This window comes from Haliotis cracherodii, unplaced genomic scaffold, assembly GCF_022045235.1.
Source record: "Haliotis cracherodii isolate W230 unplaced genomic scaffold, xgHalCrac1.p SCAF_6, whole genome shotgun sequence".
NCBI lineage: Eukaryota > Metazoa > Mollusca > Gastropoda > Lepetellida > Haliotidae > Haliotis > Haliotis cracherodii.
In genome coordinates, this window is record NW_027266319.1 from 7,175,036 (window position 1) to 7,247,124 (window position 72,089).

Here is a 72,089-nt window from a genome sequence, read left to right on the forward strand (position 1 = left end):
GCTAAACTTGTCTTAATTTACTGATTGTAGGACGACAGACTTTTGCACTTTCTTTGAACATTTCTCATTTTGATACTAACATCCCCTTCCACTCCCTCTGTGTGGTCTGTAGATTTAGTATTTAGTCACTTTCTGGGTTGTAAATACACTTTGTAAGTATTGTATTTTCAACTTGGGGTTTGTCGTATGCCTAGCATTATATTCAAGTATATGTACACCCTGTCGTGTGTGCATTTGTGCTGCGTTTCTTTCTTTTGAACGACATGATATAACGGGAATACTGTTTAAACTGGCCTTAAACCTGCCTTAAACCAAACTCACTCACTCTTTTTTGGGGAGTATATTCTTACACTTTGCCTTCACACGTGCTATGTTGGGAGGTATTGCCTTTCAGCTTAGTTTGTTTATTAGTTGTCTGAACTAGACATTCCACTTGTTTGTCTTTGTTTGCCCTAGTAGTTGGTACAGGTACTCTGCCATTTACTTGAACTCGCATTATCCACGCGATTGGTGTTTCACTCATTTGACTTCCTTGTACCCTTCGATATTCCCTCTTTACCTCGTTGGCACATGGTCTGCTTTTTGAGCAGTTGTGTTTGTTTTCTTTGCCTATTTCTGCTGCATTCCTTAACCATGGAGTTCAAGGATGAGGAGCTGGAAGGTATGGCCACACTTTTTAAGAAGTTGGGGATGCAACCGAAGGCTGACACGCCTGAGGATTTTAAAGCCTGGATCAAGGACATGTATTCTCGCCAAGGCCCTCTTACCAGGGAATATGAAGAGACAACTGGACATCCTACTCAACCACATACACAGGATGTTAAGCCCGTAGGTGTAGCGTACCATCAGTTTCCTAAGCTGCTATTGTTTAGTGGAGATTTCCAGGGCAAGGATGTCTCATTTGACCTTTGGACGTACGAAGTGGATTGTCTCTTGAAGTCAACGATCTACACCCCAGATGTCATGGATCAGGCCATCAGGCATTCCTTGAAGGGAGAGGCAGCTAGAGTAGCAATGAGGTTAGGATCCAAGGCTTCAATACAGGATTTACTGAAAAAACTCTACAGTATTTATGGAACTGTTCAGCGCAGAGAAGCTCTCTTGGCTCAGTTTTATAGCGCTTCCCAGGGTGAAGTTGAAGATGTTGCTACTTGGGGATGCCGTTTGGAACACTTGCTTTCCAAAGTCACGGATCACCACGCTATTCCTTTTCAAGAACAGGATGACATGCTGAGGAATATGTTGTGGAGTGGTCTTAGGCCATCATTGAAGAATGTGTACTGCCATAAGTTTGATTCTGTCTCCTCTTTTGATGGACTCAGGATATCCCTACGAGAGATCGAGTATGACATGAAGCAAGGAAGAGATCCAACACCATCACCTAGGAATAGGACTGCTACTGCCAAGATGGCCTCCGAGTCTGATACATTGACAAAGAAAGATATTGATAGTCTGACTTCTGCTATCCAACAGTTGCAAAGTGAGGTTACAGATCTGCAGATCAAGCAACAGGAGACAGCCTGTGCCTATCAGCATCAGGCTATCACCCCCAGTCAACAGAGTTTCCCTAGGGGCAGACGCCAAGGCAATCTGTCATTTACCTCTCAGGAAGTGATTGCACCACCCCAAGGAGCTACCCCATATGGACCCTTCTCTGCCCATGGCTTGGATCAAGGACAAGATGATATAGTATATGCACCGCAAGGTATTGGAGCTACAGCAAACCCTTACTACAGAGGTGCAAGAGTAAACCATAGAGGACAGGGACCTAAACTTCCTACATCTGGTGATCAGATAAGTGCACCGAGGAACCCGTATCCACCACAACCTGAGAAGTTAGGAAGTTACATGCTTCAGATGTGGTTACCCAGGACACATTGCCATTGGATGTCGAGTTCGTCTGGACCATCTTCATCGCCCTTTAAACTGGCAAGGGTCTATGGGCAGGGGTCACCACTAGACTTACTTCAGAACCCCAACAGAGTACCTGAAGGATTAGTTGGTAAAGCAAATGAAGCTAACATCATGCTTGATGGTAAGCCAGTTCGAGCTTTACTTGACACAGGAGCCACAGTGTCAACCATATCTGAGTCCTTATTATGAGGAACAGTTACAGCACATTGAACTGGAGCCACTCGGTAATATTTTGGACATTGAGTGTGCAGGTGGCAAGACTTTACCATATAAGGGGTTTATTAAAGTGGATGTATCCATCACTGGAGGAGGTGTTAATGTGGATGTTGTTCCATGTTTATTCCTTATAGTACCAAGTACCAGATACAGTTCCCGCGTACCAGTACTTTTAGGAACTAACATCTTGAACTGCTTATTGGACAATTGCTGGAACCAGCATGGAACTAGGTTTCTACAGAAGGCCCCATTGCACACCCCATGGTATTTAACCTACAGGACTATTGTACTTGGAGAGAAGGAACTGGAACGGAACAAGTGGCGACATGGACTTGTGAGAAGCGCTGAAGATAGGAATGTCATGAACCCAGCTAATGATAGAGTTGTAGTGAAGGGTCAAGTAACCAAGGGATTGAGGACATCTAGACTTTGTGCTCTTCTACAACCAACTCCGCAGAGTTATACCTCCCAGATCCTTACTCTGTGAACTTCAACCAGTGACTCTGCAGGATGCACCATGTGGTCGACCTATAGATGAGAAGACTCTATTGGAACAAGTGGAAATAGAGAAAGAGAGTTTGACTTCTCAGGAGGTAGAACAAGGCCTTGATGTTATCTTGAAGTTCAAGGACATCTTTTCCAAGAATGAAGAGGATCTTGGGCACTCATCAGCTGTCCAACACCGGATTGATTTGACAGATGACCATCCTTTTAAGCAAAGACATCGTCGAATACCACCAGCCATGTTTGATGAGGTCCGAAGTCACAACAACTTTTGTCTGCAGGAGTCATCCGAAGTTAACACAGTCCTTGGGCATCCAATGTTGTCTTAGATAGGAAGAAGAATGGAGCTTTAAGGATGTGTATAGATTTTAGACAGCTTAACAACCGCACCATCAAAGATTCTTATGCTTTACCACATATCGAGGAGCTGTTAGACTGTTTAGGAGGCATGACCTATTTCTCTGTTTTGGATATGATGAGCGGGTACCATCAGGTTGAGATAGAGGAGAGCCATAAGGAAAGAACTGCCTTTACTGTTGGACCATTGGGTTTCTTTGAATATAACAGGATGCCATTTGGTTTTTCCAATGCCCCACCGACTTACCAGCGACTAATGGCGCAGTGTCTCGAGGGACTCCATCTGAAGATCTGCCTAATCTACCTCGATGACCTCATAATCTTTTCCAAGACTTATGAGGAACATGTTCAACGTCTAGAGATGGTTTTCAGAAGACTCCAGGAATGTGGACTGAAGCTCGCATCAAAGAAGTGTAAATTCTTCAAGCGCCGGGTGAGATATGTTGGCTATATAGTTTCTGCTAATGGCATCGAGGCAGACCCAGAATAGGTTGACAAGATAAAGAACTGGCCAACACCATCAACTCCTGAGGAAGTTTCTCGGATTTGCTGCTTATTACCGGAAATTCGTGAAAGACTTTTCTAGCATTGCAAGGCCTCTGTCTGAACTGATGCCAAAGTGTGCCAAGAAATCCAGTTAACAAGCCACAAAGACTATGATATGGAAGTGGGGTCAGGACCAAGAAAGAGCCTTTGAGGAGATCAAGACATGCCTTTCATCCCCACCCGTTTTAGGGTATGCTGACTACACAAAGCCCTTCGAGCGCCATACAGATGCGGGGGATATAGATGACTTCGTTGACTATACGCTTGTTTAGTTATTGTTTCTTGTAATTTGTCATTTGTTTGCATTAAAAAACAACTCAGAAACACACGTTTTACTTTCCATTTCATATGGATGCGACCATGGTGGATCTTTTGTTGGTAAACAATGTATGCTTCTTAAAGAATATTCAACTCTTGACTCATTACATACAGAATTGCACATTTACTTGTGGTTACTTTACAGACAGCTGCCGGGAGAATATGCCATCTTTCTGATGACTCTTGTACTTACTTGGAGGTATTTAGGTTTTCAACCCTTCTGTGTGTCGAAGATGTATTGGGTGGATAAACCGCTGCCACCACGCCAATAAATCACAAACCCGACTCTCCAAACTCAAACGAGTTTATTCAGATAAGAAACAAAATACAAAACTAGGATTACAGTGTAAACGAAATGCTAATTACGCGAATTCACTAAAATCGAAATGCGATTCAAATGTGACATAGAAAGAAGAGAAAATATACATAAACAAGTGGCGCAAATCTATCTAAAAGAGTTTCGAGACAAGATTTAGGAAAATGTTTCAGGAGCTGATTTTACAAGCTTGCCCAAGGACAGTATTTTGAGAAAATACTTCATTATGATCTTCCCCATTATCAGCGTTAACTGATAATTCGGGGGACATACTAAGACGAGGACGAGGACGATTTTATAATCAAAGTTTCACCAAGTTTTGTTTTGATTATCTGATGTAACAACTGGTTACTGACGCACATCAACCAAGTCAACGACCCAGACCACCCGATCCCGTTTCTCGCCTCTTACGAGAAGCAGGGGATGTAATTATATGGCTAATCAAATAATTGTAATTGCTACGGAACAAACATGTAATTTTTTTTTTTTTTTTTTTTAACATATGCTGGAATATCAGTGGAATATCACTGCGACGTTAAACAACACAGAAAACACGACATACACTTATTTATGACTTCTGGTTTATGGCCTAGCTTTGATAAAAAACCAACAGTTTTTCGGGCGACATCACTTGATTGTCTGGTCCAGACTCAATTATTTTCAGACTGCCGTCATATAGCTGGAATATTATTGAGTGCGGCGTTAAAACAACAAACCAACCAACCACCAACACCTGGAGCAGCGCTCTAGGCGTCAAAGTAAGTTCACTTCAATTTTAGCAATGAACAACCATATAACGCCTTTTAAAATTCGACTTACCTATTTGCGATTTTACAAGACAAATATATGAATCAGGAAAATAAATTATTCGAACACTTTGTTTGAAAGAGTGAATAGAATCATATTGAACATTCTTGCAGGGTTCACAGCTCCCGTTTGATGATACTGTATTACGTGATAGTCACGTGTACGTAACTGGCTCCCATTTATGTTCAAGGATTCAAAGGTCTTTTTGACAGATGTAACGGTATGCGTTATTCTTCTTCCTGTCTTGCCACATAAATGCACTGCCAATTGTGTTTGATTGGTGGATGATGATGTAATCCTGCTCAGGATATATGTTAAGCGGGTAGCCTGGGCGCCAGGCAAAGTAGGTCATAGGTCGGCCGTCATGGTATACCCATTTCCCTTCTTCTGCCAGATCTGAACCATCAATGAAGAAGTTAATTTGTCTGTTTTCTGAAATTTTAACAAGGCACTTGAAATATCAATTTTGTCCATTGGGAAGAGAGAAGCAATTATTATTGATCAATGAATTTAAGTGTAGCTGGTAAAATCATAGATAATATGACTTGAATGGCATGTTATCAACTACAATGTTACAGTTAAGTGAGGATGGTTGGGTGCCTATGTGTTTGCTGTCTACCGAAATGCAGCATGGGTTCTCAATATAGGTTAATTGTATGAAACCCATTCTTGGTGTGCTCCCACCCAACCCCTCCCCTCTATGCTATTGTTCGAGTGTGGCCTAAAGCAACATATTTTCACAGAATCGATCGCACTCTGACTCACAGCTGAATTTCAGTTTCTAAAACAAGTGTGAGTGTACCAGAACTTTCACATTACTCGCCGCAAGAATAAAGTACAAAACGATGACTGGCACTTACTAAGACAATTACTGCCCTGAAATATAATCTGTTTTGACAGATAATCTGCTAAGACAGATTTCAGTGGACTGCAAAATAACATTGGACAAAACTCAGTGATGACACCAGGGGTTCGCGTAAAGGTTAAACATGTCCGGTTCTACAGGTATTACTCACACCATTTAAAAAAAAAAAATAGTATTTGTTTGTTGCAAAACACCGAATACTAATAATCCTGCCAAGAATTCTTTGCTTTGATATTGTACTTTTGCGGTTACAAGGAAATTATTCTTTATACGGCAAACACTGTGACGTGCTCATTCCTGATAAACCTCAAGGAGCGACATTCTATTGTTCTCCAGTCTGGTTAAAATCTCAAAAACAGAAATATTGTGATATCCCTGGGATTTTACATAATATACCAGGGGTATAATAAATTCAACTTCCGTTTACATTTGAACGCAATAAAATGAAATATTGATTAAAACGTATTCTATATATTCCCCGAGGTTCGAACATGTAACGTTCGTATCTGTAGCCCAGGTAGGTACCATTAGACAACAGGCGTGCTGATCAATCACAATGCTTTTAAAAATGTCTTTTTCAAGTACCCATACGTCAGCAACAGATATCTGACGCCCGTCTCCTAAAGTTTATTGAAAATTTGTTTTGAACATAAAAAAGTTGTCAATCTTGTTTTAGGTCCCTTTTGTTGGTTCATCAGTTAGACAAAACACTTTCCCTCGGGTCCTATGAGACTTAAAACCCTCCCTCGGTTTCATCCCTCAGCTTCGGATTTTAAATTTTGTAAAAAAAAACTCTGACGTGTTTTACCCTACACATATAAAATGCGAGGGAGAAATTAAATGTAGTATAGAACAAAAATGATGCCCATGATAATAAGGTTTTGTGATATTGCGACGTCAGTGGAGGGTAATTTAGTCACCCAGAGTACTTATGACAGCAGGAATATGATGTTGAATGTGATTGAAGGGTGGATATGAAGGCAGGAATACGAACCTGATGACAAGTTGACCTGCTTGACGACGTGGTTCTGCTTGTCCGCACTGTCAATAACAACAAAGTGTTCTCCTCTGGACGCACAGTCAGCAAGCGCCTTCTTATGGGGGGTACGGTCAGTATGAACCTGGTAGCAGAAGTTGAGGAGGCGGTTGTGGACGTAGCCAGATGGACATGCACCTGAAATAGACAAGGACAGTTATACATAGCTATGAATAGAAATGAACCATAGAACAGATATATCGACACATTGTTATCTTTCATTATGTCGTCCCAAAGTTCTTAGAAGACTTTTGGCTATAAAATCTGATTTGTTTAAGAACTAAAGAAAAACTAACGAACAACAATGAATTACGAATTTTCTGTCATAAGTGAATTAACATTGTTAATCCATTACAGTATTCAATCACGATGGACAGATGATCGATAATTACCAGTTTCCAAGGTGTTTAGTTGAATATGGCTGAGGTGTTTAGTTGGAACGTGACCGAGGTGTTTAGTTGGAACAAGACGTATATGTTTAGTTGAACATGGCCGAGGTGTTTAGTTGGAACGTGGCCAAGGTGTTTTGTTGGAACGTGGCCGAGGTGTTTAGTTGGAACATGGCCGAGGTGTTTAGTTTGAACGTGGCCGAGGTGTTTATTTGGAACATGGCTGAGGTGTTTAGTTGGAACATGGCCGAGGTGTTTAGTTGGAATGTGACCAAGGTGTTTAGTTGGAACGTGACCGGGGTGTTTAGTTGGAACATGGCCAAGGTGTTTAGTTTGAACATGGCCGAAGTGTTCAGTTGGAACATGCAGAGGTGTTTAGTTGGAACATGGCCGAGGTGTTTAGTTGGAACATGACAGAGGTGTTTAGTTGGAACGTGACAGAGGTGTTTAGTTGGAACGTGACTTTGGTGTTTACTTTGAACGTGACGTAGGTGTTTAGGTGACCGGGGTGTTTAGTTGGAACATGGCCAAGGTGTTTAGTTTGAACATGGCCGAAGTGTTCAGTTGGAACATGCAGAGGTGTTTAGTTGGAACATGGCCGAGGTGTTTAGTTGGAACATGACAGAGGTGTTTAGTTGGAACGTGACAGAGGTGTTTAGTTGGAACGTGACTTTGGTGTTTACTTTGAACGTGACGTAGGTGTTTAGGTGAAGATGGCCGAGGTGTTTAGTTGGAACGTGACCGAGGTGTTTAGTACAAACAAGCTCGAGGTGCTTTGTTGGGACTTGATGTCGGAGATGAATAGCTGCATTTGTATGCAGGAGGACATATTGTTGAAATGGAGTTAAAAGATCATCTGTTACTCTAATTAGTCTTCAGAAGAACTTACATATTCCTCCAAAAGTGGAAAAGTTTTTAAAACAAACGAACGTAGCTATAGCAACAAGCCACCCGACAAGTGCACAAATGGTGAAACAGTTGTCAAGGCTGATCGCTTCTGAGTATTCTAGAGATTGTCATGAATGTCTACACAGATGTTGAATTTTCCAAATTTCATAATTTAGGATGTTTCTAAGGGAGTTTGTTGGCAGACATACTTTGATTCTGCAGAATTCCTAAGTGTGTTTTTCATTGCTTTCATCAGAAAAAATATATATCTGGTTTGCACCTTCCCCGGTGGTCTTTGTGAATGAGTTTAAGATTTTGATGATGCTTTGAACGGTATTTTAGTTATACCAGGGAGTGTCATCTTAATGTGATCGATAACAAACTGAAATGATTTAAATCAAATATTAAAGAATATCACAAAAGTAATAAAACAAACCAATGAAAGTTTATCGTGTAAGTAAAACACGATTCTGGCTGTAAATATTACTGACGTAATTTTAAGTCCAACAACTCAACTTGGGTCATAAACAAATCAAATTCTGAGCAAAAGTCCGTAATAAAAGAGTATTGCTCGTTACATCTATCACTGCATTTCTGTCAAAATATATACAGATATCCGCCATATACATGTAGATGTAATATTGCCGACTGCGTCAACACAAAACACACAAAAACATGTCTGATGTTTTTCTTAATGATTTCTAAACGTTTTGCTCATGTAATAAATTATGCGTAATCAATGGGCAAAGCAAAGACCTTATCATACATTGCCCTGAAATTAGTGTAGTTAGTAGTGAGGTTCAACACAAACGTTTCGTCTTTTTTGATAATTTATATTTTGACACTGCTTTAGCCCATTGATCACGCAACTTTGCTTACATGCCTCCTTCAAACAGCATATATGTATATTACAGTTTTTGTTACTTTGCTTAAGTAGTCTGTCCTTTACACACACTTAGAGATTTGGTATAAATCAATACGATCAATCCAACTAAACAGTTATCTATTCAAAAGTATCAGCATTTGAAAAACCTATTAAAACGAACTTAACCATAGTATTGTTGTAAATATACAAAGACCATTTATCCTCATAAAAAAAGAAATTAGAAGTGTAGTCCAATACTACTTTTTAGTCACAAATGCATGAGAAACAAAGAGTTCGTGGTTACCACTAAGCTGTAAAATGTTTTGCTACTTTAATTTAAGTGGCCTCTTCTTTACACATGCTTAAAGTTGGTATAAATCAATCCAAACAATTCAACTGAACAGATTTATCGATATCAACATAACAGCATTTAAATACTTCTTTAAAAACGAACCCACGGATTGTTGTCAATAACATACTTTTATATGTGAGTCATGTCATCCTCATTAGGAAGCAGCCAGAAGAATATTCCAATGCGATTTTAAATGCGGATATACATGAGAAAAAGGAGCTCCTCCATTACATACCATGAAGTAGAGTGAGGTACAATACAACGTCGTAGGTTTGCAGCAAAAACAGGAATACATGGATGCCACATATTATTCACTATTGGGCTTAAAAACGTGGGAGTTCATGGTTACGAGTGAGTGAGTGAGTGAGTGAGTTCATATTTAACGTCACATCGGCAGTATTTCAGCCATATCGTGACGAGAAGTTATACATTAATGATACATATATTTAAACTAAATAAAAACCTGTCAACGATGGACAGTGAGTGAGTGAGTGAGTGAGTTAAGATTTAACGTCACATCGGCAGTATTTTAGCCACATCGTGACGAGAAGTACATTAATAATACATAAATTTATACAATATAAAAAGCTGTCAACGATGGACAGTACAATAACTAGAATATCACAGAGTCTATTTAAAACTAGTTGAGAATATATAAAAGTATCAGTGAACAACACAATATAAAAATGGGCTAGAGATCGCCAGCAACCGAAGCTAGATCACCGTGCTAGGGTCCATGGGGACTTACAGTACCTTTGCTTCCTGCATGGACCCCGGAAGGATTTATATCATCCCTTCAGTCACTGGCTACAGTGTACCAATTAAGCCAAAGATTAAAATGACGAATATTCTACGTTTAAAAACCTGGCATGCAGAAAAATACTTTGAATGATATGGGACTTATATACCCTCTTAGGGGGACAATAATTTTACGCTACTTCAACCCCCCTCGAGGGTACAGCCACTAACAATCTAAGTTATGAATTTTGCACTACCAATTTGTAAAACAATACAGTAAATACATCAAAATTTATGAACAAGGTCTATTTCCTTTCAAAAACCTAGTATTAAATGAGAATGAACTTTTCTAAAAAGGTCCTTCACTATTTTTACACTGAAATATTTATCCCGATGTCGTATTGGCCAGTAGCAAGGTCATAATATAATTCTAAAATATCTAAAATGAATGGATGATGTGAAGAGCTAGATTTGATTGCATGTAGAGAAGAAAGTGAATCTGGAAAGATTATGAACCGTTTACAACCATACTGTTTTGGGATATATTCCAAAGCAGTTAATATTGCTTTGGCTTCAGCGGTGAAAATGGAGCTATGGTCTGGTAAGCAGAATGAGATGGTTTTGGATCCAATGACAGCAGCACTGGAGACTGTGCTGCCGTCCTTGGATCCATCTGTAAAAATGGAATGGTGGGAGTCGTATTTAGCTCTAACTTGTAAATATTCTTGCTGATATACTAATTGATTTGTGTCTTGTTTTTTAAATTGTGTGAGAGTCAAGTCCACCTCCGGTCTGATAAGTTGCCAAGGAGGGGAAGACAGAAGCCTGAAAGGAGAGATATTATCTAAATCAATATGTGCAGCTGTAATATGGGGTTTAATCCGAATGCCTAGTGGTGGGACCAGCTTAGGCTTACTATGAAAAAGGTCTTCGTAAAGGGGTTGAAATATACAGTTATATGCAGGGTTTAACGGGTTAGAACGTAATTGTGCAATGTATTGAAGCGATAATTTGATATGCAGTTGCTTCAAGAATGGTTCATCAGCTTCTACATATAAGCTATCCACAGGAGACGTTCGAAATGCGCCAAGACATAGTCTTAGGCCCTGATGGTGAATGGAATCTAATTTTTGTAAATTGCTCTTACAGGCTCCACCATAAACGATGGAGCCATAATCTAATTTAGAGCGGATCAGAGACCTATACAAGTGGAGGAGGGTTGTCTGATCACCTCTCCACTTTGTATTGGCAACAACTTTCAACAAATCTAGAGCCTTCAGGCATTTAGTTTTAAGATAGTTAATATGTGGCTTAAAAGTTAAATGGTGATCGAAAATAAGACCCAGGAACTTGGCATCATCTACAACCTTGATAGGAGTGCCATGTAAAAATAGTTGTGGATCTTTGTGGTGCTTGTATTTCCTACAAAAATGAATACAAATGGTCTTAGCTTTTGAAAACCTAAAACCATTTTCAAGACACCATTTTTCGATTTTGTTGAGACATAGCTGTAACTGTCTCTCGGTGGTACGCATATATTTTCCACGACATGAAATATTAAAATCGTCCACAAAAAGTGAACCATCAATGGAATCATTTAAAACCTTTGACAGACTATCAAGTTTGATGCTAAACAGAGTTACAGACAAAATACTGCCTTGTGGGACACGCTGATCCAGATTATAATGGTCAGACAGGGTAGAACCCACACCAACCTGGAATTGTCGGTCTGTTAAAAATTGAGATATAAATTGAGACAAACGGCCTCTTAACCCCAAATTATGTAGATCTTTTAAAATACCATGCTTCCAAGTGGTATCATACGCTTTTTCTAAATAAATAAAGATTGATACTGCATGATGATTATTTACAATTGCATTTTTGACAAAGGATTCTAAACGTACCAGATGGTCAATGGTACTTCTATTCTGACGGAAACCACATTGTATGTTACTTATTAGATTATTAGTTTCCAAGTACCACACCAGTCGATTGTTTACCATTCGCTCCATGGTTTTGCACACACAGCTAGTAAGTGATATTGGTCTATAATTAGATGCATCACTATGGTCCCTACCAGGTTTAGGTATGGGGACAACTATAGCATTACGCCATGAAGGAGGAAAATTTCCTGACGTCCATAACTGATCAACTATATCAAGAAGTGTCTCTAAACATGAATTAGGTAAATGCTTCAGGAGTTGATAATGAATATTATCATCTCCCGTTGCAGTGTCGTGCGCTTGATCAAATGCAGTATTTAGCTCGAGCTCGTGGAGCGAAAATACCTCATTATAATTTTCTCCATTTTGAGAAGTAAAATCATCCCTCTTCTTTTCCTGTTGTTTCTGATATGTTTGAATCTTGGGATCATAATTTGTCGATGAAGAGTGTTTATTAGCAATGTCCACTTTATCTGTTATTAAATGGTCACCTTCCTTGAGATGGTGGACAGTCGATTTTGAGCCTTTACCTTTAATTTTTGCAATCATGTTCCACACCTTGGATATAGGCATGCGAGAATTTATTTTAGACACATAATTCCTCCAAGACTTACGCTTATTCTGTTTGAATGCACATATCCGGTGTCAATCTATTGGTACAGAGTTCCTGAAAAGAAGGCCAGTTTGCCTTGGTAAAATTCCACCTAGATGTAGGTGTAACATCAGTTGGATTATTTGCTGTTAATATTGAGGGGAAATGGTCGCTGTCACACAAGTCATCATGGCCCGACCACGTAAATTCGTTTAATAGATTTGAATCTGTTAGTGACAGATCTAAAGCGGAATAGGTTCCAGTAGCGGGATGTAAATAAGTATTTGATCCATCATTGTAAATGCATAAATTGTTATCAGAAATAAAATCCTCAAGTACTTTTCCCTTTGGATTAACGTTAACACTTTCCTATAATGGGTTATGGCCGTTTAAATCACCCACAATCATGCAAGGCTTAGGGAGTTGTTCGTATAAGGATTGAAGATCCGATCTCTAAAGCATAGAGGAAGGAGAAATATACAGAGAACACAGGGTAAATGTTACGTGCAAAGTCAGTCACACTGCAACAGCCTGAAGATTGGTATGAAGTGAAACAGGGCTGTGGATCACTCCCTGCTTCACCAAAACAGTAGATCCGCCAGTAGCTTTAGCACCTGGTGGAGAAAATGAATGATAGGAACTGTACCGACGCAAATCAAAGTTGTCAGTCTCTTTGAGATATGTCTCCTGGAGACATATTGCTGATGGCGTAAAATCTTGAATTAATAAATGTAATTCATTAAAATTGGTCCTGAGACCTCTGCAATTCCACTGAATGAGTGGATTCATGACGTTCAAGTTATAGGTGGATGAACCGGAGATCTACGTCTCCCATTTCTAGGCAACTTACTTCTGTTACGCCCATTAAGATGAGGAGGGACATCCATGTCCTCCAAGGTTTCAAAGCGATTATAAATCTGTATGGGGTCGCGTTGACCCTTTGGCACATGATCTGAATTTTTAGAGTAATCTATCTTTTGGCTGGCATTTTTGACAACAGGGGAAGATGTTGGAGTTGTTGCAGTCGCCAGTGATGGTGTTGACACAGGCGCTGATTGTGGAGCATTATTTGTCTGAGAAGAAGTACTTGACCGTAATACGGAATATTTTTCTGTTGATATCCAAGTAATATCTGTTTGACATGCAACAGACTGAACAGATTTTGTAAGAGGTCGAGAAACCACTGCAGAGAGGCATTTAGCAAAAGTTTTGCATCATGGTATGGAATATTTTTCTGAACTTTGATTTTGACTATCTCATATTCACGCTTCCAGCTTGGACATGACTTTGATGAAGATATATGGTCTCAGGAGCAGTTAATGCATTTTAGAGGTGTCATACAATCAGAACCCTCATGGGCTTCTTTACCACATCTGTAACATGTCATGCGATTCCTGCAAGACTGGGCACCATGGCCAAACTTTTAACATTTGTAACATCGAAGTGGATTTGGAATATATTGTTCCACCCCGATGTTACAGTATCCTGATATGATACATTTAGGATGTTCAGGCTGGGAAAAAGAAAGTAAGTATGTATTTGTTTGCACAGTCTCTCCATTTCTCTTAGATGTAAAACGTTTCACATTTGTCACACCTTGACCTTGCAATTCTGCTGCTATTTCTGATTCGCTCATATCTGAGAGCCAACGGTCCCGGTCTCTGATGATCCTTTTGCTACTGTTCAGAGTCTTGTACGGTGAAACTGAAACTTCAGTATTCACGAGGTGTTATGTGTTTAGAAGAGCAGCAGATTGTTTTGCCGTTTTACAATCAATCAGAAGAAAGCCAGATCGAATCTTTTAAACAGTTTGCACGTCACCAGCTAAGCCATAAATTGCTTTTGAAGTTGCAAATGGATTTATTTTGAGCGATTCCCCATCAGCAGAAGATACCACTACAAATCTGCTCCAGTTATCAGGTCTGTTTGAGGTACTCTCCTCATCAGACGACAAACATTCATCCAATTCTCGTTTGTGTTTTTTTTGTGTTAAGCCATGGTTAATAATAGAGGTTTCACCATCCTAGCTCCCCACCCACCACGGAGTATCATAAAGACAATGCTATATGCCCGTGGGTCTCCAACTGGCAGCACCAAGGATACTGAGATGGTATACTCAAGTAGATTAACTAAAAATTAATCAATCCACCAGATTGGCCCATGAGCCACCGCCTTCTGGGCATAAGACTCTAGGCAATTAAAAAAATACACGTAGTTCAATATCAAATGGTGTTTTATAAATAAATTTGGCCAAGACCTAAAGTGTAAAGACAAGTCAAAAATACAATTTGTGCAAATACAGTTAATGCACCGGGCTTGGCATGACCAGCCGATTGATAGAGCCGGGCCCATTCTACCACCCGTCTAGGCGAAGTAAGGGTCAAAGTAGTGTGTTGGGCAAAGGAACACTGTTCCTGGAACCAGTGCCCTCAACTACCAGACTCCCGTCCTCCGGCGACACAGGAGCGCAACCCACGGCAAACAGGTTGCCCAATTCGGTCGCCTCTTACGACCAGCAATGGGGTGCTGTGGAAATATTCTGCCCCGGTTCCACGCGGGGGAAGAGCTATTAGCGTTACCTAGCACTCACCACGAGGAGGTTGCTCTTCATGAGTGCCCAACGATGGACAGAACAATAACTAGAATATCACAGATTTGATTTAAAACAAGTTGAGATTATTAAAAAGCAGTAAGTATTAAAGAACAACACAATATAAAAATGGGCTAGAGATCGTCAGTCACTGAAGGGAGATCACCATACCAGGGGCTATGGGGTCTTACAGTACCTTTGCTTCCTGCATGGACCCCGGCAGGATTTATATCACCCTACAGTCACTGGCGATTTCATGGTTACGAACGATCCAACTGCCACAAGTAACATGTAATCATTACACATTGATATTCGTTGAGAAAAAAGTTGTCTAAATCAACATGAGCTAATCTGCACCTCATTCTAGGACTACATATACTGCCAAAATAGTTATTTTAGCTTCTGAAAAGATGATGTTTAAAACAAAAGAAATGTGTCTTCTATTGCAGCAAATATTTTGTCTCAATTTATTTTATTTCTTGTCCTTGTCGTGAACAAATTCGTCTCAAATTATTGCACTCCACATCTTCCTTGACCTTTCCCAGAAGAACAGTACATTCTTGGGTATTTTAAAAGGCTTGAACAAATCTGAATCTTAGTTTGTTGCTTCACATCATATCGTAGAAAGATGTGTGCACAGAATCACCAAATTGTGGAAGGGTAAGACTGACAAATTAGGAACAGTGAAACCCCGCATTATTTCAGCAGGTACTTCCAAGTATAATCCCGCACAAACAACGATCCTCAGCTTCGAGACCCACTGAACGTTATTTCCTGAGACAATTCTTTTAACGACTTCTCTCGTAATTTCGGTCTACCATGAACTCTTTCAAAACAAGTCAACCAGAAGTGCTTACTGCTGGAACACCGAGTTCCCAGAGACTCGTGTGTGATAGATGATGCCAACATTTATCAAAGAAAATATCTGCTTGTAAAATATCTTTACATGTTATACACCATTTGAAATGTCTGATCATTTGGTTTATAAATATGAAAGTTATGTTTATCACATTATTTAAATAATGCATTTACAACTTAATTAAGTTCGTTGTAAATAAACAATATAAGCTAACACGTTGATAACGTCCAGATTAAGAACCAAGGGAGCGAAACATTTACGTTTTTCGGCAAAAGAAGATTTAATCAAATCAACTTACATATTTCTATTTTATTTTCATTGTTTACGTAATTGGAAAATCATTTTAAAAAGAATTATAAATGGTATCTGTCATCACCCATTTCCCGATAACAGCGGCTCAGTAACATAAAGAAATACCCCTGTTTTCGAGGAATCGAATGAATAACACGTTCTTTGGAGACTGGCATATGACACATCGCTAAAATCTTATTCCTTCATCTACAAGCTCGTAACATGCGATTTCATTGGGTAAAAATTGGTTTCTAATGACGCTTTCATGCAGAAATCTGGTTCGTGATTGGTCAAATTTGAGCACGTGACCTAAGGCAGCCAATTAAATTACATCTATGGTCCTTCCTCGTGTATATTATAATTTTCAAAAGTTGACGAAAGATTTTCGTTAAATCCTGTTATTATGTTATTATGTGTTATTTAAGCAGGAAATCACGATATATATTAAGAATAAGTAACTTCGGGACTGTATCGTGCCAGGTTACGAGATGTGACAAAGTTTTTTAATGCATATATTTTTGCTTTTATACATCGTGTCCGAGCCGAGAATTCAATGCGACGAAAGTTGACTTTCATTACACGCGATCGCCTAAAAAGATTGAAATAATAACTTAGATGTCAGTTTGGCAACATTTCGATATATGTTTGTTGGTTGTATGTATTACTTTGTATAATATATGTAAAGATGTTGCTTGAAACGTCTTTATTTTGCTCTTTGACATGTTGTCAAAGTGTGTGTCCGAGAGTTTTATTTTCAATAACATTGCGAGAAATAGTGAATAATTTTTTAATTTTTCGAGGAAAAATGATAAATTGAAATGGAATACGTATTTCAGATGTAGTGAAATGTGATAGATTTAATAAATGAATGATATGACAGCTAGGTTAATAAAAAATATATACTATTTTGACGTCACTACGACTTGGTCGGTAAACCGGCCTACGGTGTCTGGGGACTCGATGCTTTTGGCCAGTATACCAGCCTACGGTGTTGAAAGAGTTAAAACAGTCATTGTAAACTGACTAGTGTAACACAAGTGTTTACATTGTTTATCACCCCATCCTCAAAAACATTTAAGACATGATAAACACAAATCTGTAATTTCATACTTGCGCTTCCTAAACACATAAAGATAGCTATGAAATCTTAGATTTGTATTACAAAACCGCTTGTGTGTCAATAAATGACATAAAATTGTTGATAAAAAAGATTGTTAATAATTTTCAATATTGACACATAGACATTGCTGCGCGGTATTGGCGTAACAAACGAAATACGAATGGTATGCCATATTGTAAGGTAGATCACATTGATTCAGCTTTAAGTCACTGTGATATTACTATAAGATTAAGATAATTTCCTTAACACATAACAAACATTTTGACTTATATTTATGGAATCTCACGATGGCCAATTGTTCTTGGATATTATTTTGGATTTTATTTTATGTGATTTTACACAGAAAGACCAATAAGGTTATACTTCACATAATGAACAACGTATTGAATGGCTGGAAGGTCGTTGTAGATAACGTCTCCAAAGAAATAATATTGTGTCTTGATGAACATTAAAATGTCTGTCAACTTCGTTTAGCACCATACCTGTTTGCATCATACCCAGAGTACGTAGACTTTGAATACAAGCAAGCTGTTGCAGTGTGCAAGCATTATATCAATTTTGTAAGTGTGTGATGGTACGCGGCTGAAATTAGTTTAGCCTGATGCAGTTTCGTATTTTGACTTATATATACCCTGTGTTCCCGTATTTCTTTAGATGAACAATTAACTTGCTGTAATAAGTGTTACTGGCAGATGCTACATCCGGCATCGTCACTCCTTATGGTGATTCTTAGCCACATGCTCGTGGTGTTGTCAAGGTCGAGCAGTCGACTCTGCTTTTGGCAGAGAATTGTTATGAATATGGAAAGGGCTTTGTCGCTTTAACGGTTGAACAAAAGTGTTTTTTTTCTGAGCTCTTGATGGCTAAACAATCATTGTGTGCTGTTCACATTAAACAAACATGCGTATCATACTCTAAACCAACATGAAAACATCTAAAATGTGCGCCATGCAGTAACAACCACGTGCAAATTGTGAATCATGACCTTAAAGACGAGGAGGTGTCTTCATGAATATTTTATTACGCATTATTTTATTTCAGAACTTAATATGGCATGGTATGCTGGGTAATGTAGGTGTACAGACGTGGGCGAAAATAGGAGCTTTTTTTACATCCGAAAATGTCCAAAAACACAATGCATGTAATATCGATCAGGATAAAAATACATGTTTCGACGACTCTGTGACCAGGTTTGATGTTGTTTACACTCCTGATTGGGTGTGGTGTCGTTGAACCAAGTCCCAGGCCGAAGACGAGCAGGCAATCAACACTATCACAAGAGGATACAGGTACTGTGGGTATCACAAGTACAAAATATTCAAATGACGACGTAATGCTTGCAATATTGGACTTGAAAGGGGATGTATAAACAGTGAACGATCGGGTCTCCACTTTGGATAGATAATCCGACAAAATGGCGACACAGATGAGAGAGCAGAGAGAAGAAATCACCCGATTCCGCCTGAAAATAAGAGCATGGACGAACAACTAAGCGCACTGCGGGATTGTCTTGATCATTATGAATCCCGCTCAAGACAAAACAACCTTCTATTCAATGGTATTCAGGAAGAAAGGGGATAACCACGGGATAAATTAGAACATAAACACACTTAATATTCCCGAAGAAGACATTTTGATCACCAGGGCCAGCTGACTATGCAATGGGAAACAGGACCCCACAATTCTTGTAAAGTTTGTTCTCACAAGTAACAAGAACAACATAAAGTCAGAGAATTCATCATACACTTAACATTCCTGATGAAGACGATATTTTGATCACCAGGGCCCATTGATAACGCAATGGGAAACACAACCCCCGAATTCTTGTAAGGTTTGTTCTCACAAGTGACAAGTGACAAGAACAACATTCTTTATGCATAAGGAAGTTCAAAAGCCAGGAAAGCCCACCACACAGGGTATCAGAGTACCTTACACAACGAGTGCGGGAAGTTTTTGTTCAAAATATGTCATTATTTGACTCGGTGACAATCTCATTAAAATCAGATCTTAGTTCTCACTACCGCTAAACAAAGATCTGAGGACATCCCATTACGGGTCACGTCAGACCGACCTTGCGCGAACTTTGACAGACCAATGGAATGACCAATCAGAAGGAAGTTTTCTCGTGCTTTAAGGCACTATTTTCAAATTGGCGACAAAGCTTCGAAACCTTTTTGACAAATTCTCGATTAAAAACTTAAAACCTGAACAAAAGAACATTCTTGAATTGCCATGGTGTAAAACTATCAGATAATGTTGTATATACGGATTACATGCTCTCAATGGAAAACGTTTTGATGATGTAGATGGGAACTTTACTTGCTTTACGCATACTGGTACCAGCTTAGTGGACTATTTCCTGGCAAGCGCCGCACTTCAGTGCTTTTATTGTTCATAAAAGGGACGAGTCTAACCATTTTTCTCTCTACTGTACTACTGAGTTCAAGAAAGATATGTCTGTGGCATCGGGCCATACTCTACTGCAACCTCAAGTTCATGCATAAACAACCAATCTCAAATGATTAAAAAATCATGGATTAACCACAACTGGTCTCCAGATGTAAGCAATTTATTCATGATTAACTTTCAAGAAAAGTTCTCATCTTGTTGTGATGCTATCAACAAGCAAATTGAGGCATATGCTGAACAAAGTTTAGATACTATTATGAAACTTTATCATAATGCAGCTGATCAGTTCAAGAGAGTACGTAAAAATAGCCAGTTATCTTCAAACTCAGTACAACCACCTTGGTCGAACCATGACTGGGAAGACATCAAGCAAAGAAAATATGGGTTTATGGGAAGATTATTAGCACATATTTATTCTTTAAAAAGACGTTTGAAAACATGTGAATATTTCCAAACGCAAAGAATAAAACTCCACGTAACACGGAATGATATTCCCTGAAAGGTGTGGAAGAAGCATTATTCCCCTATAGAAAAACATTGGTAGTTACCTTGACCCAAACAATTTCAGAGGAATCTCATTCATGTGCATGATAAGCCATAAATAATAGACTGTGACATTGGTGTGATAATAACAATATAATGACAGAATCACAAGCTGAATAGACAAAACTATTCCTCCACAGAACACATATTTACATTGCAAACAATGATCAACGAACATTTATCAAAGAAAAAATGGAACGTTTTATTGAATCTTTAATGACTTCTCCAACGCTTTTGAAGACATAAATCATGAAGTTATGTTTAAAAATCTCTTAAAGCCTGATGTAAGAGGTAAATGTTGCGACCATGTATTCATAACAGTGTGCTTGTGTGAGAACTGATTCTGGCTTATCACCATACTTGAAATGTAGCATTGGCACCCATCAATGTTGTATCCCGAGTCCACAAAACTTCATAAACCAGCTTGCTGTATTGTTGGAGGAGGAAGGTGGGAGACACATGTCTGATGTGAATTCATTATTATTAGCCGATTATGTCTTATCTATATCTGACACTGTTTTACAGCTTCAAAAGAAAATTTATGTTTTGGAACGTTTTTTGTGGAGAAACCGGAACAAAAGTAAGTCTCAACAAAACTAAAATTATGATATTTATAAATGGTGGTCCCCTCCTCAGAAATGAAAAAATGGCTTCTAAATGGAGAAGAAAATGAAGTTGTCAAAATGTACAGATAATTATCTTGGTATTGTTTTTTCACCACAATTGCGATGGACAAAGGATCAAACTTGTTCAGCACAAGCAAGGAAAGCAGTATTCTCAATTAACAACTATCAGAAACATTTTGGATATCTTAGTCATGATGACTTTTGTAACATATTTGATGCTTGGATCACACATATTCTGTGCTATGTATCTGAGATATGGGGAACCACTTACTGTAACATCATCGATAGTGTGCATACGAGTTCATGTAGATCATTTCTGAGAGTAAACAAGTATTCTTATTCCAATATGGTCCTGGGAGAATGTGATAGAGTCTCCATGCAATATTATTGTATATCCAGAGCAGTTAAGTACTGGAGCAGGCTGCTCCTGTTACCACAGCATAGATTTTCCCAACAAGAAGATAAAATGATTAAAACTCTCATCATATATGGTAAATTTCAAACAGAGACTTAGTTTTTAAACAGAGACTTAACGACGGCATCTTTCATTTTCTGACTGCTTCGTTCAAATTTGGCATCACTCACTCGACGTTTCATCTAAATGTTATTATTATTCTCGATTTATATCTTTTTATTCATTACTTAATGTAGAGGCCTATTTAACTTGTGATCTTCCCTCTTAGCAACGGAAAATATTAACCATGTTTCAGTGAAGTAACTTCAGACTTGTTGTTGAAAGCGGCTGCCATACAAATACCCCACATAACAAACGCTTTTATTATTTATTGATTATTCTGCCATGCCAGAGGCTCTAATTATGTCGAGGATGAATTACATGTATTGTTGATATGTGACAGCTATTCCAAACCGAGAAGCGAATGTTTCGCTAACCATCTCATAAATCCACCAATAATTGAAACCTGTGTAAGACATGTCAACCTACATTATCTATAACTTCTTTGTTCATCCATAAATCTTATCCGTACTTAGTACCATAACTTGTTTGATTAATTTCCTTAGTCAAGTACTAAAGATAAGAAGCAAATCATCTTTTCTTGTAACATAAATTGTACTTTTTCCAGTCGTTTATTCAGCATGTACGTTTATTTATTTTATCCTAAATTACAAAATATAGTCTCTCTGTCCGTGTTTCTGTCTGTCAGAACATTATATGAAACATAATTTCATTTTTCCGTTGTATATGATTTACAAAGATCAATTGAGGATAGGCAACATAAATCATACTAAAATAATAATAGAAAACCTCTCTGAGACACTTTCTTAGCCTCCTGTAAATAATGATGTCATCCCTCACCTGTTGTGAAGCTGTAGTATTTGGTACCTGTCTCTTCTTCTCCGTCCTCAGGCGACATAAACAGCACGTCATGAAACTGACATCGCTGGTGTTGCCCTCTATAGAACACAGACACACAAGCTTTGTTCTGAAGACACAGAAATACACACCATATATCCCTGTGAATATTTGAAACTTCAGACATAATGTGTGATGACATGATCACATTGTCAAATTTTGTCCATTTAACTCCAGATCCCGTCTTCAGTATAGAAGTAACATCGCTCACTAAACAAAGGTAAATTAGCTTCAGAATCATTGCTTCTGTCTCAACTAGTCGCTCGACGCTGGATTATGTTTGCTGACTCTTCAGGTGGTAATGCATAATCGACTGCATCAATTGTTGATTTGTTACCATGCGTACGCCTTCAAAGTGGTCCAATAGCAACTAACATATGATCGAGTTATGTCACGATATGCTTTGTAAAAACCTACAAGCACTTGTGCATAGGTGTATGTTGTTGTTTAATGCAATGTCCAAGTTTTATCATGGCGGAATACAATTTGCGAGAAAAGCAATCCTGCCGTGATTGGGCTTAATGACTGGTGCCAGGATTGGAGCTCTAATGAGACAGGATCAGAAGATTAATGTAGGGCCAAAGGAGTGCAAAGCCACATTCGTGGATTGTAGCCAGTGCAATGACTGAGTTGTTGACTGGAGGATTTTCGTGATGGAAGAGCAGCTGATACTTTCATTGCCAAAGTTTTAGGGATGTCACGCTACAGTTGTCAAACGATACGATACATATCTTGATACAGATGCGTCAATACAATACATTATCTCAATACAGATACCACAATACAATACATATCCCGATACATTATACGATACATATCTCGATACAGATGCCACAATACGATACATATATCGATACAGATGTCACAATACCATACATAATCTCGATACAGATACCACAATACAATACATATCCCGATTAATTATACGATACACATCTCGATACAGATACAACAATACGATACATATCTCGATACAGATACCACGATACGATACATATCTCGATACAAATGCCACAATACGATACATATCTCGGTACAGATGCTACGATACGATACATATCTCGATACAGATTCCACGATATGATATATATCTCGATACGATATATATCTTGATACTGGTTTTGTGCAGAAATCCCAGTCATTAGACTGAGAATAGTTCATAGACTCGCTCATAAAGGTGGGGAAGGACATCTGACAACTGACTAATACCCATCTTCCCGAGGCAAGTGAGTTAACTGACTATAAAAGTCCAGTTTCCACCCTTGCCGAAGTAGGCTGGTATTATGGAGTTAGATTTTGGCTGGACTAACGAGTCTATGCATAGTCCAATCAAAATCGCACACGGAAATCGAAATCCGGTGCGTAGAGTGTCATGCAGATTTCGGTCGACTGAAGGATTTGCAAAGCATGTGCACCGCCAACTCGTTGTCAACATATATTTTCTTCATCTTTTCATGTTTTTAATCAATGTGCTCACGTGATTTGATGCACTTCGCGATGTAAGACTCGTTTTATCACAATATAGATCTTGATTATCGATCAATCGTCTTGACTGGGCGCCACCGTTTTGATTGAAACAAATGCAAGTGATACGAGAGGTTGAATCTGATTGGTCAATAGGAGAGTCATAGAAAGGACATAACTCGTAATAGCCACTGGTGGCGCTACGATCGAGCCCAGGAATTCCAGCCTAGTTCGGCAAGGGTGGAAACTGGACTTTCAAAGTCAGTTAACTCTCTTGCCTCGGGAAGATGACTAATACCCGTCAACATGATACATTAGTCAAGTCAGCTATTCTGTAAGAGAAAATAATTTTTTAAAACGTTTTCATACTGTATTAGGACAGACAGCAAGGAAAAGGTGGTCTGTCTTGTTATCGGGCTGGTTTCGTATAAGAAAGACGACCAATAAGGTTATGAGGAATTAAAAACAGCTTTTCCACATCGATTCGAGGTCAACATTGACAATCGAGATGGGGTTAAATGTGAATCAATCCAAATGAGTTGTGTATCAGGTATCTTATCATGCAAAGTTTGCTAACGATGCATTGGTGTGCGGGTGATTTGCGATATCGCTGCCAACTTAATGTGATAGTGAAATCTACCCTCTTCATGGAAATGTCTACCGAATAAGCAATAATTAAGACGCCCAGTCACCGAAGTGAGTCGGTCATCTCCATGTCGTTGATTCTCTGGATCATTTCTAAGGTTGCGGACATGTCAAGCCTTCCTGGATAGTGGTTGTCGTCAGGGCCATGGTTAAACTTTTGGTGTCATACGAAGAGGCGTCCTTCCGTAGTTTTGTACCTCATACCATTATGGATGATATATGGTATTACGCCCTTTAAGTCCATTTTCAAAGATCACAGGCACATACATATTTTACTGACGTTTGACTCAAGTGTTTGTGGATATACATCTATGTCTCTTTGTGATGGCCAAAACAACAACAAAATCAATAATCAAATATTACGCAATTCACTTTATATGATGTACAATGTATCAGTCAAACCTAGTATTCCCTCCCTGGTCCATCATACAGATTCAAATTGCCTCTTATCTGCTTAAACAGTGACAGGACCACCTGAAACACCGCGTCACCACCATGACCACGAAGATACACAATGCTATTACTGCTTACCAATTTCTTGCAAAATGCGAAAATACATATAGTTGTAAGGTGCACCATTGCCGGAACTACAAGATTACACAGGACTTTGTGTATTCTGTGTAATGCAGACATGTTTCCACATAACCAAATCATACATTACAACGACTCTTTTTGTTTTGTTGTCAACAGTGATGGTGAACTGGCAATCATTATACTATTTGTATGCCTTAAACCATGTTTTATATAGCATTGTGCTGATGTCCCAAATGAATACATTCCCGAACCAAATATGCATTTCACTTTATATGCACCAGCAAAGTGCATGTGTCGTGATCAAACGACAAATGCCACACATCATTAATTTCAGAGAATTACAAGAGAATTGATACTATTAAAATGATTCGTTATTGATGATGATTTGAAATGGTTAATCCTTGTGATGGAAAAATCAACACAGTCAAGCAGAACATGCTTGACAGTGACTTTCTCATTACAAGGGATACAAAATGGAAGATCCTCACCTTTCAATAAATAATCATTTGTATACCTGCTATGGCCAACACGACATCGTCGTATTATGACCTCTTCAAATCTGGACTGACTGTTGGTTTAATTTTATGTAATTTATTTGTACCTACTTGAGTGTCCAACTTCTTTTGCATAAGATCACGGATGTAAATCTAATCACTGGTATATAACCAGTGTGGGGGATCAGAAGTGGTGTCACAGATTTGTTGAGTGCTGCTTCGGCTGCAGCGTCGGCCATTGTTTTCCAGTTATTCCCAAAGACTGGGTAACAAACTAAAGACAATGTCATACTGGCCAGTAGCATGATCGTTATGAAGTTCTATGATGATGAGTGAGTGATTTGGGTTTAACGGCGCTTTAACAGTATTCCAGTTATATCACGGCGTGTCAGCTTAACGTGGGAGGAAAGCCCGAAGTGATGCAGGTCTCAGACGTTTACCACTTCGGTGAAACCCACGAGCACGGACATGGTGCTGACAAACCTAGAAACATAAAGTTCTGTGATGTCATGTACAAGTGGATGTTGACAGGAAATATTCTTTATGGCCTGAAGACAGGAAATGGAATAAAAAAATATAATGAACTACGTATGCTTAGATTGAGTATTTATATATTTGAGAGCTATTAATATTGCCTTTGATTCTGCTGTATAAATCGCACTGTCATTTGGTAATCTCGATCCAATGACAGTGGCGCTAGCAACTGCCTCACCATCCTTGGATCCATCTGTGAAGATAGAGTTGTGTGTATGATAGTTCTTTCTTAACTGATTATATTCTTGCTGATACATTATTATTATTTCATTGTTGTCTGATTCCTTTAGTTAAGTTAACGAGAGATCCACCTGTGGCTTTACCATTTGGCACGGAGGAGACGACAGAATTTGGGTGGGAGATATGCTTTTGAGTTTACATTTGGCGGAAGAAAGATCAGGTTTGATTCTTAATCCAAGGGGTGAATAAGGGACTGTTTCTTATGATAAAGATCCTCATACAGAGGAGTGAATAGAATCATATTGAACATTCTTGCAAGGTTCACAGCTCCCGTTTGGTGTTGCTTTGTTCCGTGATAGTCACGAGTTCATGGATTCAAAGGTCCTTTTGACAGGTGTAGTAGTATGTGTTATTCGGCCGCCTGTCTTTCCACATAAATACACTGCCAATTTCGCTTGATTTGTGGACCACTATGTAATCCTGATCATCTTTAGCATTTAGCGGGTAGCCTTGGCGCCAGGCAAAGTAGGTCATAGGTCGGCCGTCATGGTATACCCATTTCCCTTCTTCTGCCACATCTGAACCATCGATGAAGAAGTTCTTTTTTCTGTTTTCTGAAATTTGTAAAAAGGCACTTTAATATTATTTTTATCCATTGAAAAGTGAGAAGCAATTGATATTGATCAATGAATTTAAGTGTAGCTGGTAAATTCGTAGACTGCAATGAGGAGGATTTGAATGGCATTTTATTGACTACAATTTATGTTACAGTTTAGTGAGGATGGTTTGGTACCTATGCCGTTGCTGTCTACCTAAATGCAGCAATGATTCTCAGTATAGCACGCCAGAAACCTATGATTATGGGTTCGAATCCCGGTTCGCTCCGATTTTAACTCTAGGTTTGTCAGCACCATATCCTTGCTCGTGGGTTTCACCGAAGTGGGAAACGTCTGAGACCTGCATCATTTCAGGCTTTCCTACCACATTAAGCTGACATGCCGCGATATAACTTGAATACTGTTTAAAGCGGCGTTAAACCCAACTCACTCACTCACTCGTCAGGATGGTTTGGTGACACACCCCCCCCCCCCCCCACCGTGCTATTGTTCGAATTTCATTCATACTCTAAAACTATTGTGAGTGTAGTTCGGCCTTGAATATAATCTGTTTCGACAGATAATCTGCTAAAACAGATTTCAGGGAACGTAAAAGGTAAAATCACTTTGTACAAAACTCCGTGATGACACCAAAAGGTTAAACATGGCCGGTTCTTCAGGTAATACTCACACAATTGTATAAAAACAGTATTTGTTTGTTACAAAACACCGAATAGCAATACTCCTGCCATGAATCCTTTGCTTTGATATTGTACTTTTCAGGTTACAAGGAAATTATTAAATTATTCTTTATACGGCAAACACTTTGACGTGTTCAATTCCTGATAAACCCCAAGGAACGTCATCCTATTGTTCTCCAGTCTGGTTTAAATCTCAAAAACAGAAATGTTGTAATATCCCTGGGATTTTACATAATGTACCAGGGATTTAATAAAAACAACTTCCGTTTACATTGTAACATTAGAATGTTTCTGGTCGGAAACATATTATCTATTCCATCCCCAGCCGCGTCATACCAAAAGACGTTAAAAGATGGTACTTGTTGTTACGCTGTCTGGCGCTCGGCAATACTGGGCTAAAACAAGGACTGGTCGGCTCGGAGTCAGTATACTGTGTCTGGTTGGGGTATTCATGTTAAACTGTGGCATGGTATCTCAGTGAGCTAGCACTATAAAACGGCATCAGTCCGGACTAGTACAAGCAGCCACACAAAAACACACACGTACATGCACGTCTCTATATAAGTGCAATAATCTTGGACGCGACGTTAAACCCCATTTCACTTCACCTCACCTATTTTCTATTTGAACAAATAAATGAAATGTAAAATGAAATGACAATTGTTTTCCTTCTATTCCCCGAGGTTCGAACATGCAACCTTTGTATCTGTAGCCTAGTAGAGTACCATTAGGCAACAGACGCGCTGATAAATCACAATGCTTCTAAAAATGTCTTTTTCAAGAACCCGTACGCCAGCAAGAGCTATTTGACGCCCATTTCCTGAGGTTCATGAAAAGTATTTGGGAACATAAAAACCTTGTAAATGTTGTTTTAAGTCCCTTTTGTGGGTTAATAAGTTAGATCAAATACTTATTTTACAGGTTCTTAGTATAGGAGAAAACACGTCCGAGGGTTGTTATGATATTTTAAACCCACATCCCGAGGGATTTTCTGAGGGAAAGGGTTTTAAATATCATATTAACCCGAGGGGAAGTGTTTTATCTGACTTATAAACCGATTTTGAACCTTAAAACAACATTTATCAACATTTTTATATTTCGAACACACTTTCCATGAACCTTAGGAAACGGGCGTAAAATATCTGATGCTGGTGTACGGATCTTGAAAAAGGTACTCTAAAAAGCAGCGCGGCTTATCAAGACCTCTGTAACCTTGTTGTACACTCACTGGGCTACAGATATGAAGGTTGTGAGTTCGATCCTCGGGAATATGAAGAAACCATTTGTCATTTGATTTTACTTTTCATTACATGTTACAATCTGAACGGAAGTTATATTAATAAAATACCCAGGACATTATATGAAATCCCAGGGACATTACAACGTCCCTGTTTATGAGATTTATATTAACCCTACTGGAGAACAATAGGATGACGTCACCGGGGGTTTTATAATGAGATATAAAACCTTCCCTCTGGTTTATCACTTAGCTTCGGATTTTATATTTCGTAAAAACCCTTTGACGTGTTTTACCCTACACATATAAAATGCGAGGGAGAAATTATATTATATATGTAAAATAGAACAAATATGATGGCCAGGATAATAAGGTTTTGTGATGTTGCGACGTGAGAGGAGTGTAATTCAGTCACTCGAGTACTTGTGGCAGAATGAATATAATGTTGAATGTGATTGATGGGTGGATATGAAGGCATGTATACGAACCTGATGACGAGTTGGTCTGCTTGATGATGTGTTTCTGCTTGTCCGCACTGTCAATAAGAACAAAGTGTTCCCCTCTGCACGCACAGTCAGCAAGCGCCTTCTTATGGAGGGTACTGTCAGTATGAAGCTGGTAGCAGAAGTTGAGGAGGCGGTTGTGGACGTAGCCAGATGGACATGCACCTGAAATAGACAAGGACAGTTATACATCGCTATGTCCTGAAATGAACCACCGTACAGATATATCGACACAGTGTTATCTTTCGTGATGTCGTCACAAAGTTCTAAGAAGATTTTTGGCTATAAAATCTGATTTGTTTAAGAACTAAAGAATAACCAACGAACAACAAGTGTCACGAGTGAATTAACAGTGTTAATCCATTACAGCAGTCATTCACGAGGGAGAGATGATCTGTAATTACGAGTTTCCAAGGTGTTTAGTTGAACGTGACCAAGGTATTTAGTTGAACATGGCCGAAGTGTTTAGTTGGAACATGGCCAAGGTGTTTCGTTGGAACATGGCCGAGGTGTTTAGTTGGAACGTGACCGAGGTGTTAAGTTGGAACATGGCCGAGGTGTTTAGTTGGAATGTGACTGAGGTGTTAAGTTGGAACGTGGCCAAGGTGTTTAGTTGGAACGTGACCGAGGTGTTTAGTTGGAACGTGGCCAAGGTGTTTAGTTGAACATGGCCTAGGTGTTTAGTTGGAACATGGCCGAGGTGTTTCATTGGAACATGGCCAAGGTGTTTAGTTGGAATGTGACCGAGGTGTTTATGTGGAACATGGCCGAGGTGTTTATTTGGAACATGGCCGAGGTGTTTAGTTGGAACGTGACCGAGGTGTTTAGTTGGAATGAGCCAAGATGTTTATTTGGAACAAGACGTAGGTGTTTCGTTGAACATGACCGAGGTGTTTATTTGGAACATGGCCAAGGTGTTTAGTTGGAACGTTGCCGAGATGTTTAGTTGGAACATGGCCGAGGTGTTTATTTGGAACCTGGCCGAGGTGTTTAGTTAGAACGTGACCGAGGTGTGTAGTTGAAACGAGCCGAGGTGTTTATTTGGAACAAGACGTAGGTGTCTCGTTGAACATGACCGAGGTGTTTATTTAAAACAAGACGTAGGTGTTTCGTTGAACATGGCCGAGGAGTTTAGTTGGAAAGTGACCGACTTGATTAGTTGAAACAATTTCGAGGTGTTCAGTTGAAATTTTACGAGAAAGATTATCTCTACATCTTTCTTTTATATTGATTCAAAGTGGTGGAATAAGCGCTGTTATTTTGTCATACAGATCCTCATGAGAAGGGTGAAAATCACATTCATGTGCAGGATAAGTTGGATTGGAATAAAGTTTTGTAACCTATTGCAATGCTAATTTTAAGCGGCAGTTTTCAGGGACGGTTCGTCAGCCTCCACGTACCGACTATTGATGGGAGAAGTTCTGAAGACACCAAGGCATAGCCCCAGACTGTGATGATGAATGGTATCCAGTAATTTTAAATTACCTGTTAGAGGCTCCACCATAGACGATGGAGCCATAATCTATCTTAGAGCGAATCAGCGATCGGTACAGGTGGAGTAGAGTTTTCGTATCCCCATCCCACTTTGAGTTGGCAACAACTTTCAGCAAGTCCAGGGCCTTCAGGCATCTATTTTATTTGTCTGTCAAGAATTATACCAAAGACATTTGCCTCGTTGACAACATTTATAGGGTCCCCTTATTGTGTGTACTTGCACTTCCCCATAGAGTGTTATGCCCATTTTAACCGCCTATGATGATGCAGGGATTTGGGAGCTGACCATATAGCTTCTGAATATCAGACTGTTGAAGAGCAGATGAAGGTGAAATGTACAAAGAGCACAAAGTAAATGTTATGTGCAAAGTTAATCCTTCTGCACAGGCTTGGAGGGCTGTGGATCACTCCCTGCTTCACCAAAATCCAAGATCCTCCATTAGCTCTATTTCCCGGTGGAGAAAATGAATGATTAGACGTGTACTAACGCAAATCAAAGTTGTCGGTCTACTTGTCTCCTGAATGAGTAGGTGTAACTCATTACAATTTGTCCTAAGACCTCTGCAATTCCACTGAAATAGATTAGGTATGTTACTCATTAATGAGGATTCACATGGGATCGACTCCTGTCTTTCTTTTTGGGAGAGTGGCCACGTGTACGATCATTCATGAGTGAATCGTGTATCCATATCCTCGAGCGACCCATACTTGTTGTAAAGCTGTACCGGATCTTTGATGGCCTTTTTAAATGTTCATTTTTGGACTTTTAACAGTATTTGATGCTACAGTTTTGGGAGCTGGTTCAGGTGTTTTTGATGAAGATGCTTCTTGCGTTGATATTGGAGCACTGACTTTGTTTGTTTTGGGTTGGATTGTTTTGATGTCAGAAACAGGCTTTGGTTTGTCTACTACTGTCCATGACAAATCTGTTTGACAGTGAACTGATGTTGTTTGATCTGCTGTAACAGTTTTAACTACAGAGGCATAAGAATGCCCTGTAGTGTTAGCGGATGTGACTGCTTTTGCTTGTTTCCTGGCATCGAGGTAGCTGATGTTTTGTTCATATTTCAGTTTTTGTACTATGGATTGAAATTTATATTCAAAGCAGTCAGTTAAAGATGACATATGATCACCTTGACAGTTTGAGCATGTCAATGGCTTCGTACAGGTATTACCATCATAATCATACTCAACACACCTGTCATCTTCAACTGACGGCCTTGAATATAAGTTTCAATCCATCGTACAAAAACTGAAATATGAACAAAACATCAGCTACCTCGATGCCAGGAAACAAGCAAAAGCAGTCACATCCGCTAACACTACAGGGCATTCTTATGCCTCTGTAGTTAAAACTGTTACAGCAGATCAAACAACATCAGTTCACTGTCAAACAGATTTGTCATGAACAGTAGGCGACAAACCAAAGCCAGTTTCTGACATCGAAAAAATCCAACCCAAAACAAACAAAGTCAGTGCTCCAATATCAACGCAAGAAGCATCTAAATCAAAATCACCTGAACCAGCTCCCAAAACTGTAGCATCAAATACTGTTAAAAGTCCAAAAAGGAATATTAAAAAAGGCAGTAAAAAAAGACCATTCAAACTGACAGAGTCTCATAGGCACTCAAAGATCCGGTACAGCTTTACAACAAGTATGGGTCGCTCGAGGATATGGATATGGAAGTATCCCCTCACTCACTCAGTAGTCGTACACGTGGCCACTCTCCCAAAAAGAACGACAGGAGTCGACCCCTTGTTACTCCACCTTAATGAATAACATATCTAATCTAATTCAGTCGAATTGCAGAAGTCTTAGGACACATTTTAATGAGTTACACCTACTAATACAAGACTATACGCCGTCAGCAATCTGTCTCCTTGAGACAAGCAGACCGATAACTTTGATTTGCGTCAGTACACGTCTTATCATTCATTTACTCAACCGGGAAATAAAGCTACTGGAGGATCTACGATTTTGATGAAGCAGGGAGTTATCCACAGCCCTGTTTCCCTTCATACTTATCTTCAAACCTGTGACATACGATTAACTTTGCACATAACATTTACTTTGTGCTCTTTGTACATTTCACCTTCATCTGCTCTTAAACAGTCTGATATTCAGAAGCTATACGATCAGCTCCCAAATCCCTGCATCATCATAGGCGATTTAAATGGGCATAACACTCAAGTGCAAGTACAGACAATAACGGGAAAGTCATTGAAAATTTTGTTTCTGATTATAACTTGACGATTCAAGCACCTATTTACATCCTGCCACTGGAACTTATTCTGCACTTGATCTGTCTCACAGATTCAGATATTTACGATGAATTTGAATGGTCCGTACATGATGACCTTTCTGGAAGTGATTATTTCCCTACTGTTCTACTGTCCCTATATATTTTTAGCCAGTTGTGTTTGCAAAACTATGGAACGAATGGTGAATAATAGATTAGTTTGGTATATGGAAACCAAATAACCTTCTCACAAATATTCAGTGTCGTTTCCGAAAAAATAGAAGTACTATTGATCATTTAGAATTCTTTGTTAAAAATGCCACAGTAAACAAAAATGTATTATCAATTTTCTTTGATCTTGTGAAAGCATACGATACTACCTGGAAGCATGTCATTTAAAAGGATTTACAATGACTCTCAGGTCGTTTACTTCATTTTATATCTCAGTTTTTAACAGACAGGCAATTTCATTTCCGAGTGGGTACAACCCTGTCTGACCATTAAAATCAGGCTCAGGGCGTCCCGCAAGGCAGTATTTTGTCTGTCACTTTATTTAGTATTAAAATAAATAGTCTATCCAAGGTTTTAAATGATTCAGTAGATGGATCACTTTTTGTGGATGATTTTAATCTATCTTTTCGTGGTAAAATTATGCATACAATAGAGAGGCAGTTAAAAATCTGTCAACATAAAATTCACAAGTGGTCTCTCTAAAAAAGGTTTAAATCTTCTAAATCTAAAACTAACTGTATACATTTCTGCATAAAATATAAGCCCCATAAAGACCCGGAATTATTTTTGAATGGCAAAGGTTGTCAAAGTTGTAAAGCAGGCCAAATTCTTGGGACTCATCTTTGATAGACATTTAATTTTCTAATCACGTATTAAATCACTTAAAGGTGAATGTCTGGAGGGCCTCGATTCGTTGAAAGTGGTATCTAATTCAAAGTGGGGAGGAGATCAGACAACCCTCTTGCACTTATACAGGTCACTTATCCGTTCTAAACTTGATTACGTCTCCATCGTCTATGATGGAACATGTAAAAGTACTTTACAAAAACTAGATACTATTCATCACCAAGGCCTGAGGCTTCGCCTTGGAGCCTTTCACACTCCTCCTTTTCCAAGTCTGTCTGTTGAAGCGAATGAGCCTTCTCTTAAACAATGCCATCTGAATTTATCTTTACAATACATCACTAAATTATATTCTAATCAGTCAGACCCAGCTTTTAATTGCGTATTTAATCCTCTTTACGAAGATATTTACAATAAGAAAACATCTCCTGTGTCCACAATTTGATAAAAGAATTAAATAAGTCGTTTCCGCTGCTAAGAGTAACTTTCAGGATATAGCTCCCATACAACTGTTTTAATTGCCTCCTTGGCAAATGGTAAGGCCAAATGTAGACCTCACATTAACTAGACTTAAGAAATCTGATACAGATCCACTAACTTATAAACAAGACTACGATCAATCACGAAACACTTATGAAACTTATAAGTCTATATTTATAGATGGATCCAAGGATGGTGGTGCAGTTGCTAGTGTGACTGTCATGGGATCTAGAACAGTATCTTCACGACGACCAGATAATAGTTCAATATTCAAGCAGAAGCAAGCGCAATTTTAACAACACTCAAATATATTAAGAAACAAACCAAATTTAAACAATTCATTATTTTTTCAGATTCACTTTCGTGCCTTCAGGCTATTAAACATATGTCATGTAACATCCATTTTTAATTGAAATTCTTGGGTTATTTAATGATCTTGCTACTGGCCAATATGACATCGCCTTTTGTTGGTTACCCAGTAATGTTGGTATCATTGGTAACACAATGGCCGACGCTGCTGCAAACGCAGCACTCAGCAAACCTGTGACACCACCTCTGATCCCATACACTGACTATAAACTCGTGATTAGATCATACATTCGTGATCTAGTGCAAAAGAAGTGAGATATCCAAATAGGTATAAATAAGTTACATGAAATTAAACCAATTATCGGATATACCTTTTTGGGCTGTCAGCCCAGATTTACAGAGGTCATTATGCGACGATGTCGTATTGGCCACAGCAGATATACCCATGAATATTTATTGGGAGGATCCTCCGTTTCGCATTCTTGTGATGAAAGAATCACGGTCAGGTATGTTCTGCTTCACTGTATTGATTTTTCCATCGCAAGGGATAAATGTTATAGTGTAAAAACAGTCAAGGACATTTTTTGTCATGTTCATTCTCATTAAAATTGTGCTTTTTAAAGAAATAGAAATAATTCAGAAATTTTGATTTACATAATGTGTTTTTTTATATCCCGGTAGTGCTAAATAATAACTTAGATTGTTAGTGGCTGTGCCCTCGAGGGGGGTGAAGTAGCGTAAAATTATTGTCCCCCCTAAGAGGATATGTACGTTCCACATCATTTGAAGTATTTTTATAAATGCCAGACTTTTAAACATAGTATTTTCGTCATTTTTATCTTAGGCCTAATTGGTAAACTATCGCCAGTGACCGCAGGGTGATATAAATCCTACTTGGGTCTATGCAGGAAGCAAAGGTACTATAAGTCCCCATAGTATGGTGATCACCCTTCAGTGACAGATAATCTCTAGCCCATTTTTATATTGTGTTGTTTACTAACACTTACTGCTTTTTAATATTCTCAACTAGTTTTCAATCGAATCTGTGATATTCTAGTTACTGTACTGTCCATCGAAGACAGCACTTTATTTAGTCTAAATATATGTATCATTAATCTATAACTTCTCGTCATGGCTGAAATACTGCAGATGTTAAATATTAACTCACTCACTCACTCACCTGTTGTTAAGCTGTAGTACTCGGTGCCTGTCTCTTCTTCTCCGTCCCCAGGTGACATGAACAGCACGTCATGGAACTGACACCTTCGGTATTGCCGTCTATGAAATACGGACACACAAGCCTCGTTCTGGAGACACAGAAGTACACACCATTTACCAGTGTGAATATTTGAAACTTCAAATATAACGCTTGTTGACATGAGCACGTTATCAAAATCGTTCCATTTATATCCAAGTCCAATCTTTAACAACGCAGTGACATAGCTCACTAAAAAACTGAAAATTAGTTTCCGAAACATTGCTTCCGTCTTAGCTGGTCGCTCGACAAGGTGTGAGGTGTGAGGTGCTGAATAATATTGAGTTACTGTTCTGGTAATAACGAAATGTCAACATTGTTGATCTGTTGCCATGGGTCCGTCTTCAGTGAAGTCACATGACAATCATGACTATAAATTATCGGATTCGGTCAGTTAGTTTGGTATCCCTGCATTTGTAAATAAACGAGTGCAGGTATCGTGTAAGCAATATACTGAAACTGAATCACGGTTGCGATACATTTTGCAGGTATATTATGTTGGCGCACCGTAATGGTAATGACGAAAATTCAACATGTGACTGCATCAATTGTTGATCTGTTGCGATGGGTCCGTCCTCAGTGAAGTCAGTATTATTAATGATCGGATTCTGTCGCAGATTTCTTGGTATCCCTGCATATGTAAATAAAGGAGTGCAGGTGTTTCAACAATATATTAAAACTGCATCGCGGCTGCGATACATTTAGCAGGTATTGCATCCCTGCCGTATTTGTGCTTAAGTAACTGCCATGCACGCTTCTGAAACATCATAGAATTAAGTCAAAGATATTTATTGCATGTAAGGCACGAATGTCACACAGACACTATGATCGCGGCATTTGAGCAGATTGACCATTGAAGCACAACAGACGAATCCATTTCATGCACAGGTGGGTATTTACCGCATATTCTCACATTCCTTACGTCGATTACCTGTACCTTTTCTGCCAATACCGATTGTCATATCTCTCCCGCTTTTGGATGCAATCTTTCGGTAATCGCCTTTGTCTGTGTTGCCCACCTTCATCTGAGGGGTTAATCACTGGATTGTCTGGTCCAGACTCGATTATTTACAGACCGCCGTCATATACCTGGAATATTGCTGAGGGGGCGTTAAACAACAAACCAACCAACCAACTGAGGGGAACAACTCACTAGACACCCCCTATCAAATATAACGTCGTCCAAAATACGACGTCATCAAGTTACAAATGTTCGAATCTCCAGAAGTAAAACACACTTCGTTCTTTATTGTTCTTTGCGATTTATCACGTAGCTATCTCATTTACAATGTTATGGTAGACACGTATGTCGGAATCGCATAATCGACTCTGCATTTAGCATTTATGATTATGGAATGGGTTTTGGCGATTGCATTTACTGTGAAGCTTCCAAAAGCAAACAATAATATTGGATGCACTAAATTATCAAACCCTTTGACTCGTGGATCTGTTAGGACCTCTTTTGTTGACAGTATGCATGTCCAAGCTGTCAAAACTTCCCTCACATGACGCCACATTAGTTTATCTCTGCAACATATCATTGCATTCTAATCAGTCAAACCACTCATATTCAGTCCTCTCTTCAAGGATCAGTTTCACAGTAAACGCCAGCCGTTTCCACCACTTGATGTGAGTATCACAGCACAAAACCAATGCAGCTTATATTGATATTAATATTACATCATTGTACTGACTACTGTCGTCTTCTTAGAAGCCAAAAGTTGATCAGTCCGATACAAGTGAGTGAGTTAACGCCGCTTTTAACAGTATTACAGAAAAATCGCGGCGTTTCAGCTTTGGCATATGGCTACTATATCGATGGTTCAGATGCGGCAAATGAAGGGCAGTGGATATTCCATGATGGCCGACCTATGGCCTACATTGCCTGAAATCCAGGATTTCCGGCGAATTCATCGGTTAGGGACAATTACCTCATCGCCAGCAAAATTAATTTAGCCCTGAACATCTATATATGTGGGAAAACAGGCGGCCAGGAACACAAATATGAGATTACTGGCAGCCAGGTATTATTTCCTTCTTCAAAAGAATATTTATCAAACAGAACACTCCGCTCACCCCCAAAATTGACAAAATGGCAAAAATCACAAAAGCCTAGTAGTAGCTGTGAACTTTTTTATATATGTTCAGTTTTGAATAATTTCTGTTAATAATTCATATATTTGTCTTCAAGAACATTGGATAACAATGAAGCCCTGTTGCATGACGCCTACAATGCTGCCGGGTTGTATAGAGTCTGTAGGGGAATATGCTTGCTTGAAATATGGATTTCTTGTTGATGTATAAGAAGTACCCAGTTTTAAAAAGTGGCTGAAAACTGATCATATCAGATTTTATTTGTGTAACCATTTTCACATCCATGCTATTATTGGCATTTTATTTTGAATGACCAAAACACCTGCACAAACTTGGAATATAACATCGCTAATTGTGCTCTAAGAAATGCTTCTTCTCAAAATGATGTGGGAACGCCTGCAACTGTTAGATAATGTTTGTTTGTTTGTTTGTTTGTTTGTTTGTTGTTTAACGCCACACCCAGCAATATTCCAGCTATATGACGGCGGTCTGTAAATAATCGAGTCTGGATCAGACAATCCAGTGATTGACATCATGAGCAACGATCCGTGCAATTGGGATACGATGACATGCATCAACCAAATCAGCAAGCCTGTCGTGACCACCCGATCCCGTTAGGCGCCTCTTACGACAAGCACAGTCGCCTTTTACGGCAAGCATGGGTTGCTGAAGACCTATTCTAACCCGTATCTTCACGAGTCCACTATCAGATAATGGCTAACACCGGCACACACCCGGTAAACATGACAAGAGGCTTAAAAAATTAAAAATGGGATTTAAAAAACAAGAAAACCATATAAAATATTGTCCTCAGGTCTTACAATAACTTGTTCGCCGGATGTCTTCATTCGTAAATATTTGAAATAGTCGGCCCTTACATGTGAAGGATGTAGAATCAGGTGTTATACGCTTGTGCACCGATCACGCACCAACCAACCAACCAACCGGCACTACTTGTTCTGGGTCCGACTCCGAATCCCACGAGATTTATTCTGTAATGGGGCGGTGGTTAAGGCGTTCGCTTGTCAAACCGAAGACCCGGGTTCGATCCCCCACATGGGTACACTGTGTGAAGTTCATTTCTTGCTAAAAACGGCGTCAAACCTACTCACTCACTCACTCACTATTCTGTTATGAGTGAGTGAGTTACAATTTAACGTCGCATCGGCATTATTTCAGCCATATAGACGAAACCAAGTTGATATTTTCGCAAGTGAGTCATCAATGCAAATTTATATTTCAAAACCTATTCTGTAATAAATAAAAATATGTTTATGTACTCAGTATCATGTTGTAATTGTTTACTCTCAACTGTTGTATTTTTCTTTGAAGATATGATGTATGTATACAGGGGTTTAATTGATGTCAAAATAAAGATGGAATAGGCTTTCTAAGATAATTTGTGTCTCAAATTTAAAATTCCAATTCAGCCTTCTGAGCCAACACCATTTATGAAACATGTTAGTGTTTTCTTTTAATTTCTTTGTATAGAGGTTGAAAGACAAAGAAATACGCATTGAGGTGTGTCTTTCTTTCTTTTCTTTTACTCCTTAAACCAACATGAATCGATCCTGTGAACCGCGAAGAAGGCTGTGTAGTATACACACTCTGAAGATTAATCAATCTGTGAAGCAAACATGTCCATCAAAATCATTAAAATTCATCTTCATTTGTAAATAACATTTCTATCACATTTGAAATACCATAAGTCGACCCTGTTGTACCCTGTGAAGTGTTTTGTAGCATACAAACTAAATAGATTAATCAATTTGTGAAGCAAACATTAAGTTATTGTCAACATAATCTACTTAACTTGGAGTGTTTATATATATGTGTATCAATATGCAACTATATTGAACATAACATAAGAAAGAGAATACATGGATGTCAACTTCTTTATTATGAATGCATTCATTGGCCTGATGAAGGAGTAAGCATATATTCCGAAACGTTGTGTCCCTCACAATAAAGACGTTGACATCCATATATTCTCTTCCTTATGTGTATCACTTCTAAATGCCTTTGAAAGACCTGAATGAACATACCCATTGCGACAATTTCCAACATGTGACACATGCATGTATTATGAATATATGCGTATGCTCCTTCAAAGTGGGTGGTCCGACTGGTTTTGACGCGAGATGTGCAGTGCACCAAGCGCACCAGTACATACATATGTGAACTGTTTACACTGCAAACACAAAACCGTAGGGATTTTTCCCTGTATGGCCATTGGACGGAAACATGTCGGAATTTCCATTAAAATTGGTCAAATGGCGAGCGTTCAGAAAGTATCCGGAAAAGCGTCGAGTTTATCAAGCGATGCCTTGTACAAATGTTGACGGCCAATAACTTGGCGACAGTTTCCCTTCGCACGTGATGTTCGAGGCTTTCTTTAGGAAGCAGTAGGTGTCGAATTTCTGTCTGCCTTGCTTTCGGATCTGTCCTGCTAAGTGCAGCAATATTTGCTGAAAAGTAGGATTTTAAGATATTTAACCTTTCAGTGGAATTCAGACACGCGATAAGAAGTCAAATTTAACCATGTTACCAAGTTTATTGAGGTCACATCCCCCTCCGCATCTTAAGTGCGAAGTAACAACTGTTTGACACTGTGATATTGATCGTGATATTATCCATTGTCTGTTTGTCAATATGCATTGTGGAACATGGGAGTATCTCTGAATATAGTGAGGTTCAAGATTGTACTCTGATCCGTTAATTGTCCGACGCAAGTTAAGGATTATAAGACATGAAGGCTACAATAATACAGCAAAACAAACGCTATACTAAAAACACAAAGTATCGCATTCGGTGCATTATTTGTATAACAACACGAGCAAACTGAGGAACACTTACTTACTTACCAACATGTTGTCAACATAAACAAAGTTATTTTCAGCACTCAGCACCACCATTGATACAAAGAAGTGATTAATTTTGGGGGAATCCATGGGTCATCTGGGTTCGAACTGGTTCAAAGCAAAGCAAACTAAGCTTGTGTTGCGAGGCCATCGTATGAATCGGGTTGGTGGCCTGCCAACGTTCCCTGACGACGTGGATCATTGTTGATAGTACGTACCATTGTAGCCCAGACTCGATTACTTACAGACCGCGATCATAAAGCTGGAATATTGCTGAGTGCGGTGTGAAACAGAACAAACGGTTTTTTTAACTGGAGGGCTGTGGCCATTTTAAATAGGGACCATATACATTTGTCATCAAACCAACTCACTCACTCAAATATTTTTCAAATATTAGGGGCGGTCGGGTAGCCTAGTGGTTAAAGCGTTCGCTCGTCACGCTGAAGACCCGGGTTCGATTCCCGACATGGGTACAATGTGTGAAGCCCATTTCTGGTGTCCCCCGCCGTGATATTGCTGGAATATTGCTAAAAGCGGCGTAAAACTATACTCACTCACTCACTCAATGTTTCAAATATTCAGCAGAAAACATATATACATACAAGCTGCTTGGTGCGATATCAATCTTGTACAAACAAGGTCAAGTAGTCGAATAAGGAGGATAAAAGACCACTCACTGATTTGGTCCTTGTTCGCTTGAGAGAGTCAGCTGCGATAACGAGCGGCATCGCAGCGGCAGCTCAGGCCAAAGGGCCAAACTTGTTCTTGGGCTGTTCGTCCTGAATGTTTCTCCGTGAACACAACAAACAGCTCACAAGTGTATGATGGCAAATACACATCCTCTCCTAGGATGGCAGTAACATGATATCAACCACTGGTTTGTCTGACTCGAATAACAGATAAGATTCACTTATTAATGTCAGTACTTAATAATATCCTAATCAGAGCAGGGGAAAAAGAGAGAGAATACAAAAGGGATAAATAAATAACTGGAGAAGGTTTCAACATCTATTCTTAATAAGTCCTGGTTCTTGATATAACATGTTTAGTTAGTTGTTGTGTTTGGTATAGCGGTAAAGCAGCCTGTTTTCACCCCATTAGCAAAACTGAAATTAAGAGATTTGAAGCTTCATTAACACTCGGGGACTGGTGTGTGTGCAAATGTGTGTGCGTGTGTGTGTGTTTGTGAGTAGGTGGGATTGATGGGTATAATATGTCAGAACATTCATCTTGAACGGGGTGGTCATTGGAAGTTGGAAAGCATTTTGTGATTCTCTTTTTAACGTGATTTCCAGGAACATTGGGCATTTTCGTCACCAGGAATATTCACGGGGGTGGGGATTGGGGGAGGGGGATGGGAGCAATCAAACCGTAATGATTGATTAAACCACAGCCTTTAATATGTATTATTCTAAAAAGAATAAATGTGTTAATAATCGCCAACACCTGACGGGATGATGTAAATCCTGCTGGGGTCCATGCAGGTAACAAAAGTACTGTAAGTCCCCATGGTCCCTAGTATTGTGATCTACCTTCAGTGGCTGGCGATGTTATTGTTATGTATAGTGTTATTCTCTTATATGATTCCAAACTAGGTTTTTATATAAGTTTAATTGTATTTACATGTATTATATTTAACCCTTGATAGTCAAGATATGCCTAAAATATTAATGATGTGACTTACATTTTAACTCACTCACTCACTCAGGTGTGAATCTTTATATATCCTGTAAGATTGCATGTATGAGAAAGATTTGTACGAGTTATTAAGGTTTCTCGGTATAATATACTCTTCAAAACAGAAACGTAAAGCCAGATTTTTGTGAGGTAGGAAAATAAATACATACGAGTACACGATATTGAGCCATAATGTTGCCTGTTTTTATATTGTATTGTTATTTATCGTAATATCCATTTTATGATTCCATACTAGTTTTAAATATTTTTCTGTAATAAGTCTAGTTATTTTACTGTCCATCGTTGGCAGGTTATTGTATATGTTTCAAAGTGATTATAAAGTTTAACCTTTCATAGTCACGATATGGCTGAAATATTGCCAATGTGAAATCTAACTCACTAATCAAACCGGACAGCATTGGTCTTTGACTGGTTGTCGGTGTAACACGCTCACTCACTCACTCACTTACTTGTAGGAGGAACTGAATGTTCATTTCATTTGTTTTTGATGGACAGATAACTGCATTTTTTATGTGAGCTTGAGCTACCTTGGAGCGAACTGGAAATAAAAATTGTTAATATAATCATACTTATTGTTACTGATTTAACTAGTTAAATTCAGTTGCAGTTTACAGACGTGTTGAAGTTTAAGATATACACAAAATCAAGTCAGGTCCGGTTCAAGAGTAACGGTTTGTCCCCGAAAACATAGTATTTTGATACAAACAAACAACTACATATTAATTGAAAAAAAGCCCCAGTAGGATTGATTCAGACCTTGGGAAAATCTATACCTGGTTCATTGAGAACTATAGCAATTATGACAATATTCTTGGTTTACAAATTTAGGTGAGGTGAGGTGAAATGGGGTTTAACGTCGCGTTCAAGATTATTGCACTTATAGCGACGTACATGCACGTGTGTGTGTGGCTGCTTGTACTTATCCGGACTGGTGCCGATTTATAATATTGATATACTATCCCACTAAGATATCATGCCTCAGACACAATATACTGACTCCGAGCCGACCAGTCCTTGGTCCTTTAATGCCGATCACCACACAAGGTAACAACAAGTACCATCTTTTAACGCCTTTTGGTTTGACGTGGCCGGTGATCGAACCCCGTACCGTCCGCACTCCAGGCGGATGCCCTACCGCTTGACCACGGAGGCAGTCAAAGAACTTAGCATTATATGGAGATTACATGTTAATTTAGAACGAAAGAGACAAAAATCATAGTTTTTCGGATGGTGTACACTAAGAAGGTCTGAAAAATGGATGTATGGAAATAATCATGTACAAATATATAAGCATTATAAATACGTCTTCGGTTGCTATTATCAAATATGTTGGTCTAAAGGAAATAATATTCGTCTCATAAAGCTAATAATGTTGAAGAATATTACACCATCTTTTCTATTTATAGTATTTGATACATAGATTAAACCAATATCACTGTATTCATGTACGTGTGAAATATAAGGACACTTTAAATTGACCAACCGAGCGGTTTCATATACAGTTTTGTAAGTATGCGGCGATAGGTGTTGGTCATCATGTTTCAAATGTGGCTGGGGGCGGTCGGGTAGCCTAGTGGTTATAGATAGGTATATGTATGAAATGAGTCAAACTCAAATGGCAGAGACATTACTGTACTGGTAAAAAACTTTGTACAAAGATTAAGAGATTGCAATCAACAACATTGGTATTCAAAAGTTTGTTCACTGTGTCTTTAACAAGAATATAAATATATTCTAGCAGTTGAGTATTGTTTTGTGTACACATTCACGGTTCGTGAATGCAGGCGACGTTTACGTTTATTAAGAATTTGGGAACTGCCACTCATGATAAATGTTGGAAGACGAGTTGGTGTTGCTCGTTGTAAATTTTGTATTCTAGAAATAAATGAAGATGGGTAGCACTCAATATTGGTTAGCCAAAATATCACTGATCAAGATTACCTAAATAGAATTGGAATAACCCTTACGTGAGTAAATTCAATATGTTATCTTGTAATAAGAAGAATGTTTTAATGAACTGCACAACGTTTGTGAGACCACAACGTTTGTGAGAGAAGTTCTTGGATTAAGAAATGTCTATATATGTAAAATTAACGTATCAATATGTCACTGTAAAATTAAATGCTGAACTTATGTGAGGTGAAATGGGGTTGTACTACTCCGCACTAATGCCGATTATATAGTGCTAACCCACTGAGATACCATGCCGCAGCTTAACAACAATACTCAACTCAGACACAGTATACGAAATCCGAGCCGATCAGTCCTTGTTTTAGCCTGTAAAAGTCTGGTACACTACCAAATCACTATATAGCATACAATTAACATTAGCGTCCCTACATGGATCGGTTGGGTATCCATAGAATAGACACCTACCGTTCGGAATGTGGCAAGTAATCTGTTTCCAAAAACAACAAATTGTCGACTACATAATAACATATCTCAGATCACTTTACAAACTGCTAGATAAGTGTCCTGTACAAATGAGAAAGTGAAATCTCGAGTCAATGTGCTCAGGTCACATGACATTTAGAGGGCGGCAAAACATTTACAAATCAACAAACATAGTTTCCCCACTTGCAAGCATTATCAGACACCAATACATGTTTTCTGGCAATAGTCCTTTCCAATAAGTTCTTATCTCCCCTTTCGTGTATTACCGTTTATCAAGGCAACTTCCGGAGATGTTTTACGTTCAAAACGGCGTCGAGAGAAGAGCATATAAACGGGGAAGCACAATACATAAATTTGAATTTTGACAAGTCAAATGTGCGTGAACTCAAGACCTGCTTATGGAATCGTGGAGAATACGTTTCAAGGAAGATGTCGGATTTGGTTTTGCGCGCCAAAGGTGTAAGTGATATTGGCAAACGATCTACTGAAGATGCATATACAACCGACGTGGTCAATGTGAGACAAGGAAAACATCCATTTTATTACACACTATAGTCAGAATATACAGTCTAGAGGCATCTTAAATCAAGAGATATTCAATGCTTCATGCTCCTCAAAATGAAAGTCTTATTTTGACCAACATCTTATTGCATTTGAAAAATAAAAGCTAAAATGTATAAATTATAAAACGTCATGGCCAAAGACTAATCAGTCTCCCCGATGCATTTGAAAAAGATTCCATCGGGTGTAAAAGGCGAAAATAGCCACCCACACAATTTGCGTAAAATTAAGTGTTTGTTTTGTTGCCTGGCATCAGACAGTGGGACTCCGGCCATCTGACGTCGGCCTGTAAAACAAACAATAACTAAAGCAGACAATGTAAACAAATCAAATTGAACTATTTGCCCATACTCTTTACAATTGGACTTTTCTTTCACATTGTTAACGTGTGCTCAAGTACGTGAGTATTTTGAAACGTCGTTGTAAGTTAGTTTTTGTTCTTTCTTCATATACTCATAGAGAGTTGGTATTAATCAATCCGGTCAATGTAACCAAAGTTGTATCGATATCAAAATGTGCATTTGGAAAACTTTAAAAACGTTACCATGGATCGTTGTCAGTATACACACTGTTATGTGATCCTCATTAAGAACTGGATATTCCAAAATTATTTACAATACACAAATACATGAGAAATAAAGAACTAATCCCTCACGAACTATCAAGCAGTATGAGGTCCCACACAACGTGTAGTTTTGCAGCAAAAACAGGAGCGTCATCATGTATGCCACACGTGGTACACTAATGGGCTCTATCATGGAAGTTCGTGGTTACGAACGATCCAACTGCCGAACAAATACACCTGAAGTCAGGCATTGAAATGCTCTAACTGTCATGGTTATCATATGTCATCTTCAACTGACTGCAATGGTTTGTTTGTTGTTTAACGCCGCACTCAGCAATATTCCACCAATATGAAGGCGGTCTGTAAATAATCGCGTCTGGACCAGACAATCCAGTGATGGATATCATGAGCATCGATCCACGCAGTTGGGATCAATGACATGCATCAACCAAGTCAGCGAGTGTGACAACCCGATCCCGGTAGTCGCCTTTTACGGCAAGCATGGGTTGCTGAAGACCTATTCTTGCCGGGTCACTGACTGCAGTAAATATGAGTTATGAGCTACACCGATGCCAGAAAAACAACGGTTAAAAGAGCATCAGGTCCTGTCAGACAGATCTGCCATAGACAGTAGGGGGAACGTTAAAGAAAGTTTCTGATATCGAAACTTATCAACCTAAAACAAAGTTATGCTCCATTATCCACCCAAGAAGCATCAACACCACCAGTAACAACCCCAAAAGCTACAGCAATAAATAATGTGAAACTTCCCTATAAGAAAATTCCAATTAACCGGGTGTAAAAGGCACTCAAAGATCCCGTGCAACTCTACAACAAGTATGGATCGCTCGAGGATATGAATACAGAAGTATCCCCTCACATGAACACTAGTGGTCGTTCAAGTGGCCACTCTCCCAAAACAAAAGACAAAAAACGACCCCCTGTTACACCACTTCAAGGTGTAAACAAGCATGAAATACTCATATCCCCGCCAATATAACATATCCGGTTGTGTGCAATGCATTAGCTCCTGGGAACTATGTTCACTGGACCTTTTCGTAAATTGCGGCACTAAAAAAAAGTTAATACTGGTGTTGTTTTGCCATCTGCAGTTTATGATAGAATATGTAACTGTATTTGTAATAAGTAAGGATGAGACATTTGGACGAACAACTTCTTTATAACAATTAGGAGCAATCGTTTCGGTGTAGGTTCTAACACCGTTGTCAAGCAAGTGAAGTATAGAGTATGGTTGACAAGAATATATACAGGATATGAGGCAGTGAGTAGGTTATAGATCAGTTACACTGTTGTATTTGTAATGAGTTGTGTTATTGCTTAAACCATAATGAGAGAAGTAAGGGAGTTCTTACTTTACTTACAAATCATTGAGAGCAAGGGTCGCTATGAGGTGTACTGAGAAGCACAGCACCAATCATCTGAGAGATCCTGAAGTTTCTGCATGAAGTTAGTCAATGAATGCAAGTGTCCTTGACACTTTTGGAGGAACATACACACAAGCAATGCAGAACTTGCCAACAAGAAGGGAACATAATGTATTCAATACTGCGAGATGACATTATGTGCCAAGTTTGGTGAAGAAATGTGGTATGCTTCTCAACATCTGCTCCGGAAACGAGGACTACCGCCATTTTCAGTCTAAGTCAAAGTCGTTGCCATGGAAACTCGAAAAATATGCTATTTATAAATGAAAAACTATCAAAAGACACCAGTTCACCACTAGACCTATCTATGTGACTAGTTTGATGAAGAAAAATGGTACGGTTTTCAAGATTTGCTCCGAAAACGAGGACTGCCGCCATTTCCAGTCTAAGTCAAAGTCGTTGCCATGAAAACTCGAAAAATATTTTGTTTTAAAAATCCCAAACTATCAAAAGGCACCAGCTCACCACTAGACATATCTATGTGCCTACGGACGGCATCCATTCCTGTACCCCCCTTCCACTTCGTGGAGGGGGGTAATAAAAAGGCAAAGGTTTAAAATCTTCTGTACACCATAAGAAAAAAAGACGGTGAAAAATTAAAAACTGATAAATCACACGTTCAAATAAACTTTGCGAAACTGTTGCCCAAAATTCTTCATCATCAAATTATGTCCCAGAGTTTCAGAGATATCAGTAACAAAAGGAAATGAAAAAATACTCTTGATTCTAATAATGGTGAAGATTGCAATGAAGTATTTTCATTGCATAAGCTACATACTGCTCTTGAACTTCTCATGATACTGCAGCAGGGAATGGTAACATCCACTATCAGTTATTGAAGCATTTGCCTGAATCACGTTTTGAGACACTTTCAGATATTTTTGACCAAATATGGACTTCAGGGAATTTTCCTCTTTCGTGTCATAATGCCATTGTAGTCCCCTTACCAAAACCTGGCCAGGATCATACATATCCCTCAAATTACCGGAACCGTGAAGAGCCGGTGCAGAATAGCACTTCAGCAACCCATGCTTGCCGTAAAAGACGACTATGCTTGTCGTAAGAGGGGACCTTACGGGATCGGGTGGCGAGACTCGCTGACTTGGTTGATGCATGTCATCGATCCCAAATGCGTGAATCAATGTTCATGTTGTCAATCACTGGATTGTCTGGTCCAGACTCGATTATTTACAGACCGCCGTCATATAGGTGGAATATTGCTGAGTGCGGCGTTTAACAACAAACAAACAAACAAACCTTCAATAAAAGTTTTCTTCAAGAGTGATAAATATGGTTTTCTGTGGAAGTCCGCTCTAGCACAGTTCTTTTCAAATAATTCAAGGAGTACATCTTACAGTATGAATATCATACGGACTTCGACTGATGAGTGGATATGAAGGCATATATACAAACCTGTTGACGAGGCAATCTGTTTCCCAACGTGGTTCTGCTTGTCCGCACTGTGTTAACACAGTGTTCTCCACTTGACGCACAGTCAACAAGACTAGTATTGTACAAGATCTTGGAAAGACAGGAAAACGAGTGATGAATATGTATAGAAAATGAACGAGGGGACAGATACGTACAACCATGCATAGATGATAACCAATGATCAACGATCATCTCTGTTTTTAGCAAACGTGTCCGCACAATGAGTGAGTGGGTTTAACGCCGCTTTTAACAGTATTCCAATTACAACACGGCGTTTCAGCTTATTGTTGGAGGAAAGCCCGAAGTGTTACAGGTCTCAGACGTTTACCACTTCGGTGAAACCCACGAGCGCGGGTATGGTGCTGACAAACCTAAAAACAGTATCAGGGCCAACCTGGATTCGAACCCTCAATCATAGGTTTCTGGCGTACCAAAGGGACGCAACTCTGCACAGCGAATCGCGGTGCCTTAGACGACTGGGCCACCCGTGCCCCCGGTCCGGAAAAGCGAGGTTCGACTTGATATGTACGAGAATGAACCCTAGTTACATGGATACAACCCTACACATTGTTTGTGACAATTCGAAGAGAAATTGAATTAACTATATGTTTCAATAGAACTCGATATATGATTTATATATTACATCGCAATTACATCAGAGTTGCGTTTCACGCTGCTTTGAACTGTGTTTCAGTTACTTCGGGCCCTGTCAGCTAATTCATGTGGGATGAAAGCTTCTTCTTTTGTAAATGCCGCACTCAGCAATATTTCAGCACGACTGCCTGAAAATATTCAGGTCCAGACCAAACAATCCAATGATTGAAATCCCATTCAATTGGGATACGAAGCCATGCAATCAACCATGCCACCCAGCTTGTCCATGCAATCTATTTAGTTGCCTCGAACGACCAGCATAGATTACATGGAATCACTACAAGTGGTATGAAAGCCCAATTGTCTGAAATCTAGCAAACTTGGTAAAATATTCAGGTTACGTTCGGGATTCGAGCCTACGACAGTGGAAATCCGGCCCGCGGAAAGGGACGCAACTTTGCAGAGAGTGTTGTTACGGCCAAGGCGGCTCATATCTCACCACTCATATTTCAGGTGATCCCATACACTGATAACAAGTCAGTGATCAGATCCTATATCCGTGATCTGATGCAAAAGAAGCTGGACACCCAAGTAGGTATAAATAAATTGCATGAAATAAAACCAACTATTTGTTACGCCTACTTGGGGTGTCAGTCCAGATTTGAAGAGGTCATAGCAGGTATACACATGAATATTTATTCAAAGATAAGGGTCCTCCATTTTCTATCCCTTGTGATGAGGGAATCATAGTCAAGCATGTCATGCTTGACTGTATTGATTTTGCCATCACAAGGGATATATATTTCGAATCATCATCTATTAATCTTTTTAAAAGTTATAATTCTTGTTTAATCATTGTTTTTTAAAGGAAATAGAGTTGTTTGAAAAAGATGTGTCTTGTAAAATATAAATGTTTTATGATTGGTAGATTAAGTTGGCAACTGAGATTGTTAGTGGCTGTATCCTTCCTTGAAGGTGGTTTAAGTACTGAAACATTATTAACAACCTCGTTTTTAATCGTAGAATGTGTGTAATTTTACTATGTTAGGCTAACTTTGCCAATACTCGCGAACACTTGAAGGGATGATGTAAATCCTGCTGGGGATGCAGGTAGCAAAGGTACTGTAAGTCCCCGTGGTCCCCAGTGTGGTGATCTATCTGCAGTGGCTGGCGATGTTATTGTTATGTATAGTGTTATTCTCTTTTATGGTTGCAAACTAGGTTTTTATATAAGTTTAATTGTATGTATTATATTTAACCCTTGATAGTCACGATATGCCTAAAATATTGATGATGTGACTTACATTTTAACTCACTCACTCACTCAGGTGTGAATCTTTACATATCCTGTAAGTCTGCATGTATGAGAACGATTTGTACGTGTTATTAAGGTTCCTCTGTATAATATACTCTTCAAAACAGAAACGCAAAGCCAGATTTGTGTGAGGTAGGAAAATATATATATACGATTACAAGGTATGGAGCCTTAATGTTGTGGAGAGAACACTTGGTGATTGTAGTCATCTCAGTTATCGGTACATGGGAAGGTCCAAGGTGAAGCTACCATCAATAACAAGTTGTCCCCCGTTGGATTCAATAGCAGACGAGTATGCGAATCATATCCTAGGGAATGGTATCCCACTCGGCCTGCAACGCAAAAGCCAACTTCTGCGACGTCTGGGGTTGTGTTTGACGTCGGCGTAGTCTATCCAATTCATCCCACAGATGTGTTATCGGGTGTAAAATGTACCAGGGAGAGAACATCAACGTTAGTGTTTTGTAGACGGGCTCTTGTGATCCTGCTGGAATACACCGTTGCCGTTGGCTGCAATTGGGAGGGCGTGTGGTAGGAGAACTACGTTGATGTATCGTTGAGCCGTAAGATTGCCCTGGACATGGACCAAACCTGTCCTGCCATGATGAGAGATAGCTGCCCACATCATAACGCTACCCCTACCAAATTTGTCACTACCTGTACGCAGTTTCCGGCGTAACGTTCTCCCAATGGGTCTGTAGACCCATGCTCTTCCATCCCCTCGACGGAGGAAAAATCTTGATTCGTCGCTGAACCAGACATCTCTCCATCGCAGTTGAGGGCATACCTTGTGTTGACGACACCAACGCAGTCGTTGTTGACGATGTTGTCGACTCACTATGACGCGTTGAACAGGACGTCTTGCTCGTAGACCTGCTGCTCTTAAACGTTTTCGTACGGTATGGTCGGAGATTCTGCGCAGTCCGGGTATTTGGGATGCGGTTGAGGTGGCTGTGGTCGTCCTTTCGTGCAGGTGGTGCAGTCGGATGTAGCGATCATGGGCGTGGGTGGTTACTCTTGGTAGTCCCGACCTTATCTGATCATGTGTTGACCCATGCTGTTGAAACCGATCTAAGTTCCTTATCATATACATGTACTTGGATATGATTATTCCATCGGAATTACTTTAACATTCCACAAAAACAAATATCTCCGGTATTTATGCATTTGTTAAATGAAATAATGAAAACTGGGAATATCCCGATTGATTTGTGCAACTACGAATCTCTCTTTTACCAGTTAGTATGAAGGTTTTCACCAAAATATTAAACCAGAGACTCCAAAATTGGTCTCAGCATGTTTTTACTTTATGGTATGAATCAACAGGGTGAGATTTTATGTTTCTTCATAGACTTCTAAAAAGCCTTTGACTGCGTAAATCACACTTTACTTTCGCATCGATTTATTAGCTATGGAATACATGGAAATAGTTTACCTGTTTTAACAAATATGTAATCAAGACTACAGACATATCAAGAACGGGCAGATCAAGAAGTCACCGACTGTTGTCAGTGCCGGATTCGTACTCGCCAAAGATGTATGGTCAGGCTAGAGTTATTTTCATTGTACATCAACGAACTGGTTATTGAGATGACTCCTTCAAACTGTAAGAGGCATTTTCATATCTGAAGATTATCCTAATATATGTTCACTTCGCTATGCAGATGATGTCGCTACCTCCGCAGATTCCGCAGGCAAAATCCAAGGACAAATAAATTGCGTTAGCAACTTCTGTGAATAAGGGGCGGTCAGATAGCCTAGTGGTTAAAGCGTTCGCTCGTCACGCCGAAGACCCGGGTTCGATTCCCGACATGGGTACAATGTGTGAAGCCCATATCTGGTGTCCCCCGCCGTGATATAGCTGGAATATTGCTAAAAGCGGCGTAAAACCGCTTCTCACTCACTCACTCTGTGAATAAAGCGACAAAACCCTTTCGATATCCAATAGAAATCTCTGCATAAAGCAGAGTCGAATGTACAATTCCGACTATATCATTAGCATGTGTTTAAGAATTATTATCAAAAAGTAATGATACCAGGTGTTCGCGAAAAGATTAGCGTATCCTGCCCCTGGCCTACGGTGGCATCCGTCAAAAACACATGCAAAGGCAAGTCAATTGTCCACCTGAAAAAAACGTGAGAACATATGGTACAAGTCAAAAAAGGGAATTGTATCGGACATCATTTTGTCACTGATGCGTCAAATTTGGAAATGTCCTCCACATGTCTACCATAAAACGTTTTGAAAGCATTACTGAGGCCTTGAATGTTGTAATCTTGATCAAATAACTTCTGAGCAAGAGTCGTATGACGCTCTCTGAAATCTTGGTAGAAAGAGCATGCTCGATTGTATCTAATGAGTTGCGAAATGTAAACACCAAAGGCTGGAGCTGCTAGAATATTGCTCGATATGAAGGGAAAGTTGACTATTGTTAAGTTGATGTTATCCCTCTTGTCAAACAGACTTGTGGAGAGTGTTATGCATAGATCTAAATATGAAACAGATGCGACGGTCTCACTGGTCTCCTTTATTTCTAGTTCAGGTAAGTAAATCAGTGGCAGGGAATTGGTGATTTGATTCTTATTGAATGATATCCGATCATCAATATACATGTACCTGAAGCTTAAGTTAAACTTCTTGGCCAAATTACCTTGTTTTGACTTTGCCAATCCGTCTAGAAATTCCGATTCATATACATGAACAAACAGATCCGCAAGAAGGGGAGCACAATTGGTGCCCATGGGTATGCCTACTTCTTGCCTAAATGGCTTACCCCCCGATTTTACGAAGATGTTATATCTCAGAGGAAGTCCAGCATTTCACACATTGTTTTCTCAGTAAACTTCAGATGGCATTTGCTTTCATTTTTCAGAAATTGTCCTGAACCTCTGAATATAGAAACGTAACTGTATCTGTGTTCACCATGTTTTGTAACAAAAGCCCCATGAGATATGAACCTAAATATACAATAATCGAAGATAATTGTATTCCGAAATGGTGGATATCTACGGCGGTATGAAAAATGGTATTATGGGGGCTCTAAGATCGAAACCGTCTCCTTTTATATACTTGTATATCTATGTCTAGTTTGGACGAGATCGAGACAGGTGTTGGCAAAGCAGGCGGAGAAAGTATGATTTCTCACACACAGATTGCTCACTGTGTGCTGGCTTACCAATTACAACTGTGCTAAAGATTTTCGATAGCATGATTCTGTCCATCCTAACATAAGGTCCGAACTTTTGGGATACGAAGTCGTGGATCGAATTGAGAGAGTTCAGACTAAGTATGTAAAACGAATCCTGTAGCTGCCCCTGAGCGCTTGTAATGATGCTGTTCCTGGAGAAAGTGGTCGACCTTTATTATATCTCACCTATGTAACAAAATGTGAAAAATACTGGGCTAAACTAGTCATTATGAATAAAAGCCTACTACCGAAGCAAACGTTTCTGATACTGCATGGATTGGATTGCGTAAACAGAACTTCCCGGGCAATAGTAATAAAACATATCTTATTTTGCAAGATGTTAGAAATGTTTATCTTTTTATATCTCAGTTTAAACAACGTGTATCCGAATACAACATCCAACAATGACATTAATCAATATCATCAAATCCAAAGCTAATTGCATCAAATCAGTTTTACAGACCGAAGTATATCTAGTCTATATAAGTCTAGTTGAAAATGAATATCCTTTTGCACATGCATGCCTTGCTTTTAATGATTTAAGAAATCGATACATTGATCATCAATACTTTGTAAATCCGTCACTGGAATCCTTTAATCGCCTGATGTCTTCTAATCATAAACCTACTATTGTACGGTTGTCAAAATTCATATTGAATGCAATGAAATTGTATAAGTCACATTATCAGTAATTGTATATTCCTGTAATGTTATGTTCTATGGGCATGTTGTCTCTAACTTGAGGTGAGGTGAAATGGGGTTTAACGTCGCGTCCAAGATTATTGCACTTATATAGCGACGTGCATGTACGTGTGTGTGTTTGTGTGGTCCTTTGTACTAGTCCGGACTGATGCCGATTTATAGTGCTAGCTCACTGAGATACCGTGCCGCAGTTTAACATGAATACCCAACTCAGACACAGTATACTGACTACGAGCCGACCAGTCCTTGTTTTAGCCCCTTAATGCCGAGCGCCAGACAGGGTAACAAAACAAAGTACCATCCGTTAACGTCTTTTGGTATGACTTTTGGTAAGAGAGTAACAAATGTCAGGAAGCGATATTAACTCCACCAATGGTCATCTGTCATTATATGGCCTTGTCAATGTGGAACTATCGTAAAAGGACGATTAAAGGGAGACAATTTGCGAGGAGGTAACTCTTGTAAGACAATTGTTCCATCAAAGTGCTATGTTCACTGCAGTGAAATACCAAGTTTTATGTTCACTGTATTGAAATATCAAGTCGTCAGTTCACTGCAAAGAAAATATCAACTTCAGTATATGATAAGTAAAATGACCCACATTATTACAAACACCATTAGAACATGCATAAAACGCCACAAGTACATGTGAAAATAGGGAGTTATCCTCGTGGCGCAACATATAAGTCAAACTATATCATGACCTGTCGCCAGGTGATTAGCATTGTTCATGACGCAACACGACAGGTTTTACAACTGCACGTGGCAAAATGCTCGGTCAAGGGGTTGTCAAATAAGGATCCCCATTTTTCAGCTTTTTCAGATGTTAATTCTATGATAATACTATATGAAAAGACATCACACATCCCGATCAAAGAATCTTTAATTTATTTGAAACATATTCAAAGTCTTGTCTCCATTGAAACGGGAAAAACATTCCTAAAATCCACCTCATCTCGAGACCAAGTCCAACTGTTTTCATGGAAACGCCCAAAATACTTAAATAGCAGAAGCGCCACTTCAGGATCTGTTTGATATATCTGCCAAGTCATGATGAGAGATATTGAACGGTTTTTGAGTTGTGCTCCGGATACGAAATCCACCCCCTTTTGAGGCAACGTCAATATTCATTTCCATGGATACCGAGAAATATGTAAATGCAAAGAAATCCTGAATAGAAAATGGCATCACTTCAGGAATTGTTTCAAATATATGTCAAGTTTTGTCGATATATATTGAATGAAATCCACCAATCATTTTGAGACAAAGTCCAAAATCCGTGGAAATCCAGAAAAATACTGGGCAAAAAATATGCAAATAGCCAAAGGCACTACATGTACTTCAGGATCTGTTTGCTATATCTGACACGTTTTGTTAGATATTGAACGTTCTTTAGCTGTGTCATTAAACGAAGTGAATATAGACGGACATGGGGTGGGGGTTTGGGGTTGGTAGTGACTAATAAGGACCATAAACTGTGAGGCTGCTTAAAAATATACTTTGGTGTTTGTGTTGACTTTGTTAAAGATTGCAACAGTCTTATTCCTATCTAAGTCTTATCTACACTCTTCTTTCGAGTGTTATTGTTGAATTTCTGAAAGAGTTTCACAATTTCCGGAACTATCATTGAAAGTTTATTTTGTTGTATTGAAAACGAAGTGGAAGAGCTACTGATGCCAAATATTAGTCACAATAGGTGATATTCTTTTGGTGTATAGTGTTATCGTATAATGGTTACCAGACATATATGTTCATGAATGGTTTCCAACTGGACAAAACACATTTAGCGTTTGCTGTTAGGACAATATGTTCCTTATCATAATACATCTGTGATGTTTTGTGAAATCGGTACAATGACGGAACGTCTTGTTTTGTTTTGTGGAATGGCAAATCTCCGTATAGTTGGGAGTTGGGTCGATCATTTTCTTACATAATTATGTAATTATAAGTTTCCACAAGTAAGGACATTTTATCTAAATGCATGAAATTGACAGTCAATTGTGACCGTATCGTATTTAAAGATTATGGAAGCTTCATGTAAGGTTTGATCGACCTGTGAATCGCTTACACGAATAACATCAACGCCATAACGTTCGTGGTATTTCCTCTCTAAATGCCAAGGCTGTGACATTCGGTTTCCTCTCTGACTGTGAGCGTAAATCCAGCTATTGTTATGAAGTGGTGGCACGTGGTCATGTGTACAGCGCACGTCACAAATCTGTCGTTTAACCACATTGGTCGAGGAGAGTGTGTGGACGAGTGACGTAAGCTTGAGTCCTGAGAGCTTTAAGGGATTCGGTCTTGCCCAGCACTGAAACGTTAACACATGTTGTATGTGGCTTCTCCTTCTGAGGCAAAGGACTTTGGGTACCATTCATGCGCATGGTTTGTAGACTTCCCAAGGAGATGAATGGCATTTAAGAGCACACTGATCCACTGACGGGTGTTACGGTCACTCTGAAACAAACGAATGCAAAATTTGTTATACAACATGCATTTAACAAATATATTACTCTGTAAATACCACTTGATATGTGTCAAATTATAGAACTGTGTCTGTGGTCTGGTCATCTGCTTTGTGGACAGAAGCGTTTCAATAATCCTTTCTGGTTTGACAACAGATATTGACATTTTACTTCTGTAGGCCATGGTCAAGACGCCTTTCCAACGATCAGGTAAATATGTACTCCTTTGTTTAACTTCCTTCCTTCTTCCTTCAGGCATACAAAGCATCCAGAGCCAATAATTCAGTTTTTGCCTTGTTTACAGAGACCACTACAGACAGTCTATTCAACCCTTTGTTCTACAGATACAGATCCGGCTACATCAATGAGACACTATGAAACTATGTCACCATGGATAAATATTTGGCTTTGTGTGGAGAACACAGTTTGAAATAGGGTTTTCTTTGTTTACATTCGCCATTCAAATCACTGCGTTTGCCATTTCCTCAAATGTTTTTACCAAGCTGAAATTCTGATTGTTGAACTTAACACTGAATAATGATTACCGGTACCGTAGCCATGATTAATAGCACGAAAACTGATAACACCTTTTTCACGAGAAATGAACCTGTAATGACCATATATGCACCCTGTAACTGTTCACAGACACGTTGAACTTATACCAGTAGGTGAGGTGAAATTGGGTTTAACGTTGTGTCCAAGATTATTGTACTTGTAAAGTGACGTGCATGCATATGAAAACTATATACTTGGTTCATAGTGCTAGCCCACTGAGACACCATTCTGCAGTTAAACATTAATACCCCACTTAGACACAGTATCCTGACTCCAAGCCGACAAGTCCTTGTTTTAGCCCCTTAATGCCAAGCGTGGGGCATGGTAACAAGAGATACCATCTCTTAACGTCTTACAGTGTGACACGGCCGGACATCGAACTCACGATCTTCCGCACTCCGGGCAAATGCTCTAGCCATTAGGTCACAGAGGCTGAAACTTAAAATCGACAATGATACAGACGACACTTGTACGTGCGAAGTCCGTTTGTTGGGAATGATCCTCTTCAGTGATGATTGAACTAAATGCGTCGAGCCAATCGCTTTTGAGGTGGTAGTGTTAATATCTAGGGTGAAATAGGGCCACAAAAAACTCAAATTACTGTAATATGTACGATTCTGACCACATCATACGTTTGTGTTTATGAATCACTATCAATAGTGTTGATAACAGGTTTTCACAAAACATTGAGCGTATCCTGGCTCACCGGTGACACCCGTCACAAACACAAAGCTTCGGGTCCCGACCATATAATATTCTTGTCTGAATGATCAGCTTCAGCTACAGAACCAGATATTTTTATATTTATAACTTTGAAAATGAAATTGTTTTTTAGAAAATACACCTTACGCACAATGTTATTTTTGTGGAAGGCAATTTGTTTCACCGTCTGAAGCATGATTATATTTATCATCCAAAACTGGCTCCCACAGGAGATATGGCATGGGTGATACACTCATTCTCGTTAGATACCATAGAAAGTTCACGAGTTTCGTAAAAATGGTATCTGAAGAGAATAAGTGTGGTATTTTATTTATTACCCATGTCAAAATATGTATTTAAGTGTAAATACCTAAAAACATTCTTTCGTTGACAGATGAAACTGAAACCGGTTGCAAATCCGGTTGCAAATGAATATTGATATTTGCCCAAATTTGGGCATTGTTGACATTTCTATGCATACGCATTAACAACATGTCCCTGCTGTTGTGTGTGCAAACATGACAGCATCAACGCTCAAGATTTTTTTAAAGATTTTATTCAACTTATGGTAATTTAGGCGCATTGTTGGTAGTACGCACGACACCTATAAGAAAATCTAAAGAGTCAATTAGCGCCGCGCTTTGAATATCGGGCAAACAGTTCGGGCAAACAGTTCGTCACTGGCACTGTCGGAGTTCCAGGCTGTGCAATTAAAATTTTGCGGTTTCCTTGATCTATCAGCTGAATTTATATCCTCTCCGTAACATTTTGGAAGAGAGAAATCAGAGTGCTCGCCAAAGACATTCGTGTTAACTGTACGACCCGATACTGAAGACGTTAAAATCAACAAACAAATAGGTATCCTCGATCTATCGATCAGTAGCTGTATACATTGCAAGCCCCATGCATTTCACTACCCAAGAATGGGTATAAAAACATGTGCGTTAACTTGATTCCATATGCATTGTTAAGCATCGTGCTCACAACGTTCACTCAGAAAAACAACAAAAATTACGAAAATATTTATCATTACGAAATGCCACGCCTGTCCGAAAATCAGCGTCTGCGAGCCATAGGTATGCTTGAAGCAGGATCGAATCAACGTGATGTTGCAAGACAATTTAACGTCCACAGAAACACCATTTGGTGTTTATGACAACGTTGGCAACAGCCAGAGACTATCCTCGGAGTGGCATGCCACGCGTAACCAATAATCGACAAGACAACTGGATTCGAACAACACACCTACGAAATCGATTCCAGCCAGAAACAGTGACTGCAAGAAGCCTTCGACGAATACATGTATCTTCACACGCCGTACGTCGTCGGCTCAGATGTGCAGGGATTGTCGCCAGAAGACCCGCCAGACGTCCCATTTTGACAGGAAACCATCGCCAAGCACGTCTACAGTGGTGCAGACAGCGTCTACGCTGGACGGCCATGCAGTGGGGACAAGTTTTATTTACTGACGAGTCTCGTTTTCACCTCAGCCACAGCGATGGACGGATTCAAGTGTACTGACGTCGAGGTGAACGTTACGTCAATCATTGTGTCATGGAAGAAGATCGGTTAGGGGGCGGCAGCGTTATGGTAAGGGGAGGGATTACAGCAAGACAGAGGGCCCGTTTGATAGTGGTAAAGGGAAATCTCAATGGACAGCGCTTCCGCAACGAAATCATCGGCCCTGTTGTTCTACCGTTTTTGCGTCGTCATGGCCCAGGCATTACCTTTCAACATGAAAACGCCCGGCCTCCTATTACTCGACTTGTTCAGGATTCTCTTCAACAAAACAACGTGCATGTCATCCCCTGGCCGGTTCGCTCCCCTGATCTCTCACCAATCGAGCACATGTGGGATGAGATGGATCGGCGCCTTCGACGTAAACCACGTGTTCCACAAATGCCCCAGGAACTTCGGAACATGCTCGACCATGAGACGAAGATGTGTTGCTTGCATCGCAACCAGAGGTGGACACACACGCTATTGATTTGTAAATTGACATTTTGGCATGTTCATGTTTTTTTATGAAATCACGCGTCAGTATGGCAAATTAAACCATTTGAACACTTACGGGAGTTTTCAGATTTCATAAGAAACATAACTTTGCATTAAATCTTATTCAATTTCACGAGAACTTTTGTTGTTCAGTATATGATATCGTGATTATGTTTGTTGTTTTACGCCGCACTCAGCAATATTCCTGCTATATCACGGCGGTCTGTAAATAATCGAGTCTGGGCCCGACAATCCTGTGACTGACATAATGAGCATCGATCTACGCTTTTGGGACCGATGACATGCATCAACCAAGTCAACGACCCTGACCACCCGATCCCGTTAGTCGCCATTTACGACAAGCATAGTCGCCTTTTACGGGAAGCATGGGTTGCTGAAGAGGGGCAAAAACCTTATTTCGCATGGTGTCGAGATATTCTGCCCAAAGAATTTAAATATAGCCATTAAACTCGGTGCAAACCAAGGCATCGAGGCTGGCAGCAGTACAGTATGAAGAATTCTATTCACTCTGTCTTCAACATCTTATTGACGTCGCACCATCATCAAAACAAGGAATCTTGTACATTATGTCAGATATATGTTTCAAAACATTCCTCACTCGCACTTTTTGCATGTATTTAAAACCTTAAATGTGTTTGCTTTTGTAACCTACAATGTGCATATAAAGCGACAAGACCCTTTCCATATTCACAAGAAATCTGTGCCCTAAACAACGAATCCGTGTTGACCCTATCAGAACACGCCAGTTCAATTACAAGATATGGTTATCTCAAGGTATTTGGTATCTGTGGGAACCGTATCTCTGTGTAGCTCTCTATGAAAGGTTTGGACATTGCTACACAGAGCTACGGACCCACAGCGTTTTCCTGCGAGATCCCTGATCCAAATCTCCATCGCACTTTATAAACTTCAGCAAAGCGAATGCGTCGTAATATAGCGTCAAATGCAACAGATTCATTTCCAAAAACACTTGCTTTCACATGCGATTACTTCTATTTTAGATTTTTAGATTAATGCAACATTGTACTTATCGTGTTTGAAAAGGACAGTTAAACATTTTTTATCCGCCATTCCGCTTGTCGATGGCTGCCATACATCCGTACCCTCTCGATGATTCTAACCTGACAAGTACACAGAATCATTGACAATATAAGTACACATATTTAAAGGCAACTGTTGTAGGAAGCGAATCGTGTTGCATGGAATGGATTGATCAAGAATGTACCCATATTGAGAATTGAATTGAATTCAACAACTCAACTCATAGCCCAACTGTACTCCCTTAACTGTATAATTGTTAATTACATGTCATTGAACTCCTGTAAACTGGATCAGCGCCGACACTATCAATCTGAAATTCTTTCCTTTTGCTCCACTTCAATTCATTTATTAAATAATAAATGCTTCTCACTTTTCAATGGATAATAAAATGATGGTGCCTTTTTTTAAACTTCAGCAACTATGGTCAGCAGCTACTTCTTCGCTGTCGATGGTTCTGTTGCAAAACAGGGACGATAACTGGTCTTCTGGGTCGGATTCCAGCCTCGCGAAGATGCTTCCCGACAGTTTGGTCCGATATTCTCCTCAAACCAGTGATGCGTCCTGCAGTTCCGGTAGCTGTGGCATTGCGATGACGTAGGTGGAACAGTCGAATGTAGCGATCTTGTGCAGGGGTGGTAACTCTTGGTCGGACGGTCTGCAGTGGAATTGAACTATGTGTACGTTGAAGTGGCGTGCAACAGAAGACTGCGATTCCCCTCTTTGGATACGTCCTATGGCGAGGTTCCGATCGGCAGCGCTGAGTCTCGGCATTCCGAACTTGAAACATGTTGACAATTGAATGACGAATTATTGGCTTATGCTTGCCTTTATATACCCTCTACCACGAGTTACGAATGCCATTACTTGCACGTACATTTTGCTTTACTGTTTTCCTCCATGACATTTTTTAACATTTGTGAAAACAATGTAGTTTAAAACATTGCAAATCGACAATGGCTGTGTTTTGAAGCACCGTTTGTCGAATATCAGGCCACGAACATTTCCCAGTAACATATATCCAATTTATATCCCGAATTTTTTGTGAAGTCAGGTTGAATGAACTGCATACCACCTGTGCGTTTCTCTTTTTGAAGAGTGTATATGTACACGTTAGAAGAGCAAGAGTAATACGATAACAAAAGGTGGAAACTTAACAAAGGAAGCCAACAGACAACTGGCACTGATAGGCGATTATCAATAGACAACACTGTACAGTAATTAACGCTGATAGTTATGGACAACAGGACTAAATATCTAACTATCACTGATAGGTTAATGGCAATGGACAATGGGCAAACGACCGCGTCCTACCAAAAGACGTTGTGACCCTGACTGGCGCTCGGCATTAGGGGGCTTAAACAAGGACTGGTCGATCGGTACGGAGTCAGAATGCTGTGTTACCTTATGTCACATCTAGCCCTAAAATACAGGTCACCCACACACTTTAATATCGCAGCAGGCAGCGGACTTGTGTAGATTTGCCTGGATGAACCGACTGTATGACTTCACTTTTCCAACAGACAACTTCCCCTTAATGTCGAGCAATATTAGAGCAGCTCCAGCCTTTGGTGTCTACTTTTACGCAAGTTTAGAGGTACATTCGAGCATACATTTTCCGAGAGGATTCCAAATAAGGCATGCCACACTTGCTCAGAAGTTGTTCGATCAGGGTTAAAACAATCAAGGCCTTCGTAAATATTTCAAAACATGCCTACGTCAAAAGTAGACATGGAGGTCATTAAACAAATTGACGCATCAGTGACAAAAATCATGACATATGTAAATCCCTATTTGCGTCGTGTTATATTTCACCGCGTCTTTTCGGCTGAACTAGTGACTTGCCGATCGAGTATCTGCCTCAACAAAATTCCATAGGGCTTAAAACGCAAAGTAGCGGTAACAAACCCACTTTAATCACTGAAAATCAGTGATTAAAGTGGATTTAACATGTAACATGCTTATGATATAGGCAGAATCGAACAATGGATTCCACTTTTGGGGCATTCGTGACCAACTCGTGTTATTCCGGGACAAGCCGAATAGCGACTCGTGCCCCTCTCATTTGCGACTGGGTTCCGTCTTTGCGCAAAAGTGCATACCTAAAACAATTGTCAAATCTTTGCGTTATGGTTCACTTATATTTCCCAATATACTAGTATTATATATATATTTCAGATGCAAGTTAAAGTACATCGGGATATGCGGAATTATACATTATGATTGAACACATTAAATTGTGTCTTGGTTATATTTTTAGATGCAAGACATATATAAAATTAAAAAAAACAATTTCTGAGGGATTCTTTGACGAAGAACTTGAAATCATACACGAATTATGATTGGTTTGTCGTATTTTCGCACATAACATTCATCAATAGGGGGACGAGTCTTCTTGCGGGTTACGGAAAGGGGCGAGTGGTGACGAATGCTTCGGGGGGAGATGTCTAATGAACATGGAACGAGTTTTGTCGCATTTATTATCATTTTGATTTTTTTGTCACTTAAATATAATCATCTTGAGATGGAGACAGCAAACTCTTTAATTTATATACATTATCGCAGGGGTTTGCAAAAATATCCATGGAAAGTGTACGTAAAATCCAACCCTCCGCGTTGTCTCTTCTTATATCGTTTATATGGTGACAAACACCTTTTAACTCCAGGGTAATTCTCATATCTGATACTCAATAAATATTTTGGTTTTGGGGGGCATTTTCTAAACAAAGATATATTCTCAAAAAAGGACAGTGATCATCATCTTACTTATATTACCTCTCTTATTGTTTGAAGATATTTCATTTGTCAAACTTAAAGTTTACTTTAAGGCTAAAAATAGTTAAAAAAACTCCCTTGAAAGTTCTGTGTTCTTTACATTAATTATTCTGTGTGTTTATTTTTAGTCAGACAAAATGCTTGGTCAAGGTGTTGTCGCAAAAGAATAAGCATCCTAACCTGTGAAGCTGCTATAAAACCTGCTTTGGCGTGTCTGGTGTTTGTGTTGACTTTGTTAGAGATTGCCACAGTCTGATTCCAATCTGAGCGTTATCTACATTCTTCTTTCGAGCGTTATTGTTGACTGTGTTACAGAGTGCCAACATTTCGTGCAACTATCATTGAAACTTAATTTTGTTTAAGTGAAAGCGAAATGGAAGAGCTACTGATGCCAAATAATAATCACAATAGCGCAATATACGTTTTGTTTATGGTGTATAATGTAATGTTTAATTTGGGAACTTCAGACTCTTGACGGTTACCGAAAATATTTGTTCAAGAATGGTTTCTTTTCTGAAAAAAAGACATTTTGCATTTGCTGACAATATGTTTATTATCATAATACAGCTGATGTTTTTTACTGTGGAAAACAATATCATGGAGCAACAAAGTGTGTTTTGTATGGAAAGAAAATGCTGTAAATCCGGGAGGAGGGGGTTTGTTGTTTTTTGTTTGTTTTTCTTTTGTTTTTTTATTGTTCTTTTTTTCCGGAGGGGAGGGGGGGGGGGGGGGGGGGGGGGGGGGGGATATTTTCATGAAGTCGCCGTTCATGTGTAATCGGTATCGAATTTATAGAATATGGCATCTTGATATTAGGTTTGATCGACCTGTGGATTGCTTAGAAGACTGACATCCACGCCATAACGTTTGCGGTATTTTCCAAGGATATGATATTCGGCTTCCTGTCTGACTTCAGGCGTTAATCAGGCAAATGTTATGAAGTGGTGGCACGTGGTCATACAACGCACATGTCACAAATCTGAAGGTTTAGCATCGAGACATGCTGTGATGTCACATCATCAACATTGGCCCTGTGTCTCAGGGTCCAACTCCAAGATAGATCCGAAACTGATGTTGTCTGAAGTCTCCTGTCCAGTCAGCCTCCTATTTTCCTGTCCGGTGAGGATCAAGAACTGTTCAAAATATCTGTGATATCCAGACTATATGATATGTGCAACTTCTAAAGTGACCCTTTATCCACGTAAAATCTCTCATTTTCCCTGTTAACTTATAACATGTTTTGTACTCTCCTTTCGTCACAAAAAGGAACTCTTTGCTAGTCACGGATCTGTCAGCTTTGCAATGCCCTTGACAAGTGCCGTCTTCAACTTTGTTAAGGTCAAGGCCAATATACTGAAGGGGCGGTTGGGTTGAATACCTGCGACACGAAGACGTATCACAGTGCGTCGACTGATGTGGTGTCGTGAAGCTGTTTTGTGTCATTTCCGTCCCTGTGCACAAGCATTGATCGTCCTGTGGCGTCGTTATCCTCTTGCGTCGATATTTGAACCTTATCAATGAAATAAATGTGCGTAGTATTCTTGTCAAATAAATATGTAATAGTTTACTAAAACGACAGTGCGAAGGCAGATGTGGCATTCAATTGAAACATGTTTATGAATTTGTCCAGCTGTGTTTGTTTGTTTGTTGTTTAACGACACAATATTCCATCTATATGAAGGCGGTCTGTAAATAATCTGGACCAGGCAATCCAGTGATCGATATCATAAGCATCGATCCACTCAAATGAGATATGATGACATGCATGAAGCAAGTCAGTGAGCCTGTTCACCCTGCAGAGGGAACTTTGAAGCCAGCTAGGTAGGTAGCTTGACGAAACAGCCCACCATTCCAACCCCTGTGATGGTACCGAAAAGAAGGCGACACATTCACCACCATAGCCCACCAGAACGACCCCAAAGAGTTCCTTAAACATCTCAACGCCCAGAATACCCTACAAAGGCCCTGTCACTCATCAGATTTCCCGCCTTATCATGAACAAACCCAACATAGATGTCACCTTCTATAGCGGCAAGTCCATCAAGACCCATCTACAAGCAAATGGCAGAGGCAAGTCCCAACCCCCGAGGATGTATATACCAGATACCCTGCAACTGTGGCCACCACTTCATTGGAGAAACCCTTAGGCCCCTCAACACAAGTCTCAAAGAACATCGGACCTCTGTTAACAAACTCAACCTGAAATCCGCTATTTCCGAACACATCCTGAAGAACGAAAACAATAACATCATGTTGGAAGCCACCGAAGGCCTGTCTACCAACAACAACTACTGGCGACAAAGAAAACTACCAGATTATAAAGAAGTTGACATCCATATATTCTCTTCTTTATGTGTATCACTTCTAAATGCCTTTCAAAGACCCTGTGGAGAGAGGTTTGAATTTGTATGCATATATCTGAAGAAACGAATGTAAAATGTGCTATTCCACATGCATTAAACAAAGATATCACTCTGTAAATACCAAAGCACTACGAGTGTCGTGTGGTGTCACAGGACCCTAGTGGGTATAGCCAGGTTCGATATCTGGATCAATTTCCGCCTCCTACTACTTGTCATCTCGTATTGACAGAAGCGCTTAAATAATCCTCAGTCACTTAATGTTTTGACGACATATGATGACAGAATTATTTTAGTTCTTTAGGCCATTGTAAAGATGCCTTTCCTCCGATTAGGTTAAGCAGGTACTCCTTTGATTAAAAACCTAAACCTTTTAGTCATACAAAGCATCCAGAGTCAATTAATCAGTTTTTGCTTTATTCACAGAGACCAGCACAGAAAATCTATACAAGCCTTTGTTCTGCAGATACAGAGCCGTGCTCTTCAGTGAACACACAATGCCATTTAGTAAGTGGTCAAATTTTGCTCTTTACCGATCCGCGTCAACATGAGTCGAGGTGATGTGTTTTTGGAGGCAATCGCTATTAAAGTGGTGGCGCTACGATCTGGGGTGACATAAAGGCTGCGAAAAGGACTTAAATTAGTACCCATTGTACGATTCCGACCACATCATACGTTTGTGTTTATGAATCACTATTAATAGTGTTGATAACAGGTCTTCACGAAACGTTGAGCGTAACTATCCTGCCCCACCGGTTGAACCCGTCACAAACACAAAGCTTTAGGAACCGACCATTGACATTCAGGTGGGGACCTTGGATTTTGTATTGAGATTAGATATTTGTTCAGCTACAGTTACAAAACCAGATTTATTTTTTTTATTTAAAACTTTGAGCATGAATCTTTTTTGAAGAAAACCACCTTGAAACAATGTTAGTTTTGTGGCAGGCAATTTCTTTTTGTCACAGCCTGAAGCATGATTACATTTTTCGAGAATTTTCGGGGACAATTTATTTTGGTCGAAACAATCCCAGGCCCCCGGAGAATATCAAATGGTCGGTTCCGTACTGAGGCCATAAATGTTAAAACGTTGGTCAAACAACTTTTGAGCAAGTCTTATGACGCTCGTAGGAACAGCGTGTTCGATTGTACGGTGTAATACACTTGTAGGTGTTGACGAAGAGGAGAGTAAAAGTGATCAGATCCGAACCTAGTTTTTAACACAAGTTAAACATTATCAATTTGTGGTAAGAAATAAAATCATGCTTTACATATCATTTATCTGTTAATGTCTAGCATACATGTATATCATTAAAGGTGTCCATTATCGGATATGTTAAGAACAGAATGCAGTTTTTAGGAGTTAATATGTTCTAATCATAACCTCTCTATGTATGTATGTATGTATGTATGTATGTATGTATGTATGTATGTATGTATGTATGTATGTATGTATGTATGTATGTATGTATGTATGTATGTGAGTGAGTGAGTGAGTTTGGTTTTACGCCGCTTCTAGCAATATTCCAGCAATATCACGGCGGGGGACACCAGAAATGGGCTTCACACATTGTACCCATGTCGGGATTCGAACCCGGGTCTTCAGCTTGACGAGCGAACGCTTTAACCACTAGGATACCCGACCGCCCCTATGTATGTATGTATGTATGTATGTATGTATGTATGTATGTATGTATGTATGTATGTATGTATGTATGTATTCGTACGGCCGGTGCATCCACTTAAATTTACACACAAGTGCGCGGCCTGCTGCTATATTAGTGTCTGTCCGACCTGTAATGGTGGGGCAGCAGCATGCGTGGCACAGTCTTTAAGAACAATCAACTCCTATCAATTGACTGACATTATATTTCACTGTCAGCAGCATTGAACAACATCCACACACTGACTCATGTTTCTATACGTATACCCAGAACAAAGCAACAAAAACCCTCTGATTTCACTGAAGCTGAACCCATGGCAACAGCTCAACAACAGATGTATTCACGCTTTGATTTTGTGTCGCTAGCCTCACACTGTTCGGACATAATTCAAAGCTTCTCGCCACACACTGACTGGCAACTATTTGAGAAGGACGTAATGATTCTGAAGCTAATTGTCCTTTGCTTAGTGCATTATGCTCCTGCTATGATAAGGACGGGATTTGGAGTTAAATGGAAAGATTTTGACAATGTTCTTGTGTCAACAAGCGTAACGTCTGAAATTTCAAATATTTACAGTGGTAAACTATGTTTACTTCTGTGTCTCCAAAATGAAGCTTGTGTGTCTGTGTTTTACATACAGAAACACCGACGGTGTCAGTTCCATGACGTTTTGTTCATGTCACCCGAGGACGGAGAACAAGAAGAAGGCACCGAGTACTACAGCTTAACGACAGGTGAGGGTTGATATTGTTCATAGAGCGTGAAGGAAGTACTCTGAGTACACAAAACATATTTATTGTGGGGAGCGGTGGGGTAAACTTGTGGTTAAAGCTTTCGCTCGTCACGTCGAAGACCCGAGTTCGGTTCCCCACACAATGGGTACAATGTGTGAAGCCCATTTACGTTGCTGGAATAATACCATACTCACTCTCTCACTATTTATCTTGGACATACACGTTTTCACGATAACCTCATCACCAAGTGACAGTGATTCCTAAACACATGCTAATAATATAATATGTTAATATATTACTAAAATGCATATTTAAATAAATAAATGCAGCAAAGAAGATTTGGGTGACCCTGACACAGTCAGGCTGGTTAGGCTCGTCATCAGCTCAGGGTTCTTGCCCCCTCTACACGCAGCCCAGACAGCGAATGGGACTTCTCCCAGGAAGGGCTGCCTTGTCAAACCAACCCAGAACATTTTAGAGAATGTGCAGACTCCCCATCACTGCAGCCTTCTGCATTACCCAGATTGTCGGAGGGGTTGTATTAATTTCCTGGTATTGATGACGACGCGAAAGCCTTTCTGTTCTTCAGCCAATATCGCATAAGAGTCAAAACGGAGATTCAATAAATCAGAATATAGTTTATATGGAATAGATATCAATGATATACCACGATAACCCAAAGGATTTCTTACGTTAGTATCGGGCTTTCTGATGAGAGAAATTGAACTATCACGACACTTTCTGGACAGATGTTATTATTAAATCAATATGTAAAATGTTGAACTATAAAGTAACAAAAGAATTGTTTATTCAGAGCTTCAGCTGGAACACGATCTAAACCACATGTTTTACCGCGTTTAGGCCCGGTAGATAACATTCATAACATAATGCGGGTTATCAGTGCATTGAGGCAACTGATGTCATAAATATCGGATTTGACAGAAAACGTATTACCTTCTTCCGTAATATTCTCAAGGAATTGTTCCTCAAACAAACCAGCAGGGGCGGTATTGTACAGTGAAGAATAGTCTGATTGCCATTTCTCCAGGACAACATACTTGTCAGTTGCAACCACACCATCCGTAATTACCTCCCAATGTATAGAACCACGTCGATCATTGGCAATACCAAATTTAACAATTGCTTTCCAAGACTCACGAGAATCTTTATGCTGGTATTTGTCTAAAAGGCGCTGTTGTTATACCATTTGATAAGAGGGTTTTGACTTTCTCCATAGCTTATCCAAAAACCTGCTTTCAAAACCTACTTTTGCTTTTTTTTCCTGAGAGGAGATTTATATTTTAACCACATTCGTTTGCACTCAGTAATCACATCCCAGAGGGACTGCAGTGCATCATTCCAATAAGGCTTTTTAAAAATACTTACCACTGGAAGTTCTAGGTTTGTCTGGCAAACTACCAACCTTATCTAATTCCATATACAACCATGACAAGAATTCATCATAAGCAGCAATACCATTATGTTGAACAGAGATGTGGAACAGAGAGGTGGAACATCGCATTTCCTAATTGTGATTTCTCAAGTTGTTATATCTATCTGTAAGCATCATTGTTTGTGCCTTGAATTCCTTCTATATTTTCTGTCTGTTAACGTTGTTTCAGCACAGCGGTCAAAATCTTAGTCATTCTCGCTTCATTCGCACTAAATTGTTTGTTGAAAAACAGTTTATTCTGTCTATTGCAGCCAGAATCTCAGCATTACCAGTAGATTGCTCTTTACTCTTGCCATCTGCATTGTTGTAACAAACACAGTAAACACTATCAAGTTGACGTTCACTCCATTCCAGTGGGTACATAACACTATATTTCAAAAGAAAGATTGATTGATAGTACATGGGAGTAAGTGATAAAATACATATAGTCTCATCTAATTGTAGAGGCCTAGCCGCAAAGACCAAACGAAAAGAAGTCATGAATTTATATGGAAAAAAGAAATGATCTATCATTTGTTTGCAAGATTTTCACAATTCCAAAGATAATACAAATCTCGTGAAAAATAAATGGGGTCTTGAAAGTGTTATCGAACCATACAAGTCAAATGCACGAGGTGTAGCAATCCTCTTCAACAACAATTTTTATTTTAAAATACACAAGGCTTGTGTTGACGATAATGGTAATTATATTATTTTAGACATTACTCATTTGACATTTGCACTCACCACAGTGTATCACAACTCCGATCACCCTTTAATTTACAAAACATTATTTGAAAATTTGATGATATGGGTGATGACTCTTTAGTAATATGTAGAGATTGGAACTTTGTTCTTGATCATTCAATAGACTTACAAAACTATCAAGATATAAATAATCATAGTGCAAGAAAATTAGTCTTAGATAAAATTGAATCATTAAGCCTAATAGATGCATGGAGAGAACTAAAGACGAATATCAATACATTTACTTGAAGGTAAAACAACCCTTGTCAACAAGGAGACATTTTGGATGAGAGTAAGAGGGAAAACTATTTCATATTTTACACACTTGAATAACATAAATGAGAAAAAATACAAAGAAATAATAGAAAATAATATATTGTAATTAGAAACACGAGTAAGAATTGACTTTCAAAACGTTAGCGAAACATTGTTATCAAAACTATCAGAACGAAAATCAGAGCTCAAAACAATTAAAAAAGAAGAAATGAGAGGAATTCAAATCCATATTAGAATACAGAGGTAGAATGAAGGAGAGAAACCAACTAATTACTTATGCTACTTAGAAAACAGGAGCTATACGAATAAACTCACCAAGACTATTATTACTGATAAAAGGTGAGGAAATAACAGATGGTTCTTTAATGATAAACGAACAGAAAAACCTTTACGAAAAATTATGCAAGTCGATAGACGATATTGACGTTGAAGGTTTTGATTGTTTAAAGACATTACCACTCAAACTTTAAATAAAAATCTTTCAGAGGAACTAGATGCAG

The 72,089-nt window shown here is 39.3% G+C and overlaps 4 protein-coding genes across 4 annotated transcripts in view; 2 read left to right on the forward strand and 2 right to left on the reverse strand.

The window, feature by feature from the left end:
* Positions 1–570: 570 nt before the first annotated feature.
* LOC139445888 (uncharacterized) lies at positions 571–1,960 on the forward strand. The gene is given in 2 exon segments (XM_071227129.1): positions 571–1,835; positions 1,837–1,960. Coding segments are annotated over 2 exon segments (1,389 nt in total).
* Positions 1,961–5,171: 3,211 nt separating this feature from the next.
* On the reverse strand, positions 5,172–22,697 carry LOC139445889 (perlucin-like). Its single transcript, XM_071227130.1, has 3 exons — positions 22,400–22,697; positions 6,838–7,017; positions 5,172–5,410 (listed from the first exon to the last, which is right to left on the reverse strand). Exons 1-3 carry the CDS (start codon positions 22,695–22,697, stop codon positions 5,172–5,174), a joined length of 717 nt encoding a protein of 238 aa, XP_071083231.1.
* A 3,985-nt stretch (positions 22,698–26,682) lies between these two features.
* LOC139445890 (perlucin-like) lies at positions 26,683–36,200 on the reverse strand. Its single transcript, XM_071227131.1, has 3 exons — positions 35,903–36,200; positions 29,330–29,509; positions 26,683–26,921 (listed from the first exon to the last, which is right to left on the reverse strand). The coding sequence occupies exons 1-3, from the start codon at positions 36,198–36,200 to the stop codon at positions 26,683–26,685; spliced, it is 717 nt and encodes a 238-aa protein (XP_071083232.1).
* A 32,636-nt stretch (positions 36,201–68,836) lies between these two features.
* LOC139446698 (C-type lectin lectoxin-Lio3-like) overlaps positions 68,837–72,089 on the forward strand; it is an 8,257-nt gene continuing 5,004 nt past the window's right edge. Inside the window, exon 1 of the mRNA XM_071227970.1 lies at positions 68,837–69,134. Within this exon, the coding sequence (XP_071084071.1) occupies positions 68,837–69,134 (298 nt within the window). The remainder of the gene's footprint in view (positions 69,135–72,089) is intronic.

Excerpts from the sequence above, each read along its gene's own strand:
- LOC139445889 (XM_071227130.1), bottom strand. The coding sequence starts at position 22,697 with ATGATTCTGAAGCTAATTTACCTTTGTTTAGTGAGCGATGTTACTTCT. Across the intron at positions 7,018-22,399 it reads ATACTACAGCTTCACAACAG|GTGCATGTCCATCTGGCTAC; the intron begins GTGAGGGATGAC and ends TGTCTATTTCAG. Across the intron at positions 5,411-6,837 it reads GCAGGTCAACTTGTCATCAG|AAAACAGACAAATTAACTTC; the intron begins GTTCGTATTCCT and ends TTAAAATTTCAG.
- LOC139445890 (XM_071227131.1), bottom strand. The coding sequence starts at position 36,200 with ATGTTTCGGAAACTAATTTTCAGTTTTTTAGTGAGCTATGTCACTGCG. Across the intron at positions 29,510-35,902 it reads GTACTACAGCTTAACAACAG|GTGCATGTCCATCTGGCTAC; the intron begins GTGAGTGAGTGA and ends TGTCTATTTCAG. Across the intron at positions 26,922-29,329 it reads GCAGACCAACTCGTCATCAG|AAAACAGAAAAAAGAACTTC; the intron begins GTTCGTATACAT and ends TACAAATTTCAG.